Raw genomic sequence first — 71,161 nt, 5'->3', positions numbered from 1 at the left:
GTTTTTTTTCCCCCCAAGATCCATGCAACTATATCCATAGATACATACATTCTACTGTTCTTACTGTTTTCCTATTTACTGCTGTAACAACATTTAAGATTGTTGTTAATAAAGTATTGGTAGTTCACGTTTTTTCTTCGTTTTCTTCATTGTTTCAAAAAAAAAAAAAAAAAAAAACCCCAAAAATTAAATATCTAAAAAAAAGTATTTAAACATATATGACATGGAGTTAAAGGAGAAATAAAGCTCAACAAAGAATTAGGCTAGAAACCTTCTGTACCACCAGCCTTTAGCAGTGACGATCTGGGCCTCCAAAGATGCCCCTATGGCTTCCCATCGCCTCTTCGGATTCGCAGCACATATTGTGATATATTAGAAGTCACCTTAGAGTTTACTCACTTGGCAACTCACTTGCCAACTGTCCGGGTTTGACGCAGACATCCCGGTTTTCAGTAGTGCTGTCCACGTCAAAACTGCCTTTCCTGGTTTTCCAAAATAAGAAAATCAGGCAGGATTCCATGAGATTGATGCAGAGATCGACCAATTGCCAGTTGCCACATACTGCCCCGCCCACTAACATAATTGACCTTTCCCATCAACATCACTGATCCGCCCTGCAACGTCATTACCGCTCCCCCTGCCCAGAGTTAGTGGTGGCAACCCTACCTTCAACCCTGGGCCTAAAAATGGTCAACAACATTTTTGACTTCTGTTACCCTTGTATATAACAGGATCAAGAGTTATTGCACTCTGCAAGACCCCCCAGTTTGGCCACTGATTTACATCATCACCCTCCATAACCTTCATGGTTCCAGGTCAATACACAGGGCCGTTCCTGCCATGAGGCAAGATGAGCACCTTGCTTCAGGCGGCAGTGAACGGCCAGTTACAAGGGGCGGCAAAAAGCCGCCTCCTGTAACTTTAATGAGTGCAGTACGCACTCATTGCACTAGTGATACCGCTCCTTTTGACCCGCACCAACGCTTAACCTTTAAGCGCAGATCAGGAGAGGGGGCGGCGTCGGGGTTGTTGCCTCAGGCAGCAGCAGCTCAAGGGTTGCCCCTGCCAATACATCATCCCTGGAGTTAAATCATCTTCAGTTGTCACATGACTAAGGGTTCTGCAGAATTGAATCTAAACACTAAGGGGCAAATTCACGAACCTCCAGAAATTCGCCAGTGACGGCTTCGCTCACATCGCCACACTTTGCCAGGCAAAAATTTGCCAGGACACTAATTCACTAAAATGCGAAGTTGCGCCCGAATGATGGCGAAGTTTTGCTAGCGTTAATTCAACAAGCGAAGTTGCGCTAGCGTTGGCTAATATGCATATGGCAGGAAGTTAAATTTCAATGGACGTCTATGTTGCAGCAAATACATTACACCACACAAGCCCAGGGAACCTTAATAAAATAATTATATTGTCCTACACATGTGCCCAGTGTATAGTTTATGTGCCATATGTAAGGAAATGTAGGGGGGAAGCCAGGTACCCTAAAAAATATTTAGGATCTTTTGCAGCCTATCACCCTGAAAAGTCGCGTTTTTTGGAACTTAGAAAAATGTTCAAATTTTTTTGAGGAACTCCTATCTACTCTATTGCACTTCACCTGGTCTGAGGTGGTGAAGGCAAGTCTGGCGCAAGAGGTAACGTTTAATAAAATCCGCATCTTAGTTAATTTGCGTAGTTACGTCCATTTGCCAGAGCGAAAATTCACTTGGCGTTAGAGTGCGAAGTAACGATACAGTCTATCTCCTTCGCTAGCAAATTTAGGCCAGCGCCCGTTAGTAAATCAGCAAGTCCCGCAATGACTTCACGCTGGAATCACTTCGCCCTTTAGTAAATTTGCCCCCTAGGATTTATCTGAACCCTTCAAAAATTGCAGGATTGCTGCTAAATCCCCCAAAGTGGGATTTGTCTGAATTCGGATCCGTAATTGTGAATATGAATATTTACTGTATTTGGAGTCTTCTCCTGACTCTTTCCAGCTTTCCATTGGAGGTCACTGACCCCATCTAAAAAGCAAATGCTCTGTAAGCCTAGAAATTTATTGTTATTGCTACTTTTTATTACTTATTTTTCTATTCAGGCCTCTCCTATTCATATTCCAATCTCTTATTTAAATCAGTGCATGGTTGCTAGGGGAATTTGTACCCTAGCAACTAAATTACTGAAATTGCAAACTGGCGAGCGGCTGAATAAAAAGCTGAATAACTCATAAAGCACAAATAATTAAAAATAAAAGCAATGTCTCAGAATATCCCTCTCTACATCAAACTAAAAGTTAATTGAAAGGTGAAAACCCCCTTTAAAATACAATGGTGTTGCCCCTGTAGAACAGAGGCTGATCTGATCATTTGGCCCCTGGACCCAATTCACAAAATGGATAAATTCTAGTGATTGTATTTTATAAATGTGATTATCAGGTGTGTTTGGCTTATATAGACATGAGACCATACTGAGAAATTTAGAAATGTATCCCTTCCCCCCGCCATTGGCTGTTGTTATTCCATCACAAACAGAGAGGTGTTAATCTGTGAACGGATCTGTGGTTTCGTTTACTGGAGAAATGAAACTATTTGCTGGAATTCAACGATAAAGAAACAGGAATAAAACAATGAGAATATGTATAAATAGGAGCTTGGTGTGTCTTTAGCAGCCCTATGAACTGGGAATATATACTGTATATAAACACACCTCCCAACTGTCCCGTTTTTAGAGGGACAGTCCCTCTGTTGACAGCTCAACCCGCAGTCCCTCGTTTGTACTGGAAAGTCCCGTTTTTCTCTGCACTGAACAGCCAGAAAAAGAAACAATGTTTCTAACTTAATTGGCTTTTGGCAGACAGTCCAGAACAGCCACAGCTGCTTATAATATACTTTTGTAACAATTTCAAGATAAGGAAATAAGTAATTGTAACAATATAAGATAACAAGTCCCTTGGGAAAGTTAAGACTCACATCTTGAAAGGCAATTCACCTTCATTAGCAAAACTGTAATAACTGGGGAAAAAAAACCCCACAGAAATATGTTCAAACTTTTATAAACTGGCAAATTTTGTAAAATGAACATGGTAATTGGGGGGTGTGGCCACAAAAATTTACAACTTTTTGTCCCTCTTTTTATTTTCAAACTGTTGGGAGGTAGGTATGACCTAATGCTGCTGTTTTTTTCTTCAGCCCCGTGTGTAAAGTCATTTTTAATTTTTTTTTAAATTGATATTAAACCAGGCACTCCTGAAATAACAACAAAAGGTGGCTTTGAGAAATGGAAATGGCTGCTGTTCTATTTTGGGGCTTGTGACTATGAGTGGCCAATAACCTCATTCTCTGCTTGATAATTAATGATGACCCCTAAGCTTAGCTTCTCAACAGCTGCTCAGAGCCCACTGAGCATGTGAGTTTCGCAGACACTTTCCAAGATGGTGACCCCCTGTGACCAGATTGAAGTCCTGGATCATTGCTGCTATTGACAAGCTGAAACTTTAGGCTGGTGCAGAGTTCAGTATATAAAACATGGCATTTTTAACCCTATTCATTTTTAGTTCTCCTTTAAGATTAGCCCTTAGCCCGCCCCTAGGGTTGCCACCTTTTTTTAAAAAAATTACCAGCCAGTGATGGGGGCAGTAAAGCTGTGATGTAAAAAGGGGCGGAGCCACGGGTAAATGGGCGGACTGTGACATAAAAAGGGGTGTTGTGATGCAAAAGGGGGTGGGGCCCCATCGCAAGAGGGGCAGAAGACAAAGGAGAAGTAAGTTTCTCCTGGAGGGCCAAGGGCTCCACTCCACCACCTGCCCATGTTCCGGGGTTTTTCCCAGTACCCCAGCAGGACAGTCTGACACTGAATGTGCCACTTGCCTCTACACTGCCTACAAGTTGGTGAAGACAAGTAAAAGAGTCCTCTGCACTCAACCCATTATCAGTATATTTAAGACAGCGACATTTTGTGCATACTGCTACTGAAAAATGCCTTACCCTTTAAACAAAACAGGGATTGTTTGTCCATATATTGCAATATATTTAAAAGGATCAGTAACAATTGTTTTTTTTAAAAAAATCGTTAGTAGAGAACAAAAAATAACACAGACAAATTAAACTTTTAAATCTCGAAGTCTCTATTAAGAAATAACTTACCGACGATCCATCATGCGGCGCTCTATTTCTCCTCCCTGGCTATCTCCTATACGGAAATGGATCGCCTTTTCTGAAGAGGAGCGCAAGCAGAGTTTCGGTAAGTTATTTCTTAATAAAGACTTAGCGATTTAAACGTTTAATTTGTCCTTTTGTTTTTTTTTTGTTCTATATGAACGATTTTTTTTTTTTTTTTGTTTTCCACCATCAACTGCATCAAAAATTCGCCATGAGTCTCTCATCACTTTGCGTGACAAAACAAAAAGACGCAACAAGCGCATACATCATTGTATCCTTCCCCTCTCCTTCCACATCAACCAAAGGCAACCGACTGTCTATATAAGGACATCGTTTGTTCATTTTAATGTGGGATACAAAGCACCCAGATATGATCTGATTAATGATTAGTTGTGCCTGTGTTTGTAAGCTAGTACTGATATATAAACTATAGATGGTACATTTTGCTCAAATAGCAACAGTTACAAAGGGGCAGATTTATTAAGGCTCAAAGTCAAAATTACCATTTTTATTTGGTCAAAACACTCAAATTTGAATTGTGAATTATCCAAACTCGATTCGAGTTTTGATTCGAATTTCGAGATTTATCATACTCTGGCCCTTTAAGAACTTAATTTGACACCTAAAACCTGCCAAATTACTATAGGGGTATTGGACCTATTATCCAGAATGCTTGGGACAGATGAACATATTCAGTTGTAAAGTATCCTCCAGTGGAGACATTAAGAATAGCATTTACAGTCATTACATACATTTCCCATCAAAAAGAATCTTATTCGTTCTATGTCCAGCCCATGTGATCACCTCTAGAACTTTTGGTTTCACCGAGTCTGCGGCTCCTTCTCAGCCAACTTGGATCTGTAAAATAATGGAGTCCCACACTCCTATAGCAATAGCCGCACTTCAATTATGCCAAAACCCCAACCCATGAGACACCCAAAACTGACCCACTTCTCCGATCTGGGGGCTCCATCAGCTGTGCACCCTGTTTAAGTCACACCCACCTGGACTTGGTAGGCCAAACTGGCCCTATGCCATACCAGACAGCCTTCATGTTGTACATGTATGGGATCAGTTATCCAGAAAGCTCCAAATTACAGAAAGGCTGTCTCCCATAGACTCTATTTTATCCAAATTTTTTAAAAATATTTCCTTTTTCTCTGTAATAATAAAACAGTAGCTTGTACTTGATCCCAACTAAGATATAATTAATCCTTATTGGAGGCAACACCAGCCTATTGGGTTTATTTAATGTTTATATGATTTTCTAGTAGACAAGGTATGAAGATCCAAATTAAGGAAAGATCCGTTATCCTGAAAAACCCCAGGTGCCGGATAACAGGTCCCATTCCTATATATGGTATAAGCTAGGCCAGTTTATATAAGTGGATCCTACGCCCTAAGTGCTCCCAGTATTGTTATTTTAGTAGGATGAGTTTTTTTCTTTAACCCATCACTATTTTTCTTTACCCGTCCTGCTTTTTGGTTTACCGAACGGAGTCTGTATTTTCCCATTCTTGCCATGTTTTATTGTGCCTACCCTCTGTTATTGACGATGGGACATATAGTATCATATCTAAGTATCTCTAATCTGCATTTAGAAGCCTTTGGGTGGCCATACACCGGCCGATTAAAGCTGCTGTCTCAGCAGCTACAGACGGAGTTGGCAGTTTATTGGCCTGTGAATGGGGCCCTTGGGAAGTCTTACACAATTGTGATTGGTCTGAAAATTGGGCAAATAGTTACAGATGGTAAGCACAGTAAAACACAGAGCGAGAATGGTGAGGGCCACATCGGTGAGTGGATAAGGTTCTCTACTGACACGTCTTTGTAGGCCCCCCCCCATCATGATATGATTGTTAGGTGGGGAACCAAACTATTGGATCATCTCGATTTGAATTATCGTGTTGATGGACTTATTGGGTAAAGATCTGCTCATTTGCCTTTATATCTCTATATCTCTATATCTCTATATCTCTATAACTCTATATCTCTATATCTCTATAACTCTATATCTCTATAACTCTATATCTCTATCTCTATCTATATCTCTCTCTCTCTCTATATATATATTTATATGTATAATCCTACAATCAAATGACTACAGGTATGGGATCCCTTATAGTAGCAATGACAATAAATTTGTAGCGTTACAGAGCATTTGTTTTTAATATGAGGTCACTGACCCCCACCATTTGAAAGCTGGAAAGAATTAGAAGGCAAATAATTCAAAAACTATAAAAATTTAAAAGTTGCTTAGAATTTTGCCATTATGTAACATACTAAGGGGCAGATTTATTAAGGGTCGAATTGAAAATTCAAATTCAACATTTTTTTACGGTCAAAACTCTCAAATTCTAATTTTGAGTTATCCAAACTCGATTAGAGTTTTAAGATTTATCATACTCTGGCCCTTTAAGAACTCAAATTTGATTTTTCACCACATAAAACCTGTTGAATTACTGTATAAGTCAATGGGAGAGGTGCAGTGACCAATTTGGTGTTGTTTGTAGGGATGCACCAAATCCAGGATTCGGTTCGGCCAGGATTCGTCCTTTTTAAAGCAGGATTCAGATTTGGCCGAACAGAATCCTAATTTGCATATGCAAATTAGGGGCACAAAACAAGGAAATGAAAATGTTTTTCCCCTCCCATCCCTAATTTGCATATGCAAATTCAAATTCGATTTTCGGCCAAATCTTTCACGAAGGATTCAGGGGTTCGACTGAATCCAAAATAGTGGATTAGGTGCACCCCTAGTTGTTTGTAGCCTTCCTGACATTCAAGGTTTTTTTTCCAAAAAAAACTTGAAACAAGTTTGGCCGAATTTGATTCAAATTCAAGTTTTCGAGTCGGTAAAATTCATCCGAGTTTGACATATTCGATTTTATCAATAAGTAGTTGAATATTCGAATTTTGAGTAAAATCAAATTCATGCGAGTTAAAAAAAACTGGCATGAATTCGAAATTCGACCCTTGATAAATGTGCACCTAAATGTTAACTTTTAGGTAAACCACCCCTTTAACACCCTTGGTTTGTCAATGAGCTGATGAACAGGCAGACACCTGGATACTTTTGGCCATATAGTATATGAGATAATGAATCGCAGCATCGGTATTCCCTGACCCCTATAAACGTCAACATTAGCTCTTATAATTATACAACACAAGTACAGACACCAATATGTAATAAACTAATAAAACAAGTTTGCCCTGGTGCAGTAACCCATAGCAACCAATAAGATTTTGGATTTTAAACAAATTACTACCTGCTATAGGTGACCAGACCATTAGCAAACATTGAATCTATTGTTACAAACTTGTTGTGCCAAATTGTGACTCTCCTATGCTTAGATAATCCTACAATGATTCTACTAATAGATGACAAATTGGCTTGTGTTTACGCACTATCCCCACCTACAAGTACAGGATAGGTCCAGGATGCTCAGGACCCGAGCCTTTCCGGATAACGGACCTTTCCGTAATCTGGATCTCGAAACATTAAGGGTTTAAGCACACGGGCAGATTTAGTCGCCTGGCGAATAATCGCCTCTTCTTCGGGGCGACAATCTCCCCAAAAAATCGCCTGCGGCAATGCACTTGCGGCGCTTTGATTCCCAACTTCGGGCGGATTCGGAAACTGAAGCGCCGCGAGTGCATTGCTGCAGGCGATTTTTTCATTTTAGCAGGGGGAAGGCAGTTCGGGGAGATTGTCGCCCATAGAAGAGGCGATTAGTCACCAGGCGACTAAATCTCCCCGAATCTGCTCGTGTGCTTAAACCCCAAGTCTACAAGAAAATCATGTAAACATTAAATAAACCCAATAGGCTGGTTTTGCTTCCAATACAGATTAATTATATCTTAGTTGGGTTCAAGTACAAGCTACTGTTTTATTATTATAGAGAAAAAGGAAATAATTTTTTAAAAATTTCGATTTTTTGGGTAAAAATAAAAGTCTATGGGAGATGACCTTCCTGTAATTCGGAGCTTTCTGGATAACCGGTTTCCGGACAATGGATCCCATACCTGTAATGGGAAGTGACTTTTTATCAGGGGTGCCCAGCCGTCAGCTAAATACAACCACAAGCACCAGAGGCGTATGAACGTATTTTTTTTATTTTGGGCGACGAGGTACATTTTTCCTAATATAGGAGTGAGGTCACAACTGTAATATAATATTGTTCTATTCTTACAGTCGCAACATCACAGCTGTATCTTTATAACAATATTATTTACAGGACATCATAATAATATGGACATATTATATAACCATATTCAATTAACGGGTAATTCATTCTTGCAGTCCTATGCAGCTGCCATTATACAACTCAGTGGAACTCTTAGGGTAAGGCCACACTGGGCATTTTGGGGAGATTTGGTCGTCTGGCGACTAATCGACTCGTCTTTGCGGCGACCAATCTCCCAAACGCCTTCCCTCACTCTGCGCTGGCTAAAATGAAAAAACGCCGGCACCCAATCACACGCGGCGGTTTGGTGCGACTTCAGAAAACAAATCGCAGCGTGTGATTAGCGCCGGCATTTTTTCATTTTAGCCGGCGCAGAGTGAGGGAAAGGGTTTGGGAGATTGGTTGCCGCAAAGACGAGGCGATTAGTCGCCAGGCGACCAAATCTCCCCAAAATGCCCAGTGCGACCTTACCCTTATTGAGTAACTCATGTGATAGACATAAACACAATAAAGAGATTGGACAACAGATGACCAATACATGTATTAGCTCCTCGGTTGCTATTCAGCCATATTGTTACCTGTTCAGATGTTACTTACGATTATTGTGCGTCACTTTGGAAACCGGATTTTTTAGTCTGACAGGGTGACAGACACATATGAAACTAGAGAATCAAAAAGTGCTGCAACAATTTAATTTAATTACTGCCAAATGTAATGTATATAAAGTCGTACTTAAAGCTTTTAGTTAAAGGGGTTGTTCACATTCGAGTTAAGAGTGATATTCTGAGTCAATTTGCAATTGGTTTTCATTATTTATTATTTATGGTTTTTGAGTTATTTCGTTTTATATTCAGCAGCAATCTGGTTGCTAGGGTTCAAATTACCCTGCAACCATGCAGTGATTTGAATTAGAGACTGGACTGTGAATAGGAGAGGCCTGAATAGAAAGATGAGCAATAAAAAGTAGCAATAACAATTCATGTGTAGCCTTACAGAGCATTTGTTTTTTAGATGGGGTCAGTGACCCCCATTTGAAAACTGGAAAGAGCGAGAAGGAAAATAATTCTAAAACTCTAAAAAAAAAAAAAAAAATTAATAAAGACCAACTGAAGCGTTTCTTACAATTGGCCATTCTATAACATACAAAAAGTTAGCTTTAAGGTGAACCACCCCTTTTTGTAAGATTGCTTAGAATACTCTTCTGAGCACTTTTATAACTTTTTTTTTTTTTAGGCTTCATCAGATTATTTTGATAGTCTGACCTAAACCCTTGTATTTTGCCTAGGCAAAGGCCACTCAGAACAGCAAAAGCTTAATTAACTGAAATGTGAAGCGTCTCCTGACACCTCCCTGCTCACTTCTAGTGCTCCGGTCACACTAGAAGTAGGACTGAACAGAGTCGCATCAATTACTGTAAATTGCAAACATGCTCAGAAGAGTAGGGACTAGGTCACCTTTATTAATAAAATAAGAAAGAGCCAGCACTTTAGGATGGAACTGCTTTCTGGCAGGCTATTGTTTCTCCTACTCGATGTAACTGAATGTGTCTCAGTGGGACCTGAATTTTACTATTGAGTGCTTTTCTTAGATCTACCAGGCAGCAGTTATCTTGTGTTAGGGAGCTGTTATCTGGTTACCTTCCCATTGTTCTGTTGTTTGGCTGCTGGGGGGGGGGGGGGGGGAAGGGAGGAGGTGATATCACTCCAACTTGCAGTAGAGCAGTAAAAAGTGACTAAAGTTTATCAGAGCACAAGTCACATGACTGGGGGCAGCTGGAAAATTGACAATATGTCTAACCCCATGTCATTGCAATGCAGGACAAATCCACGGCAAGTAGTCAGACAGCAAAAAATCATTTTATTGGGGTGAATATCCAAAGTCACACTACATGTTCCGTGTGACTTTGGATATTCACCTCCCCAATAAAAGGATTTTTTGAAGTCTCAAACTACTACAAAAAATCATTTTATTGGGGTGAATATCCAAAGTCACACTACATGTTCCGTGTGACTTTGGATATTCACCTCCCCAATAAAAGGATTTTTTGAAGTCTCAAACTACTGCCGTGGATTTGTCCTGCACTTCAACCTTCTTTGAGCAATTCGACTAGGGTATCAACACAAGACAGCACCCAATAGACGAAACGCGTCAGGAGGAAGTGGCTGACGTAAGGTATGCAAACCGGGGGGGGGGGGGTGAAGAGACACTGCACTATGGTGTGTTTTTGAATGTATCAACATGAATGTTTGCTGTGGATAAAATGCACAAATAAATGTTTTAAGTAAGAAGCTGTGCATGTCTCTAATGTATATGTAGCATTTGGAAGTGGACCCGTGCATAGTACTTACTATAAAGATAGCTCATACACCAAAACTTTATAATTAAATATCAACACCCTGCAGGACAACCAAGTGTCGGTGAGCTACAGTTCATCTTATACATTTTGGAATGTAGCCCCATGTCATATTTCAAAATTAAATATTAAAAAATCTTTTTGCTCTTTTAAGAAACGGATTTCAAAACAGAAGTCTGCTGGAGCAGCACTATTAACCGATGCATTTTGGAAAAAAAAAAAACTTGTTTTCCCTTGACAGTATTCCTTTAAGCATCAGAAACAGTAACTTTTAGTACAAGAACTGCCTTGGAAAAATTAAAACAACAATAAAAACAATTCAAAAGAGCTTTATAAATCCTGACCTTTTTTTTTTGTCCTTTGTACATATCTCAGGGTTAAAGGACAAAATATTTATTTCAACGGCCTGCATTTGTTGTGCCATGTCCCCCTCTCACTCCCTTTACTTGCCATGCAAAAAAGATCTGATGCACGGCTTAACAAAAATTCTGTTCTGTTTACTTGGTCCTCCGTGGAGACGTTCTGAACACAGAGACCACCAAGATGGCAACAGAGTTTCCGAAAAAGTCTTGGATTGATGTAAAAAATAGGGTGTCATATTGATTTTTTTCCTCCTCTAAGTTTCACACCTTGAAACTTCTGCAAAGGTGGGAAAATAACTTATTTTCGCTGGCAGAGGAGCCCTGCCATCTGTACATTTATGTCCAAAGAAACCAAACTAGGACTGGTGAAAATAAAGGATTGGGTGCCTTGCAACGAGCAGAACGACCATCTTCTGGTACAATACTATTACCAACTTCAACTGCACGGGCGAGCCCTGAGCAGATCAACTCGCTGCACAATCTGTGAGGCTGAGCAGTTTTACATCTGTATTTTTATTTGAGAAAGACTTTCTTCTCATACTGGTGAATCACGCATAGTACCATGGTCCTCCAATGACTCAGTCTTCTTATGTTTTCGTATGTGTTTGTACTTATCCACATAGGCTTTCACCAGGTTAACTACCTTCACTGGATTTATTTCTCCACTCTTGCTGTGGCAGATCTAAGTGTACACAGAAAGGAATATGAAACATGTATCAATTATATACATGCAGTGATGTACAGCTTTCATATGGCAGGTCAGAAAAAAAAAAAATCTCTGTACATTACAAACTACTGGATAGGTGCTCTCAGAAAACAATGGAAATGCCTAGGTGCTGGAACATATATCAATATCAATAGAACAAAGAAATCCACACTCATAGGTCTTTTGTGATGAAAAAAAATGGGTTTATTCAACGCTTCAGCTCTTAGACTCGAGCCGTCTTCAGGAAGGGCCTTCATCTAAGAGCCAAAACGTTGAATAAACACATTTTTTTCATCACAAAAGACCTATGAGTGCAGATTTCTTTGCTCTCTCTGTCGCGCTCTCTCTCTAAATCTCTTTCTCTTCAGTCACTTGGGGGACACAGGGACAGTGGGGTATAGCTGGTACCACTAGGAGGCAGGACACAACAATAAGAAAGAAACTGGCTCCTCCTCCACTGGCTATACCCCCAGCAGGCGGAGCTTAGCTTCAGTTTGTATCAAAGTCAACAGGAAAAATTAACTTATACTATCAATATGTAACACCGTATAATGTCTAAAACAGAGCTTCAGTCCCAGGGGGGAAGCCTTGTGTCCCCCAAGTGACTGAAGAGAAAGAGATTTAACGGTGAGTACACAAAATCTCCTTTTCTCCTAGTCAGCTTGGGGGACACAGGGACAGTGTGGACGTACCAAAGCTGTCCCCTAGAAACCCGGGTGGGAGAATGAGGCGTAAATGGAAGAAACCACTGCGGCTTGAAGCACCTTTATGCCAAAACAATTGACAGAGGCTGCAAGGTATCGAAATGGTAAATTTTAAAAAAGCTGCCTTGAAGAGTTGTTCCACTGATGCTTGGTTCTGGAAGGCCCAGGACATACTCACACCCCTGGTGGAATGAGCAGTAAGTCTATCTGGTGGAGTCTGTGCAATACAGGCTTTCTGAATGGCTTGTTTGATCCATTGGGAGATGGTTGACTAAGTAGCCGGAGCGACCTGGTGTGGCCCTGATGGAAGGACCTTGCGAATATCTTGAACCTTGTGTAGGTAGAACTTAAGGGTCCTAACGGGATCCAAGGTGTGCAACACCACCTCTTTCGGGATTGTCGGGGCACGACAGAAGGTCGGAACGGTAATTTCTTGGTTCAGATGGAATTCCGAAACAACTTTCGGTAGGAAGAATGGGACTGTGCGAAGGACCGCCCTGTTATTGTGTAAGACGAGGTAGGGCGGCTTGCATGATAGAGCGCTGAGCTCTGAAACACACCTCTCAAACAATTTCTAGGAGGAAAAATGGTTTTCCATGTGAGCCATAGAAGAGGCACTGATCCCAGTGGCTCAAAAGGTGGATGTTGCAGTGTTCATAACACTAATGTGAGATTGCAGAGTGAAATTGCTGCTCGCACTGGAGGGGTCACATGTGCTACCCTTGCATGAATGCCTTGACCTCTGGAAAAAAAGCTAGTAGTTTCTGGAAAACAGATAATGCTGAGATAGCCCCATGGACAGACCCTCTTGCAGAAAACTCCAGAATATTGTGTCGGTTGCACTACTGGTGGTAGGTGGACCAGACCCTATGATAGGCCTTGGCTGACACTGGTTTGCAGGCGGCGCACATTGTGTGTACCATGGCTGTAGAGAACACTTTCTGCATCAGGAATTGGGTCTCAAGAGTAACGCCGTCAAGTTGAGGTTTGTAGGGTTTGGGTGGTGGATTGGCCCTTGGGTGATAATGTCTGGAAGAGGAGGCAAGGTCTAGGGTTTTACCACCGAAAGGTTGAGGAGATCTGTGAACCAGGAGTGTCGAGACCACCTTGGTGCTATTAGAAGTAGGGTGGTCTGCTTTATTTTGTTTAGCACTCTCTTGCTTCTTGTGCCACCTGGTGGTTGATGAATGCCACCACAGTGGATTTGTCGGACTGTATCTTTACTGCCTGACTTGTCAGAATATGCTGCCAATGGAGTAGACCTAGAAGGATTGCCCGTATCTCTAGCAGTTTGATCTGTAGCTTCTTCTCGTCCGACTTCCATTTTTCTGGAGCTGTTCAACCCTCTAGGACTGCTCCCCACGCAAAGAGGCTTGTGTCTGTTGTGAGGATACGCCACAAGGGTTCCCCTAACCATCTGCCCGCGGTGAGATGGTTAATTTGGAGCCACCAGAAAAGGGATGCCTTCGTCCTGAGAGACAGACGGATCTCTCAGGGTAGGGATTTTCGTTTCCAGGTTGTTAGAATGTTCCACTGGAGATTCCTGAGGTGGTATTGGGCAAATGGCACTGCCTCTATGGTGGAACATAACCCCTAGTATATTCATGCAAAAACTGAGCTTGTAGTTGAAGAGCCTGTTCCAATGGAAGAGAGATCTTCTGTGCATGAGTGTGGAACTGCATGCCCAGGAAAATCATGGATTAACTGGGCGTCAGTGACGATTTTGCCAGATTCTGGCCCCAGACGAGTTGCTGTAGCTTGTCCATGGTCGCCTCATGGTGAGCGATCATTGGGCATCTTGAAGGAAGGTGCCCTGATAAGAAGATAGTCTAGATACGGCGTGATGGAGATGCACTCCCCGTGGATCACTGCTGTGGATGCTGCCATGATTTGTGTGAAAATGTGGGGGGGGCAATGTGAGTCCGAAGGCGAGACTTGTAGTTGAAAAGAATTTGTTCAGCTCCATGAGGTCCAGTATTGGGTACACAAAAAGGTTGGAGTAGTATCCCTTGAAACGCTCTCCGTGAGGTAGCGAGATGATTACCCTTGCGAAGATAAGGCTGGAATGACGCTTTGGAATGCTGTGCATTTGCTTGGCTCTTGAGGGAGCCTTGACATGAAAAAACAGTGAGGGGGAGAACTCTAGGTGATAGCCTCAAGAAATCACTTTGTGGACCTATGCATCTTGAATAAGGGTGAGCCACGCATGGGCAAAATGGTCTAGTCTCCTCCCTATTTGCAAATCATCTGGTGATGGAGGACCACCGTCATGCTGAGGTGGTCTTGTAAGTGGTCTTAGAGGGGTGTTTTCTGTTTTGCCATGGGGGCCTTTGTTTACTCCAGAAGCGACATCTATTTGAGAAGACTGTCTCGGAGGGGTTGACCTGGAGCTCTTAAACAAAGTGCCACGAAAGGGGAGGCACAAGCTTTGGGTTGTGGTAGTAATGTACTCTTTCCCCCCGTGGCTTGGCTAACGATCTCGTTGAGATCGGGTCCAAGAAGAAGCTTCCCCTTGAATGGAATGAAAGTAAGGGTTTTTTGGAGAGAAATCTGCTGACCACAATTTCGTCCAGAGTGACCTACGGCCGCATCTGCGAGTGCCAATGACCCACTGATTACTTGGCTGCGTTTAGTGAAGCCTCACATAGGCAATCGTTTATTTCCTTGATGTGGGAAGCCAATTGAGAAAACTCATGTCGAGGTACTCCCTCAGTTATGGCGTTGAGGAGAGAGACGGACCAGAACTAAACAACTCTGCTGACCCATGCCCTAGCTAAAAAAGACAGAGGGACTAATGCTGAAAACACGGAGCGCATGAGGCTTTCTTTCTCTTTGTTGATAGAGTCCATGAAGGAAGAGACATCGGGAACTGGTAGGGCTGTATTTTTGGAGAGACTGGATACCGGGGCATCCACAGAGGGCGGAGACGACTAAATCTCAGTGAGCTCTGCAGGCAATTGATCTAACCTTAGGGATCGGCGGTTTGCTTGAAACCGTCTCTCAGGTTTGTCCGACTCTTGCTGAATGATGTGGTCAAGCTGTGCGTGAGAGGGGAAACTGGTGACGTTTTGCTGTGACGTTTGAAGAGTAACTTTCGCGAATTGGCTGAGACTTCTGGTTCCTGGATTTGAAGAGTCTGTAGACTTAGGAGATCAATTAATCCACTGTCTCTGAAGAAAGTCTGGGAGAAAACCTCCTCCTCATTTCTGAAGTGCACGAAAACTCGCCCTCACTGCGATCACCGTCCTCTTCTGAGTTTAGTGGAGGGGGGGATGGGTGTCTGGGAGGGGTGTCGCTTTCCTCTTCAAATGGCGAGGGAGCCCTGCGTTTGGAGGCCCTCACCTTAGGATTGTCTAGGCAGGAGAGAGGTTTGTCAAGAGATCGTGCAAACCTTGGTATTCCTGTAGCTAATAGAGCTGCCCACTCAGGAGATCCGAACCCTGCTCCAGTAATTTGCATTTATTACCTAGAGGGTCTTTGTGCCCAGAAAGAGAAGTCTGCGACATTTGTTACAGGCCAGAAAATTAACTTGTGCTGCCCTGGAAAAGGGCTATCACTTTGCCCCTCAGACATGATGCTTAATAAGGAGCGACAGAGAAAGTCTGTACACAGTAATATGAGGGAGGAAAACCCCCAAGTTAAGGAAGACTTGTCACTAACCTGCTGTGTATGTGGCAGGAATAGAGGACCAACATAGGTCTGGGGCAGCTGTTGGTGTCACTGGCACCAAGTGAATATATATATATTTTCTTACTGCCGTCCTTGCTTGCTGGGCACACTGTCTCGACTGTATTCTGGAGCAGGAGCATTGAGCGCGCGTAACAAACAAAATGGCGGCCCATACACTGAGGGAGGGTCATACGCGCCTCCTCTGGAGAAAGTGCAGGATCTGCACGTGTAAAGAAAAAGGCAAGAAGCGGTCCTTTATTCCATGCCCCTGATTAGTGATGCGCTCCCCAAGCGCCACCCTGTGACAGGGCTGTGGGGAAAAAGTAGAATCTGGGCCTCTGCGCCCCCCTAATTAGCCGTCCTTTTTGGAGCCTCTACAGTGGAGAGGGAAAGGGGGGGCCTCTGCAGGGGAAAGTGAACTTACCTTAGGCCCAGAAATGATCTACTCTTGTCTGCCGGCCAGTCCCTTCTCCTTCTGTAAGGGGAAAGGAGATATAAGTTGGGCTGGTTGGTCTGTGTAACACTAGTAGACCCCGGAGACAGTTTCCCTTGTAGGGGGATGACAATGAGGGCTTTTACTTAGTGTAAAAGGCCTTTCCTTCCCCTTGGTGTCAGCTTAGCTGACTTGGTATTCTGCTGCTGTCAGGAAGAAAACACGTCCTAACCTCCCGAGGACACAACTTCAACTGAAGCGAAGTTCTGCCTGCTGGGGTTATAGCCAGTGGAGGAGAAGCCAGTTTCTTTCTTATTGTTGTGTTGCCTCCTAATGGTACCAGCTATACCCCACTGTCCCTGTGTCATATATATATATATATATATATATATATATATATATATATATATATATATATATATATATATATATATATATATATATATATATATATATATATATATATATATATATATATATATATAGACCGCATATTGTACAAAAAACCGCACACTCAGGTCTTCTCAGAGGTGAAAAAAAACAACTTTATTACGACGTTTCGGCTTCTATACTGAAGCCTTTCTCAGTATAGAAGCCGAAACGTCGTAATAAAGTTGTCACCTCTGAGAAGACCTGAGTGTGCGGTTTTTTGTACAATATGCGGTCTACATAATTTTTTTTTTTTTTTTTGTATTTAAAATTTTTATTTTCAAATATCAGCAGGTAGCAATAAGTGGCACATAGTCAAACTCAGAAACTGCAGGTACTGGACAATCCCCAGGCTGCAGTAATATCACGGCACATAAGCACAAAACCATTATTCCTGAGTAGTATAGCAAAGTAGCCCAAGTAGCTGACAAGAAAATTAAACAAAAAGAAAAGGAAAAGAAACAGAAAAAGGAGGAAAAGAAAAGAAATAAGCAAAAATAAACCAAGAACTGAATAAACAGTTGCCTATAACACTTGTGAGTACTGTCAACATCTCTGCACTAACTGGGACAGCATAGGACAAGAAAATTTAGGGATTCCCCGGAGTCAGAGTGGGAGGACATGCAAAAGAAATTAGGTTGAGGAAATATTTCAGTAAGATAACCAGGGGGACCAGACTTTGTGAAAAGATTTCTGCGAACCGTTCGTGTGGCTAGTCAATTTCTCAAGGATTAGGACGTTGTCCAGCCTCCTTTTTTTTTTTATATTGAAAGTTTTTATTAAGTTTTAATTGCCAAAAAAAAAAAAGAATACAGCAACATATGGAACGAGGGAATAGTTTGCTAGAGAGAACATACAAAACAGTAATCCGATCATAGCATTAGTCGGAAGCATAACAGAGTATTCTAACAATTCTATTTGCGAATGCTATAACGAAACATCTCTCGTCCCAATGTTTCAGATTTAGCACTCTATGTTGCATTGTTTCTGTGGGGACGGAGGTTAGGTATAGGGGAGGACAGGCGGAGAGAGAAAAGGAAAGAAAAGCTGGGGGGGAAGATAGAAATGATCAGGTTCTAGTTATATTAAACGTTAGAACAGCGTGTCTACATAATTTTTTGAACACCGCACCCAGGCAGCTGTTTTTGTTTTATATGAGTGCTCCAGCTTTGCTAATTTATATATATATATATATATATATATATATATATATATATATATATATATATATATATATATATATATATATATATATATATATATATATATCGGTTCCAATGAGTATCCGCACTCTGATGCACTCCAATGGAGTTTTTCTTCTGCTGGGGTGCACGGTTAAAATGTATATATTCAAATTCTGCAAACTCCTTGAGAAAGGTCCCAATAGGGACCGAAACGTTGGAATGCAACAGAAATAAAAAAACTACTTTTTACATATGGGAGTGCTGGTTCTTCGCAGAATTTGTGTATATATATATATATATATATATATATATATATATATATATATATATATATATATATATATATATATATATATATATATATATATTGAGTTATAATGTAATTTCTGTCCCATGACTCACTGAAATTTGTGTATTATAATAAAGTACCCCCAGTTGAGGATATTAGAAGTTAACTCGGGGGCCTAAACGTTGGAAGCAGTGATGCTATAATAAATAATTGATGTTTCACAAAAAACAGAGTGCTGGTCCCTCTTGAACAATTATATATGCATAATTGACCAAGCACCCACCAAAGTAGTGCTGGTAGAAAACATAAATGCATTTTCATTCAAAAACCGCACTCCAAGGACTTGATCAGTGAAAAATAAAGGTAATTTATTTTCAACGTTTTAGCACCTACACTAGTGCCTCACCTTCCTGAAGACGGCAGGTGTAGGTGCCAAAACGTTGAAAATAAATTACCTTTTTTTCATTGATCAAGTCCTTGTAGTGCGGTTTTTAAATATATATATATATATATATATATATATATATATATATATATATATATATATATATATATATATATATATATATATATATATATGTGTGTGTGTGTGTGTGTGTGTGTGTGTGTGTGTGTAAATACTGACCTTTTGCACAGCTTTGCGCAGGATGTCCTTGTATTCCTCCTTTGTGATCTCCCTCTTCTGATAGAATGGTTTAATTGCCAGTTTGACCTCTTCTACAGCTCTTTCCTGCATGTGAAGCTTTTTCATGTACTGATTAAGAGCAAAAGCAAGGAAATGTGTTAGGCCTGCTGATCCAAATTTTATTATTATTCTGTTCTAATCTGTTGTCATATTCCTTTTCATTGAGAAAAATGTGGCTGCCCTATAGTTTGAAATAGAATAGAAACAAGATACCGTACAGTATCAGATCTTCTGATTGGTAAGATAAACTGGGCAATTTTAGCCACACTGTTACAAATTTGCAACATTGTTAATAATACAACACGATAACAAGAAAGAGAAAAATAATTGTAACTCTTATGTAATACAACTCTGCTACTTAAGATGTTCATGTAATTTTAAAATTGTAGATTTTGCAGCAAACTGGACTCTTTTTTGTAGGCTGAAAAGCAGTACAAGGGGTAAGTAAAGTGTAACCTACCATTTTTATGGTTTTATTGACTATTGGATGATTTGATTTTTTCACCACACTGGACTATAAGCACTAAAGTTACACTGATTATATTGCATGATATGAGGCCAGGCTAACAAATCCCCAACTGCAGTGACCTCGAGAAGTTAACGTTTTTAGTAACCTATCACACCAGGGGGTGGAGTGTATATGGATTTAAAAACCTGTTTGAAATGTGCACTGATTAACACTTGAAAAAGAGCCACTAGCTCGAAACATGTTGTGAATAAAAAAACCTTGCAGCACAGTTTCTGCGGTTTTATGTTCCTGTTTGTCCACAACCTTAAAGATTTGGCATTTGCATTGCTTCTAATTTGGGACAGAAGCTGTGGCGCAGGAGCCCTATCGTGACACTGGTACAAACTTTTTCTTCTTTCAGCGAAATGTGTTAGGCCTAGCTATTATGATGCACGCAGTATTAAGACAATTTCATATTTTTTTTGGAGTTTTAGATTTGCAAGTTTGTTGTGCAGCTGCAATTTTAACAGCTATTTTAATAGACGTCAGTTAGGAAAATGGATAACTAGTAGCTGAGGATGTGAAGAGCAATAGAGGCAATAATAAATGGTAACATCTGTAAAACACTATCACAGATTGTAACCTTGAAATTAAAGTGAAATACAGGTTGATTAAAACATTTTACCTCATCATTTTTAACCTTCTCTCCTTTTTTAGAAGACTTTGCTTTCCCTTTGTCTTTGCCTAGAAAAAAAATGCAGTGAAGTCATTAGAGGGAGTAACCGGATTTTAGAGAAATTACAGTCCATACAGGGAAAGAATTAGAATGATGTAGTGTTGGGCACAATGAACTTGTTCCCATTTACATACATTTATGGAATAAGTGCCTGGGGCTGTCTCTTGAGGAATAGCAAATGTACTGGGGTTCTTGCTGGTCTACTTGAGATACCACTTTCTGGTTTAGGAATGCACATTACTTTACATCTCTGCGGAACCATGATGGAATCCAATGTTGCTCCCTTTTGTGTGTGCTCTGGGTTGGAGGAGTGTAATTTTAAAATTTACACTGATCATTGTTTGGCTAGGTGATATTTGGCCACTGATATTTTGTTATGTAAAGAGGCAACATGAATTCCATACCCTAGTTCCACGAGCAGCTTTGTAGTGTTCCTTCTAACACTGATTATACTTCAACTATAGATAGGAGTTCATTACTGACGTTTAAGAACTATGAACCCTGTTTGCAACCATGTTGTGATGTTGAATTTATTATAAAATTAAACTAGAAAAGTCATCTGAAATTCTTAAGCAGAGCAACATCACAACAGTAGAAGCAGTTTAAAAATGGCTAATATCATGAAAATGTAAATTGCAGTGATTTGAAAAGAGCTCTGAGAATATTCAATTAATTAGTCCTGAGGGTTAACATTTCCTTTAACGGTAACATTTTGGGTAGTTTATACACTGAATCCTATATGAAGGTGGTCAATAGAAATCAGTTATGCAGCAATGTCAGTTTATACTGCTAATAACCAGGAATTTTATTCCAATCAGTTCATTTTTAAGGGTTGAATGACTTGTAAATGAGGCTGCAATGGAGGACTTCTCTGGTTGAATATATCAACTGCAAAGATATCCACCCCAAACACTGCAAACAATGGTTTATCTATTCTATTAAGCTACCTATATACCTTCACACCAATCTATCCATTCATCAAACTTGCTCATAGATCTATCCATTCATCTTCCTATCAAATTTTCTCATCTAAATTTAATTTATAGGTTATCTTTTGTGGAAGAGACCACTTAATGGGTAAAGACAACAACATTCTACTATTTAAGAGGGCAATTAACCTGTATTTAACTCCTCTAAATGGGTGGAGAACAGAGTATAGCAATTTTGGAATAAAACCAGTAAAGGGTTTATAAGCAAATAATGACATTTGTTTTTTTCTGCAGTATTCTGTAGCTACTTACCTGTGCTGGCTGCTTGCATTTTAGGTTCGTTAGCAGTGGCCAAACAGCCAGGCTTTGGAGTTGGGCTAAATATAGTTCTGTTGCTCTGCAGTATACAAGGAACTGCAGGTTCATTAACGGGAGCATATGGTGGGAAGATTGGAGGAAGAGGCAATAGAGGAAGGGTCTGTGGAAAAGTCTGTGTGGAGAGATACAGAAAGACCATGTTTATGTTTTCTGTACAAGCACATGCAAAACATATACATTAATAAAATACCAAAAACATACAGTCATATGAAAAAGTTTGGGAACCCCTCTCAGCCTGTATAATAATTTACTTTGCTTTCAACAAAAAACATAACAGTGGTATGTCTTTCATTTCCCAGGAATATCTGAGTACTGGGGTGTTTTCTGAAAAAAGATTTTTAGTGAAGCAGTATTCAGTTGCATGAAATTAAATCAAATGTGAAAAGCTTGTAATTTTGCTAATTTGAATGCATGTATCTGCTCAATACTGATTACTGGCAACACCAAATTGGTTGGATTAGCTTGTTAAGCCTTGAACTTCATAGGCAGGTGTGTCCAATCACGAGAAAAGGTATTTAAGGTGGCCAAATGCAAGTTGTGCTTCTGTCCACCCCCTTCTTACGCTTTAAATATGGATGTGGGAATTGTAACACTAGGCTTGATAAAGGGCCCGGGTGGCCCAAAACGTTGCCCTGTTTGAAATGTTTTGATACAATAAATTTCACGTTTGTTCAAATCTACGGTGTGCTGCTGATAACTGCTCTGACTGGATTACTTGACCCTGAAACAGGCGTGGGTCCTTCAGTACAGCACCTGGTACCACAAAGGTATGTGTTCAAGGCTTTAAGCTCTCCACCTCAGTTTCTGCATTTTGGAACAATGAGACAAAAATTTAGTTATTTGGTCAAAAAGCGTTTTGCATGGCGGAAGAAGAACACCGCATTCCAAAAAAAAAACACCAGCTACCTACTGTCAAATTTGGTGGAGGTTCCATCATGCTGTGGGGCTGAGTGGCTAGTTCAGGGACTGGGGCCCTTGTTAAAGTCAGATGAATTCAACCCAATATCAACAAATACTTAAGGATAATGTTCAAGCATTAGTCACAAAGTTGAATTGACGCAGGGATTGGATATTCCAACAAGACAATGACTCTAAACACACTTTGAAATCTACAAAGGCATTTATGCAGAGGGAGAAGTACAATATTCTGGAATGGCCGTCACAGTCCCCCCGACTTGAATATCAATTATATTGAATGAATATAACATTATGGGATGATTTGAAGCAGGCTGTCCATGGTCGGCAGCCATCAAATTTAACTGAACTGGAGAGATTTTGTATGGACGAATGGTCAAAAATACCGCCATCCAGAATCCAGACACTCATCAAAGCCTTAAGGAGGTGTCTAAAGGCTGTTACATTTGCAAAAGGACGCTCAACTTGATTGATGTAAAATCTCTGTTGGGGTGCCCAAATTTATGCACCTAATAGTTATGATGCATATTGCATATTTTCTGTTGATCCAATAAACTTTATGTCACTGCTGAAATACTACCGATAAGGCACGTTATATATTAAAATAAAGTTGCTATTTTCAAAGCTCAGCCAATGATAAACAAAGCTCCAAAGAATTAAGAGGGGTTCCCAAACTTTTTCATATGCATCATGGGATGCTTAAGCACTTGTACAGGTATACTTAAGAGGGCAACTGGAATTACAAGAAAGGCATCAGCCCTCCAAAAAAATTTAGTATCTAAGGGCTTTTACAACAAAAAGAATGGTATTCAACCGTCTTAGTGTTCAGGCAGAAGGAAGGAACAATAATGTCCTGATTTTGATGGACTCTGATCCCTAAAACCCTGCTGTTTGAGGAGTAGGGTAACAACAGCCAAGATATCAAATGGAATTGCTTTGAATTCAAGTGGTACACTTGCCATGGCTACATTAGTTCTGGTAGAGGAACTGCAGCTAGAGGGTTGGTGAATTAGGCTTATCTGGGCCAATGAAGAGCCAGGAGCAAGGTCTTAACCCTCTCCTGCTTTACCCCAAGGATTCTGGGAAGAATAGGTAGAGGGGAATATGAAGGCAAAACTGAACATGGGGCTGTGAGCGCATCCACTTCAACTGCATCCAGGTCCCTGGACCAGAACATGAAGCTTGGATTCCTACCCAAGAGTTATTTTGAAATAGAAATAAAGTATAAAGTTTTGGAGCTTGGATTACTACCCAAGAGTTATTTTGAAATAGAAGTGAAGTATGAAGTGTTGGAGCTTGGATTCCTACCCAAAAGTTATTTTGAAATAGAAATGAAGCAAAAATAAAGAAACAAATAATGAAAAGCAAAAAATGCAAACGACTAGTAGGAGTGTGCTCCTCTCATATGGAGACAAAAAGAACTGGGTGGTGCAGTCTGCTGGTAAGAGCTGGGCCTTGGGAGGGGGGGATGACGACAAAACAATTCTATTAGCACCCTTTCCACCTAGCAGGTTGATTTAACCCTTCAATGCCTGTGCACCCCCCTAAAATGAAATACAGAGTCTTTACCAAAAAATAATTAAAAGAAAAAAACCCTCTGAATAAGTAGTTTAGATACTGGCACCTTCACAGATTCAGCAAACAATATTATGAATTATAATGAGTTGCTCCCCATCCAAGAGCCAAGGCATATTTAAATATATTTAAAGTCAGTAGCTTGTCTGCAATTATATTGGGGTTTTCTTTCAATTTGACCATTTTTGTGGCCCTTCAAACCTGCAGCAACTGATTGTCTGCATGCAAGCTTCACATAATAAATATAATGAACAGAAATTAAGCAAATAAACCTGCACAGGGGTCTCTGATGCAACACAGGGGAACTGTTTGGCCTCTTTCACAGGTCTGTCTGCTGAATTCCTTGGTACACAACTGGCAACCTTAGCAACTAAATCTTCAGCCGTATTTTCGGAAGAATTCCAAGGCAGCGGACTTGCCATTTGTGATGGTGACTCTGCGGCAAGGCTAGCCAAAAGATTGATACTGTGTTTTGGAGATGCTGAGATGTTGAGCTGGGAAGACACGGGGACACTCTGCTTGGGAGATGCAGGTTGTGGCTCCTCTTTGATAGAGAAAGGAACAGCTAAAATGGAAAAGAGATAAAAACATAAAAGGGGTGAAGTGCCAAAGATGTTGCTTAAACACATGAACCAGATACTAAGTCCTAAATGTTCAAACACAATACATGCTTTTCAATGTTAGGCACAGAAAAGATGAATCGAATATAAATTTCAGCAACTGAAACCTACACCCACCTCTAGGAAGGTAAATACTGTACTTCAGCTACAATTAATTGTGTGTGAGGTTGATTTGCTTTCGACACTGCAAGCAGCAACCCATTAGTAACTCTCTCTTGCTTCAGTCAGACACCAACTCTTTGGAAAGTTAAAGGGGAACTATCGATAATGAAAATTTAAGGTAGGCTTCCTCATACTGAAGTAAGAAACTTTCTAAATACAATCAATTCTGTACTGTTTCTGAAATAATTGAGTTTATATTCACTATTCCTCTCTTAGCATCAGTTTCACTTCATTCTGTCTTCATGCAGGAATTGGGTGTCAGATGAATGATCTAATATATCTTTTAGGGGGGCTCCAGTTCATAGCAAATGAATTAGAGCTCACTCAAATAACTGATTCCAGTACAATCAAAATAACTGCGTTTTGCACAAATTCTGCATGTAGAGAAACATGATTACTGGTGATTTTAATAGAGTGAGCTCTAATACATCTTCTAGGCAAAAGGAGCCCCACCTATAAGATATATTGGATCATTCACCTGACACCCAACTCCTGAATGAATACAAAATGAGGAGAAACAGATGATGAGAGAGGGACAGTGAAGATTTGATTCTTTCAGAAATAGTATAGAATTTTTAATTGATTGTATTTAGAAAGTTTCTTATCTCAGTATGCTGAAGCTAATATAAAATGTTTTCACGAAGAGCTATGATAAAGCCCTTAAAGATAGAATTGTTCTGTATTCATTTGCACTGATCTGGCACTTAAAAATCAATACAAAAATATTGTGTGGCTCCATAAAACTGGACAACTCTTTGCTTTTATATTTTTCCCTAAATAACAAATATGCTGCTTCCAAAGTGTAAACACTCTGTTTCTGTGTGTTTACGTTGCCTTAAACAAGGTTATATACCTGCAGGTGTTCCTGTTTCAGTATTTTCTAAATTCTTCCTTTGAAGGTTCCAGGTAACCGTCTTCATTGGCAGTTCGGCCTTGGACAAAGAAGCTAGGTCTGGCTCAGTTTTAGGTGGACTGCAAGTTGTGCTCTTCTCTAATGTGGACAGGTTTTCTTTTGTTTTGGGCTTAGCAATATGATTTCCAGCTTCTCCACTGCCTGATTTTACATTTTCCTCAACATCCTCGTCTTCATCATCTTGAAGAAAAGGGATGACTTGATTTTTGCTGAAGCTAACAACTGGCTTTTCCTGTAAAACAAAACTCAGTTACAATGCCTGCCAACAACATATCTTTATTTACTAATGAATTATTTCCTTGCATGGGTGTATTTTCAGTGTGGATGACAAGGAAGTAAATTATCAATGTACTGTATTTTCCCCTCTGTTTTTCTATAAAGAGGATGAGTAATACTATAGTATCCCTTGACAACACAACCCTGCATTGCTCATTGGTTACACACAGTGTAGGCATGAATACCACACAAGAGAAACCAAAATGGATAGAAGACCAGTGAATGCACATTTAAGTTTATATAAACAACCTGCTGTGTAGCTTAGAATGCAGTTATTCCATTTAAACTGGGAGATAAGACATACTTTTAGACAGATAACATATACGATATATGGAACACTACAGTTTTAGTTATAATAACCACAGGAGGATAAAAGAGGTTAAACACAATTTAGCTCTCTCCAGGACTATAAAAGTTGGCATAATGCAAAAAAAAATAATCCAAACCACAAATAGTGACACAAGCAAGTGAATATTTTTACAGATACATTAATAGGTTCCAATCTAGCCTGCGTGAAGGCCTGAAACAGCAACTCAAACCAAAGGGTTGTCTCTATAACCAAGCTAAAACATTTCTAAAGCTGGATACGCACATACATAGAATACATAATATAGTTCTTTAAGATTTTCGTTGCGTGTACGTCGGGGCAACAATCCCAACCAATATCTTTGTACCATGGACATCAGTGGGTTTGGCGACCAGACATATTGGAAGAGAGGCTACAGCTGTGGTTTACTTCCATTTGGGCGGACAGATTGGACCTGCATGTACTGAACAGTAAAAAGGTGCCGACACCATATATGGCTACTTGCATGGTAAACATCCTTTTAGTCCATGGTACCATAACTGAATACTGAACAGTATCACAACTGCATGTACTGAACAGTAAAAAGGTGCCAACACCATGTACAGTTACTTGTATGGAAACCATCCTTTCAGCCCATGGTGAGATTGGTGGAAAAGGGGCTGAACTTCACGCTGGACAAGGAAGTAGCTGGAAGAGCTGAAGTTGAGCTGTTTGTAAGTTAGAAACCCAATAAGACTCAATGCAAGGAGAAAGGCATGTTTTTCTGGGGGATGTTAACAGTTATCTTAGGGTATTTTACAATAAAAGGCTTGTGTATTCTATAAAAACAGTATTACTTAAATATAGGGAAATAATAAACACATTTTGTTGGAATTAAAGATCATTAATATATGGCCAGGGTTTCTTCTTTTTCTGTGCAGCTTTCACACAAGGAGCCAAAATAAAGTATATAATTACCTATCCTTTTTTAATTACTATTGTCTATTGCTGAAAGAAATTTCACAGTATTGGAGATCATAGGGACCCTTTCCAAAATGCACGATGACCCAATTTATGGGTCCCTACTCCACACAGAGCCCACACAGCTCTTGGTAGAAAAAACAAGTCTCAAACAGCAGGCCATCCTATTGTCCACAGTTGTGTTATTGTAAGATAGGTATATGCGATGACTAGTAAATATTTCTGGATTCATAAGACAATTCTTGTGAATCTGGCAACGCCCATATACTTGTTAAGAATGTTCTGTTGCTGGCACAAGAGATTAAAAATTATTACTAAAAATTAAACTATGAATTCACAACTAGATCTTACCTTCCATCAAGGTTCTTTTAAAACACATTGATGAATCCAACAGCACTAAACATACAGTATAAACTACAATACTTGTTCAGTTTGTATGGAGATGGAATGATAAAACCAAGGAGGCAAAAAAAAATGACATCCCAGTTTGCTTTTCCGACACAGCATCAATGATAATGCTCAAAATTATGCAGTTATACGTTTTCCAATGCAAGTTTGTGGCTGTCTGCCATTGCTCACCTCATAGTCTTCATTTCTCTTCATCATTAACGCCTCTTCAAGATCAACGTCATCAGGGCTAGTTGCTCCCACTGAGCCCACTTCATCTGAAAGCTCATTTATCAAGAAGTCTTCTAAGTGAGAAGGAGACCACTGAAGATCGTCATCTTCTGTTTTCACAGCTGGAGAGGTTGCAAGTTCATGTGTTTTTGTGAAAGGACTAGAGTGTGGACTGGGAGGTTCTGAAGTCAATAGTGAAGCCTGGGGACTAGCAACCTCTGCTTTAGGAAGAAAGTCATTTGATGAATCATTATCCTTTGTAGATTGTATTTCTTCAAAATCTTCATGTTTGTCCTCAGGGAGTAAAGAATCGAAGAGTGAAGGAGACCATGGGGGGCTGCTATGGTTTTCTACCTGGCTTTCATCATCGCCATCATCGTTTGATAGTTCAATATCTTTTTCCACCTTGACCGGTGTTGAAATGTCACTCTCCAAAACAGAAAGGGATTCTATTACCTCTTCTTTGGGTACAATTAATGTGCATTTCTGTGCCTTGTGCTTAACTGGGTGAAAGTCTTTTTTAATATTTACTTTACGTGTTACAGTGTTTTCCTCACTTTCTGGAGAATGCAGAAGCTCTTGGAATAGTTCCTGATCTCGGAAACGTGAATTTTTATCTTTAGTACGATAAGTCTTTTGCTCCTTGATTGTAGGTGGTGACCTTGATCTGTGTTTTCCCCTTTCTTCCTTAGATTTCTTTTTCTCTTTTACACTAGATTCCCCTTCTTTATTAGAATAACTTTTGTCAGACTTGTGTTTTCGTTTCTTGTCCTTTTCAGGGCTAAAAGAACGCCCCCTGGATCCAGATCGGGACCCCCGCTTCTTTTTCTTCTTCTTTTTGCTGTTGTACATTCTGTGCGAAGAGCTGCTGCGGCTACTGGACCTTGATCTCTTTCTTTCCTTGGAATCTGTGCTTTTTCTCTTTTTCTCCTTTTTCTTTTCTTTCTGACGTTTTTTTCTGGAACGTTCACAGCTACCAGAGCTGGACCGGTCACTACGTGCCCTTTTTGCTTTGTGAGATTTCGACTTGGATTTCTTTTCCCATTCATCCTCTGTGGACCATGAAGCTGATCTTGAATCTCTGTCATGGGATCTTGGCTGAGACATGGAGCTTGAGCGAGTCTTTCCTTCCTCAATTGTGATCTTCCTCTGTATTTCTAATCCTCGATTGTTAGATGAAGGAATAGCTTGAGATATGGATTCTGCTTCCCACACCAATTGGTTGCTTGAACTTTGGGGAATAATCCTATGTGAAAGAGAGTCTGGCTCAGATTTTATGCAGATGTTTTTTTTTCCCTCGTTATCAAAATGGAATCCTCGAGTACCACCCGATTTCAGGTCAGATGTAATTTTCAAGCCTGTAAGTGGACATGAGATTTTGAAAGGTGTCTGTTCAATTCTTGGTTCCTTAGCAGCTTCATTTTTTATCTCCTTTTCGACCTTTACAAAAGGAGTCGAAACAGGACTAAGCTCTTCAGCACTGTCCTTTTCTTGTTGATCCTTGCTGGCAGGAGAGAGATCTGAAAAATCTGGTCCCAGTTTTGACAGTCCCACTTTTGTGGAGTGTGAAGGGAGTAGCCTAAAGCTTCGAAATGTTCCCACTTTGGCTCCACCTGATGTGGCTGCACAGGCAGTCTCTGTTGTCGTTGCAGCAGTTGCTGCGAATGGCTGTGATGCAGGCCCAAGTCTTTCTGGGCTACTATCACGAGACCCTGAATCTGAACCAGTTGGTTCAAACGGGTCATATATTTCATTTTTAACAGGGGTTTCCCTCTTGGTAGAAGCAGAGGGAACAGGAGGAGCTCTTTTTGGTTGCGTTTTACCATCAGAAGAACGGGATGGGACTTTTGAACATGGACTAAATTGCCTGCAAGAACTGCCAGAATTTCCACTGATTGTTATTCGAAGACCACCACCTCCTACATCCAGTGACCCCACGCCTCTTGAGGTACTGGAGTAAAGTGGTGTAGTGCTACTGTTTGCACTCGGATGACCAGTGTAAACGCCAGCACTAGATCTTGACTGGTCATGTGACTCTTGACGAGTGTTTGTCATTCTGTTTTCTGTGGTATTAAACTTGCCCAATGTGTTACTCTCTCCCCGACCTGTTAGTTGATTTATGCAGGCACTGGGAAGGCTGGTATTTGTATTTGGGTTATTTACAGAGTCGGAGGGCTTCCCTCGAACATTGTTGGGGCTACTGTCCATTTCCTTCTTGATCTTTGGTATCCTGGGAAATTCTGAAATGTCTAATCTCATTGCAGGAGGTTTGGTTTGGTGCTTCACACTTGGGCCCTTTGCATGTATTTTGTTATCTGAGCTAGGTGGCTCTGGCTTGTGTACAACTCCATTGAATCGAATAGGCTCTGCAAATTTAGCGGTCATACGTCCTGCTGAGGCTTGCACCTGGACAACCCTCGGTGTAAAAGCATTTTTTAACCTAAAGGCAGAAGTCCCAGGCAAAGATGATGCAGGCATAGATGATGGAGGTGGAGACGGGGATGGAGAAAGTGAGTAAAGACCTGAAGAAGGAAATCTGAGCTGCGGCTGCTCTTGGACTGGCTTCCATTTATCTACTGAAGAGGTGACAGACGGAGACCCTGAGTAAGAGGAGCATGACTCCACACGCCCATCTGTTGTAGGCTCTTCCCTAGAAACATTTTTCTGTGAACCAGAATCACCTGAAAAAACAAAAAATTAAAAACCTATGTGAAATTATTAACAATAATGCATAATTTAAAGGGATACTGTCATGGGAAAAAAAATTTTTTCAAAATGAATCAGTTAATAGTGCTGCTCCAGCAGAATTCTGCACTGAAATCCATTTCTCAAAAGAGCAAACAGATTTTTTTATATTCAATTTTGAAATCTGACATTTTGTCAATTTCCCAGCTGCCCTAAGTCATGTGACTTGTGCTCTGATAAACTTCAATCACTCTTTACTGCTGTACTGCAAGTTGGAGTGATATCACCCCCTCCCTTCCCCCCCCCCAGCAGCCAAACAAAAGAACAATGGGAAGGTAACCAGATAACAGCTCCCTAACACAAGATAACAGCTGCCTGGTAGATCTAAGAACAACACTCAATAGTAAAAACCCATGTCCCACTGAGACACATTCAGTTACATTGAGAAGGAAAAACAGCAGTCTGCCAGAAAGCATTTCTCTCCTGAAGTGCAGCCACAAGTCACATGACATGGGGCAGCTGGGTAATTGACAAAATGTCTAGCCCCATGTCAGATTTCAAAATCGAATATAAAAAAATCTGTTTGCTCTTTTGAAAAATGGATTTCAGTGCAGAATTCTGCTGGAGCAGCACTAATAACTGATTCATTTTAAAAAAAAATGTTTTTTCCCATGACAGTATCCCTTTAAAACCAGTAAAATGAATACCATTAAAAGCATACGGTTTACTGTTGTATGCTCATTGTAATGATGGAAGCTGCCGTGCCTAATAATATAAGGCACTCTGGCTTCTTTACATTGTAAATTGTTAACAAGCTACTTTGAAGAAAGCTCCCAGAATAACACAGTTCAATATGAAAACAGGGCTGACATAGGACTACTCTCTCCATGCATTACCTGACATGACACTACATGGTTCCACACTTCCAAAAAATCATTCCAAACAACTGGCCAGTGAGCACCTTCCTAGCAGCAAATTCACCCAAAATGTAATACATTTTCTTGAGAAGAGAACAAGAACAAAGCAATTTGGGTTAACTTGTAAGCACCAAGCTGTATGCAAAAAAAAACGGGGGGAGAGGGGTTGGGGACAGGTGTGCATAGTCCCTTCATAAAAGAAACATGAGGTAAATGATAGCATGGGAAGGGGACTACTGTAAGCAGACCCTGGACCCATAGAGTAGTTACACCACTGATAGGTTATCATAGCTAGCCCACCTCAGAATACACTCCTCCAACATAGCCATAGTGGTCAGCTTGCTCCATAGTGCAGCAAGTGTTAGGGAGAATTACAATTATATGCTATTCTTCAGAAACTCAATCACCAACTGAAAAGCCCCTGGTGTGGTCTGTAGCAAAACACTAGATTGATTTCTTCTGGGTGAGAAGTTAAAAAAACAGATTGAGAAACTTAAGATGCTCTTAAGGAGATTTACAATCTCAGATTTCACTGGTGGGTTGAACAGGTAGTTTTTTAGTAAAATCCATATGGTGCAACAAAAATCAATACTTCCTACAGCCCCCATATGATTATGAAAGGAATTACTGCTAAGCATGTCCCTTAAAATAAGCATATTGGTAATCTTGAGCTTTACATATTTTTATATTAAAACCAACAACAACAAATGTTTAACTCTACTGACATCACAAGGGAAACAAGTTGATTTGTGGCTATATAACAGAAACAAGTTATTGTACCTATTTTCTTTGCCTTTAATGACCCATCACGGCTAATAACAATATCTGAACTCTTCATCATCAGCATGCTCTGTCCGGACAGGATACTCCCTAGGAGGTCAGGCACAGGCTCTGCCACTGGTAAAGTTTCATGAGCTTGCGGAGCAACACCCCCCCTACAGAACATGGCAAACAATAAGTATTTAAGCCGGTGTTACTGCATATGCAGTGAGCCTTCGTTATAAAGTGCAAGACAATCTTACCTTGAGAGTCCCACCGATATTGGACGGGCAACAGGTTGATGGGATCGCAAGGCTGAGCGCGAAAGCACCCTGCACTTTGAGGTAAGAGGGGAGGCTGGGTTGCTTAAATGGTCCTCATTACTGCAAGGAAAAGTGGATAAATAAAAGCAAGGTAAAAAGCAAGCAGAACACAATGCACATTAATCAGGTTGTCTGTGATATCAAAATCTATAAGCTAGTTTAAAAAAAAAAAAAAAAAACTATATATATATATATATATATATATATATATATATATATATATATATATATATATATATATATATATATATATATATATATATATATATATATATATATTTATTTATATATATATATATATAAATAAAACGTATATTTATAGTTTTATATGTAATGAGATCCAAAAGCTAGGGACAGGCAAAAACCTGAGCTTCCCAGTTTGATTTTCTCTATATAATGCAACAATTAGCTGAAGGTGGGTTATAATACAATGCTGCAACTAGCAGGGCCAACAGAAATGTAATTATGGTTTAAAACGAGACAAGATGTAGGTTAACATTAGTACAGGGATAACTACTACAATGTGCACTTCCACTGTATTCTAAGGCCTTGGACATACATGCTGATCATCGGTGGTCCGCGCCGTGTTTTTTAAATAAAGCTGACTGCGGCATAGATACCGCTATTGGTTTAAACTTGTTGGTTGTTCGCTTTTCAATTAACTTTTATTATGATGTAGAGAGTAATATTCTGAGGCAATTTGCAATTGCTTTTCATTTTTTATTATTTGTGTTTTTTGCGTTAACTTAGCTTTTTATTCAACAGCTCTCCAGTTTGCAATTTCAGCAATTAGGTAGCTAGGGTCCAAATTACCTTAGCAACCATGCATTGATTTGAATAAGAGACTGAAATATGAGCAGTAGAGGGACTGAAAAGAAAGACGAGGAATAAAAAGTAGCAGTGTGTAGCCTTACAGAGCATTTGTTTTTTAGATGGGGTCAGGGACCCCCATTTTTAAGTTGGAAAGAGTCAGAACAAGCAAAAAATGTAAAAAACTAAGAAAGAAAAAATAAAGGCCAATTGAAAAGTTGATCAAAATTAGCCAGTCTATAAAATAATAAAATGTAACTTAAAGGTGAACCACCCCTTTATGGCAATGACAATTTACGCTAGTGTAATTACCCGGATACGCGGCGGTTAGCTTTTTTTAAAAACGCGGCGTGAACTGCGCCGAAGATCTGCATGTGTGTCCATGCCCTCAGTGAGTAATAATATACTATTTAGGGTGCTCATTCCATTTTATATTATCAAAGAATGTTTAGGATAAACGGAACAGTTCAGCTTAAAGATAAAAACTGGGTAAACAGATAGGCTGTGCTAAATAAAAGAAAATTTCGAATACAGTTAGCCAAAAATGTAATGTATAAAGGCTGGAGTGACTGGATGTCTAAGATAATAGCCAGAACACTTCTTCCTGCATTTCAGCTCTCCAACACTGAGTTAGTAAGCGACTTTAAGGAGGGCCACGGGTTTGCAATTGATCCTCAGCATTCAGCTAAGATTCAAAAGCACAGTTATGACCCATGTGGCCCCCCTCAAGTCACTGATTGCTAACTGCCTGGTAACCAATCAGTGGAAACCAAGAGAGCTACAAAGCAGGAAGTAGTGTTCTGGCTACTATGTTAGACATTCAATCACCCCAACATTTAAACATTAAATTTTTGGCTAACTAACTATATTAGAATTGTTTTTTATTTTGCACAGCCTATTTACCAGTTTTTATTCCTATACTGAACAATTCATTTAAGAGAAGGATGCTGAGAAGCTACTGCACATCTTTGAGCTCTGCAAGTTGGTAAGGCACAGGATTCTGAGGTTTTCACCTGTCAAATGGGTCCAAGTCATAGGAGTTCCCAAACACAGAGAGTGTGGCAGCTCCTATGTCGTGTCTCATGGTGTCCAGCGTCTGTTCAGCGGCACGTTGAATACAAGGCAATGAAGATCCTCGAGGCGGGTTGCAAATCCCCAGTGATCTAGCAATACGACTGTGAGAGGAGGCCACTTTTCTGGCCTGGAAAGGCATCAGAAAAGAATGTTTAGCTCAAGAACCAAGTTCAATTGTTTTTATATTGCCCAATTATAGAAAGTTCAAAGTACTATTTGTTTAAAATAAACCTCAAAACACTACAAGGAAAGGAAAAGCATAAACATTCACAGCAAAATATAAGGCTTGGGCAAATGCCTAAAATACTATGCAGATAACTGCTGCTGGATCCAAGAGTGCTAAGGACAAGGGGGCACTTTAGAAGGATTTTGACTTTGAGCCCCTGTGACCTCTAATTACACCAATAACAGACAAGATGAACTTTTATTGAGGTATGGATAATAGCTAGTCAAACATTTATAGCTCATGTTAAATATCAGTATATTCACCATTTTTTTCCCTTTCCTCCGTCTGAACCTTCTTCGGCGCTTCTTTCCCACTCCCCAAGTTCCTTTTGAGACCTTGGACTGGATACTCTTCTTTCTGCCTAATATAGGCATAAAAAACTTCAGTCTCAATGCAAATGTGCATAGCCCAGTATACATCTACAACCAAAGTACTGTTGGCCCAAAATAAAAACGCTCTCCTAGATTTCAGTATTCCAGATGAATACTTAGCTTTTTATAGCAGATCATATTTATCTGGCAATTAATTAAACATCCCAGTATCATTATAATACCCACCAACTTTCCTTTTCCTTCTTCTGGTGGTAGTACGAGTGGTTAACGGTCTCTGATAGACTGCAGTGTTCAATCCATTAACTACTGCTTCAATGGTTTCATCAAGCAGAGATGACATTAGGTATCTTGGAACTTGCTATGGAAAAAAAAAAAAATACTTGGATACTGTAAAATGTTCTCATTTGGTTTTCCCTTTTTTATGCATTAATATACACACACATTTACTACTACGGATATTTGTTATAATGCACGCTAAACAGACAGGTTTAGGGGATGCAGATGATAATATATGATACAAGCTTATACACTTTAAAGAAAACCTGAATTGGAAGTTAAATACTGCATATACCCTACTTAAAAGAAGGGTATGCTTTTCATATTTGTTTATATAAATGACCAGTAAAAATACATATTTAAAGGCCATTTTAAATAGTGCTGTTTATGTGTTTGATCCCACTCATATAATGAGGGTTGGTCAAATAGTTTGATCGGACTAAGCACTATAAAACACCATTTATAGATCCACTCAACAGGCTCTTCCAGGCTTAAAGCAAGAGTTCAGTGAAAAATATATAGCTTTATTACTGGGTTGCCTTTTACTGGCAAAAAAATAAAAAAAGGTGCAGCATTTAGAGTTGCTTGGCATAGATTCCTGCCTTTTGTGCTACCTTTCACTTACCCCATGGGATTACATTATACTATATACTAATAGGGCTATTATGGCAATGTTAAAAAAGGTAAAACAAAACCTTGAAACACAAAGTTCTGCCAGTCTTCCCATACTCCAACAACTTAATACCTGGATATTGCGTGCAGTGCTGATTCGGTTTCTGTTGACGTTGGCTCTCACCCTTTCACTTTGCCTTGTTCGAGCAATAGCACGAGTCCTAACCACGTTAGGATGTAGACGGCTAGTGGTGGGAACCACATCTGCAAGAAGTCCAGCAACCTCTACGTCACTCACTTCATCAAAAAGCAAAAGGAAACAAAAATCAGAAATACAAACCTACAATTCAGAGTCGTAAATACAGCCTTACTAAAGAATACTATTATAATATACATTATGTGAATGCAAATCTTCTTTATATAAAGCACCAAATCCATCTATCCATCTATCAGAGGGATCAGCATCTCTTCAGTTTGGCACAGTTCTCATTTTGATTTCATATAAACTGAATATGTAAAGGTAGTTACTGAACCTAAAAAACAGTTACCTTCCTCTGGCTGATTTGCATCTGAGCATTCTGGACAGAACCATTCGTCTACTGGAACAGCATTCAAAGGAGGAGTGAGGCACTCCATATGGTAGCTACAGAAAACATTACAGAATTAGGTGATTACGTAGGCTCCACAGAAACTTACACAGCATACTTTTTTTGGCGTCCATGTTTGTATTGAAAATACAAAGACTCTTTCTTCAATTTGTTTCCCTTCCTCTGGCCAGAGAACAACACAAGACAGAAGGCTTCAGGGTTTTATGCAGCAACCAATTTCACTAAACAGAATGGAGAACATTTACGGTGATATTAAAGGAGAACTATGACGAAAATTAAAATTTAATATACTTACTGAAGTAAGAAACTTTCTAAATGCAATTAAACATTCTGCATTGTTTCTGAAATAATCAAGTTTATATTCAATATTCCTCTCTCAGCATCTATTCTCTTCATTCTGTCTTCATGCAGCAGTTGAGTATCAGATATTTATTGACAGTTAGATCTAATATATCTTATAGGGGGGCTTCCTTTCCTAGCAGATGAATTAGAACTCACTCAAATAACAGATTCCAGTACTAACAAAAACTAACAAAATAACTGCCTTTTGTACAAATGCTGCATGTAGAGAGGATTTCTGGTGATTTTAACAAAGTGAGCTCTAATACATATTCTAGGCAAAAAGAGCCCCCCTAGAAGATATATTTGATCGCTGTCAATGAATATCTGACACCCAACTCCTGAATGAAGACAGAATGAAGAGAAACAGATGCTGACAGAGGAATAGTGAAGATAAACTTTATTATTTCAGAAACAATGCAGAATTTTTAATTGATTGTATTTAGAAAGTTTCTTATTTCAGTATGCTGAAGCTAATATTAATATAGTTCCCCTTTAAACACCACAGCTCAGTGATCCCCCAACTAATGGCTCGTAATCAACAAGTTGCCTCCCGACCCCTTGGATTTTGCTCCCAGTGGTCTTAAAGCAGGTACTCCTATTTGAATTGTCTTGAAGGCAAGCTTTAATTTCATAAAAAAAACATGCGTGCTGCCAAACAGAGCCTCCTGTTGGTTGCCAGTTCACATATGGGCTGTGATCGACTATTTGTAGCCCTTATTTGGGCCCCCCCCAGAACTATTTGCTTGCCTATGTTGCTCTCCGGTTTGTTTGTTTTTACATTTGAATGTGGCACATGGGGTAAAAAAAATTGGGGACCCCTGCCACAGTTTTACTATATAATGGTCAGCAACGACTATGTTGCAGTTTGACTCACCTCCCCTTATTAACCAGTCAAGCTTGATGCATAAAAAAAACTATCATTTCACATGTAGCTGGTTGGAACACACAAGTGACATACTGTTTGCCCAAGCCACCTGTGTAGCCCATAACTAATACAAAAATATGTTGAAAATCTCACAGACTGCACCCACCCTGCATCACAGCCATCACAAAGTAGCAGTCGATCCTCGCGGTCACATCGTCCACACACTGCACAGTTGGTGGCATCTTCCTCCACCTCAACCTCTTCTGCTTTTTTCTTTATAGGAACCTATTAACACATAAATATAACATTTAAATAACAAAGGGCAAAACTACACAGACATCTTTAAGTTTGTCAAATCATAAATATATGCACATTTTTTTTTAAAAAAAACTCAACCTCAAGATTTAAAATGCATTTAAACAATTAATCTTTCTAGATAGACAGGTATCCCCCTGAATAGTAGCAACATTGCTTCCACAAATGTGTAATAAATTATATAAACTCAATTTTAATGGCACTTATCGTAAATTCCTGCCTTTTCCTACTGCCGGATTTTATCTGTGTTTCAAGCAGGCATTACAGGCCCCAAAGGCACCCAAAATGTCATATACAATAAAACGGATCACTTGAATAAATGGTGTGCAGGATGCTTTAAGGTTTATGTTGCTGCCTGAAAGATAAAACTGAACAGAGTGCAGAGCCGACCGGTATATAATTATGAATATTTTGATACATATTCTATATAGAATAGGTCCACACTCAGAGAGTGACCGTCATTCGGTCAGTCATTCACTGTACCAGTGGAAACATTGGCGAAGATTGAGTGAATGCTGATTTAAGAAACTTTACTGAAAAACTGCATAACCATATTAATGTGGTTATGTGAAACCCAGGTTGTTGTAGCAATAAAACAAATACAATACTTGGTCTATTTGACAGGACAAGTACAATTTGGTAATGAAATATGATTCTCCCATTTTCGCCCACCACTTACCTTTTTTAAGATCTCACCACCAAAGTGCACTCGTATGTGAATGCAAGAAAATGCAATTCTGTCCACAGGGCACGAGTTTGCATTCTATATAAAATAGAAGAATATATACATATATATTTATTCTACACAGTTGGGTATTTCTATGTAAAATCTTATTTGAAATCAACTGTTGGCTATCATCAATATACTTCAAAGCTATTGATGTAAGTAGCATCTTGACACACATTGGCTTCTACATGTAACGGACATGCTAAAATAAGATTAGATTGTGCCTATTTATATTTTTTCAGAAAGTAGAGGATTGCAATATGCAATATATACAAGTACTAGTCCAGCTCCTCTGTTGGATGGACCCTGGGCATAGTTAAACCAGGACACAATTTAAACTAGTCCCATATGCTCCAATATTTCCAGAATTTGTCCAGTATCTGATCATCTTTGCACGTGGCTCATTAAATGATCAACAGTGATGAAAAGACCCTGGTGCCAAACTGTAAAATAGGACCAACTTTGATCCAATGCAAGCAAACAATAAAGGATAGAATTTGGCAAAATCTCATATTTAACGCAGGATTTGGTGCATCGCTAAAGGATTCAGTTCAACAGGCGAATACTAACCTTTGACCACTCCACAATGCAATCCAGGCAGAAATAATGACTGCAGTTTTCTGGAGTGCCCACAACTTGGTCTCTGAAGCCATTGAGGCAGATTGGGCAATTTTCTCCTTCGTCGTCTGAACTAAACGCCTCATTAAAATGCCCTGCAGGCTGTGTTGGATCTAAGCTTCCTTTTGCAGCATTTTCATCCTCCTCCTCTTCAGAGTCTTATAATATAAAAACATTTTGTCACTTAGAAATCATGACTAAAATCAAAAGGAATCTTATCTCTGGCTGAGATAACAATGCTGGCTATAGTGTACAATTGTCCCCCTTAGAATTTGTTTGTGGGTGTGCAAATACACGCACCCATAAATCGAATGGTCATACTATTACAATTATAACATAACATTAAAAGTAAAGTTTTTATTGTTTTAAAACACATAGAAAAACATAGAACAAAACACATTCCATTAAGCAGTAAGGTTCCAGGTTACAAAACATATGAAATATGCATTGTAGTAGTATTTCGCTCCAACCTATTGGTTGATCAGTCAACTTAATCCCTGGGCGGGTGCCTATACGTGTGAGGGGTGCTGCAATTCCCCATATTTACTGACGAATAAGGTTTTACCGCTTCCGTGTTTTTACTGATGCAGCTTTGAGTATTAGGAGTTATTGCCTTTTGAATTGCTACTGCTTGTAGCAGGGATAAAAGTTGTTCTTTAATGGGCTTGACAGCGGCTACAAGACTGTCACACACACAGAGCACTTTATTGCCCAATCTCATGGAGGCAATGAAGCACCCAACATTAACTGCCTATTCCCATCAGTTGGAATAGCCACATGTAAAAGACATTAAACACAGCAATCCTGAGTAATCACTTAAAAATGCCTCCTGCATTTTTGGGCTATTACCTGGGATGGCTGAATGTAACGCGTTTTAGATGCAGCAATTACAACTAATGAGAAGGGGTACGGTCAGGAGCTTCACTAGCCACTTCCACTGAGGAGATTTTCCCAACTGGTGATGAATCACCCTGTGTGTTAGAGTACTAACAATCCCCAGTAGTACATATTTTAGCATTAAACAACCTATTCTAGGCTGTTAGTGTTTTGAGACTATGTACTTCTATTAGATTTGATCAAATACTGTATATGTACCTATTTACACAGACACACGCCTCTGATGTTACACTGTTTCTGGCATCAGTCATGCCAAAAAAAAAAAAAATACAAGGTTAAAGGGATACGGTCATGGGAAAACATGTTTTTTTCAAAACACATCAGTTAATAGTGCTGCTCCAGCAGAATTCTGCACTGAAATTCATTTCTCAAGAGCAAACAGATGTTTTTATATTTAATTTTGAAAACTGACATGGGGCTAGACATATTGTCAGTTTCCCAGCTGCCCCAGTCATGTGACTTGTGCTCTGATAAACTTCAGTCACTCTTTACTGCTGTACTGCAAGTTGGAGTGATATCAACCCCTCCCTTTCTCCCCAGCAGCCTAACATCAGAACAATGGGAAGGTAACCAGGTAGCAGCTCCCTAACACAAGATAACAGCTGCCTAGTAGATATAAGAGCAGTACTCAATAGTAAAATCCAGGTCCCACTGCAACACATTCAGTTACATTTAGTAGGAGAAACAACAGCCTGTCAGAAAGCAGTTCCATCTGAAGTGCTGTTTTTTCTGAAAGCACATGACCAGGCAAAATGACCTGAGATGGCTGCCTACACACCAATTTAACAATTTAAAAAAATACACTTGCTGGTTCAGGAATTAAATTTTATATTGTAGAGTGAATTATCTGCAGTGTAAACAGTGTAATTAAGAAATAAAAAAATACATCATAAAAATCATGACAGAATCCCTTTAATGTTACACAGAAAAACTTCTAAGTGAAAGTTAAACTCAAGCTTATATAGTGCAATTGCACATTGATTTTGAAAGAATGCCCAGCCGCAGTTTCCTCCCACTTTGGTTCAGATCTGCTCACTGGGGACATCAGATGAACAGGTGCATCTGTGCTGTTTTAAAGGGGAACTATAGTGAAAATTAAAATTTTAGGTTTACCATACTGAATAAGAAACTTTCTAAATACAATCAAAATTCTGTACCGTTCCTGAAATAATTACGGTAAGTTTATCTTTACTATTCCTCTCTCAGCATCTGTTTCTCTTCATTCTCTATTCAAGCAGCAGTTGGGTGTCAGATATTCATTGAGAGATAGATCAAATATATATTATACGGCCTAGAAGATGTATAAGAGCTCACTGTTAAAATCACCACAAATCCTGTCTCTCTACGTGCAGAATTTGTGCAAAGGACAGTTATTTTGTTAGATTTTGTTTGTACTGGAATCAGTTATTTGAGTGAGCTCTAATACATCTTCTAGGAAAGGGCGCTCCCCTATAAGACATATTGGATCTAAATGTCAATGAATATCTGACACCCATCTGCTGCATGAAGACAGAATGAAGAGAAACAGATGCTGAGAGAGGAATAATGAATATAAACTTGATTATTTTAGAAAGTTAAAGAAAGATTCTTAGAAAGTTTCTTATTTCAGTATGATGAAGCTTATGTTTAATTTTCTCCTTTAAGGATCTTTTACGGTAATTGTTTTCTAATTATTCCTTTGTGTGACAAATACTGAATATTCTAATTATTAGTCTTTATATTACTTGCACCTCTTTGTATGCCTGACGAAGGGGCATCCACCCGAAACGATGCATTATAGTATATATTAAACAAGCAAGGTTGTTTCCCTGTTATTCTATTCATCAGTGCTGTTTTGACATTGATGTGGAAGGCCAAATTTGACACCATCAGCTGGATAACTCCAAACTAGGCACAACTCTACAAGGGAAAGTGCATTCAGGGGAAGGACAATTTAGACCAGCAAATGAAAAAACCAAAAGTAATTCAAAGTTGTACTTTGAACGTGTGTTCTAAACCGAGCAATTAATTTAAATTCAACAAAGTTAGTACTTTGACCCCCCTCAATGCCCTGTCATTGTAAACACTCTGAGATCTATGGTCACAGAAAAATAAACAGACTAAATACACAATGTTCTGTTAAAAACAGGTATGAAAATATTTTTTAAATTTAAGGCAAATGTCATACCTGGCAAATCTCTGCAGTAGAGAAACACAAAACCACTCGGAATGCCTCGTATTTAAAGTGAACTGGTACATGTGGTTTTCAGCCCAAAAATATCAGCAATTCTGGGCCTATCACCACCTCCACCACCTCTAACAGATGTCACAAACAGTTAGAGAGCTTGGGCGATTTGGGTATTTTTTTTGAGGAAATATGTTGCTAGCAAAGCTTTTAGGCGTGCCATTAACCCAAGAACTTTTAGAACAGTGATTTATCTATTATTATTGAGTATTAAGCTTGAACTTATAAGAGAACTAAATCCAACCAATAAGAAAAGCCCCTACCTACTACCCTAGACAGTCCCCCCCCACATAGTTAATTAACCCTAAAAGTGCAGAGTAAGCGCAGTGGAGCTCATACGCTCCATCTTCCGGTTTAGTTCTCCTTTAAAGAGATGTTGACACTGGAAAGTAAACGTTTTTATAGCTATCTATCATAACACTATCTTTGCATGCTATTTACGATGCTTTGACATCACTTATCTGATCCCCCGTGTTTGTTCTATGAGGGGCTGCCATATTTGTGCAGCTGTAGTCCGTTGACAGTGAGGTTTTTTTTACCCGTTAAGTGTAATGTTATGTTGTGAGCCCAATGGTGCCTTTAGTTTACAGGTACTGGCAACACTTTAAAGGACAAGGAAAATCCTTGCCATTATGTTAGGCACCACCCAGTGAATCAAAACACTGTTTTCCGCCAGATCATAGCTCCTTTTAGAATAAAAAAGCCCCAGTCCAGTGTAAAAATTAATGCAGCTTTACGAGTGTGTGATTTCCAAAAAAGGAACACCTAGCCAGGGGAAAGAAAAAAAAAAAACTGGTCTAGAAACTCTTTTGAAGTCCCTTCACCAAGATCTGCTTACCAGTTACATCTTCATCCTCACCGCCTTCTTCTTCCCCATCATCACCATCTTCACTCTCAGATTCATCCTCTGAATCTTCCATTTCTTCTGTAGCACAAAGAATTTATATTACATAACTTCTGCCTCCAACTTTCAGTTTAGACTTGCTTCTTTTTTATTTGACTGAGATACAATGATAAATGTGAACGTAAAACAGGAATAAGTCATTACCATTATCACTGGCAGAAAGCGATTGCTGCCGATTTCTCCCTTGGGAGCGGTTTATTAGTTGATCTTGGTTCTCCTCATCATCCATTGCTCTTCATCGGATAACTGAACCCTAAGAATGAAAACAAACATTGGTTGTTAGAGCACAGTTGCCATACACAGGGGAGATATAACCCTTAAACTGTAAACATATGACCCGTTTCTGCAGTATATACCAAGTATTTAGCCGGTTTTCAGTTTTCATGTACAACCCACAGGTAAGCTGTTCTGGCTGCATTTCTGTACCGTTCTCAACACAAAATACTGCACACTTACCCAAAGGGCTGGTTTGAAAACCATCAGAAAAATAATAACATGGTTATTAAGAGGCATTTTACCACTTAAAGGGCAACCAAACCCTAATTTTTCAAATAAATGATGCTTAGCCCTGGGGAATTTAAATGAAAACACAGTTTTGTAAAAGACTGTGAGAAAAGTAAAAAAAAATATAATTATGCAGAATTTCATTTATGGCCCATTCAGCTGCTCCACTCCACTCAGATGTCAGACAAAACACTTGGTTCACTATGCCATGCCTCTCCTGGGAGGAGCCTAAGCTGATGAACACAAGTCCATGGACTTGTACAGATTCTCATGTTAATTAGCACCTTAACCAGTATTTAATCAAAGGGAAATAAAGGTATAATAACTGATCTAGTATTAAAGGAAAATTACAATACAATTTAGCTGACCAGTCAAAATGATCATGCAGGAACCAGAAAGGGGATGTCTTTGCACTTCCAGTAGATGAAAGACCTTTCACACGTCAGTTGAATGCATGATCATTGGCAATGGTGAGGCAGTTCAATGACAACCACCTCACTCAGTCGGGTTCTGTGTTTGGTATGGCAATACAACAGGGCTCAGGTCATGTAAAAGGTTATTATAAGTGGGAGCTAAACACCAACATTTAACAAACCTGATTATCAAATCGGTTCAGACTTTTTTACTCTATTATAATGCAGGAAAGTATTATCTGTAACAAGTCTCGCTGAAGGTAAATGCTGCTTCTCTATATTATATACAAAGCCATGCATTACATTTAACATTTACTCTTGTTTATTATTATTATCAGTATTATAAGAAAAAGGCATTAGTTACTTTTAAGGGTTAGATCGCCTTCCAAACACTTTCAGTTAAATTGTTTTAATTGTACACCAGATATAAGGCCTTATATTTATTTTTTTAAACAAGATGAATGTTTAAAAGTACAGTAAGACCAAATTATTTTATTAAACTACTTTATCCACAATAACACTTCATAAAAATGCTCTGCTGCAGTTTCTAAAAAGGGCAAGGGGGTGACAGGTAGTCTGTAACCACAAGTCAGTTTCATAGTAAAGAAGCTTCAGCTATCAGGCTCTTTAGCAATGTCTGTAGTTTACATTTATGGCCCTGAAAGTCAAGCAGAAGCATACTTTTTAACTTCAGACAATGTCTAGTTGCCGAAGCTTCTCTACTGACATCTGGTTGAAAGCATTACAGAGGAATGTAGGCTGTCAGTTGCATGATCGCCCTATTTAGAAACTGCAGCAGAGCATTTTGTAAGTGTAATTCTGAGTGAAGCAGTTAAATATAATGGTGAGTACATTTTACCTATAACGGCAGCAATTTAGAGGTGGATTATGTACTAAATGATTCTGGTGTTATTGGGGTTCATTTATCAACACTGGGCAAATTTAGATCTGAGCAGTAACCCATGGCAACCAGTCAATGATTAGCATTTTTCAGCCAGCTGAATGTAGAACAACAAAACCAAAATGTGATTGTTGCTATGGGTTATTGTCCAGGTGCAAATCCCAGTGTTGATAAACAAACTGCCCATTCACCTCCTGTTTCACAGGAGCAGCTCAGTAAGAGGTGAAGGTTTGCTCTTGATATATTAGGAGGCCAAAACATTAGACACTTGCAATAAATTTTCTAACATTTTCATAAGTCCTGTGAGTGCGGATCTTTTTTGTGCATTTACAGATTGAAACTGTTGATACTGCACCCAGGCGTTTGAAACTATGTATCGAGAGTGCCGGCTTCATGGAGGACTATATATATATATATATATATATATATAAAAAAGTTCACAAAGTACCTGCACTCCTTCCTTGTTAGCCAAAGGTGGGTGCTTGGTCAGTCAGAGTGTAAAAAACAAATCTTTTATATATATATATATATATATATATATAGATATATATATATATATATATATATATATATATATATATATATCTGGATTGGATCAGTAGGAGTATCAGGTACAAATGTGTGCGGGGTATATGGAAAATATTCAATCATATCAAGCAAGAGGGTCGGAATTTAAATTACAGATACAAAGAAATCATTAAAAACAAGAACTTTGTCTGAATAGGACCCCACCAGTGAGTGTCTTTGCCATAGTTTAGAGCCTTCTGGTTAATAGATTTGATTAATAGATTCTATAGCTGTATCAGTATTCACTAAAGGGAACTTATTTCCACTTTCTAGTACAATTAAGCATGGGGCCAGAGATTATGGTGCCCTTAGGTTACTCTTCTATGAAATTCAGCTTGCATGCAATTAGCACTTAATAATCACTGCAGCCTGGGAAACTGCAGTGTTTATTCTCATAGAAGTCGTCAGGGTGCACCTTTGCATTGACACATGTAAGTGAGGAGTTGCCCTGCTGATTGCCCCCAGCTGAAAAACACACCACACACTTCAAAGGCAATAACAGAATGGTTTTGGTGGTTTTGTTCCCCATAAGCTGAATATTGTCGGCCTCTCTTAAGCAGTCTAATAGCTAGTCTAAGATACAGTGTCCTGCGCTCACACCCAGCTGTCAGTCTCTATAGTTACGGTCTGTTTATGCGCATTAGGTAATGGAGCTTCCCCAGCTTTCCTCTTCTATGGAATGTTGGCGCAGGCTGACTGGCTGACATTAGGGGGGCTGTTGCACGGCCACTCACCTCACCGAATCCACCGAGACCTCGGCACCAAAGCAGCGAAAGGCGTCCGGAAACCAACATTACAGGGATTCCCCTTCCGGGTTCACAGACTCCCATCACAAAGCTGACAGGAAATCCCGCCTCCGCCAGACGCTGGATTGTGTGTGGTTGATGTTGGTTCTCGTGGCATGTTGGTGGTACAGCAGCTCATTCTGAGGGGCTTCTCTGATGATAAGAGCTCGGTGCTACCCTAGTTATGTTAATAAACCAACAGGAAACTACAAAAGGGAAAGCAGCGATGCTAGTTTACTTGTATATGTTGCTACTGCTGAGATCTGTGCATATTACCTTCATAAAAAATAATTTAAACGCTGTGACAATTAAATGTTCTGACATATATGTGTTTTTTTTTTTGCTAGACTTTACACATAACAGTAAATGAATGTGCTTCTGTACACTGCCCTCAAGCCAGAAATGTCTGTGCACTTTTTATTTTTTATTTAAGATAGGGATGCACCGAATCCAGGATTCGGCCGGTAAAACACCTGCCAAGGACAGGGCAGGTATTACAAATTTACCGGCAATACAATTGCCGGTAATTTGTAATACCCTTTAAAAAAAAGCCCATGGCCTGCCCCCAATTCGCAAAGATCGCAAAGAACTTACCTTTTTTCCAGCGCTGTGCGATGTTGCCACGCCCCTTATGCGGCACTTCGCGTAGCTCCGCCCCTTTTAGCATCGCGGGCCGCCCCCTTTTGGTACCCGGCCCCCACTGGACTGTACATTTTTTTAATAAAGGTGGCAACCCTATTCGGGATTCAGATTCGGCCAAATCCTTTTGCCTGGCCCAACTGAATCCAAATTTACATATGTAAATTAGGGGAGGGAAATCGCATTACTTTTTGTCACAAAACAAGGAAGTAAAAAATGTTTTCCCCTTCCCCCCCCTAAATTGCATATGCAATTCAGTTTGGTATTCGGCCAAATCTTTTGCGAAGGTTTTGGGGGTTCGGCCGAATCCAAATTAGTAAATATAAGCACTATGAGGTCCGCAGGGCTTTACAGATTTATTTATATTTGTATAAAGTCTGAGCAAAATGTTTTGGGGCAGATTTACTAAAGGGTGAAGTGGCCGTCGCTAGCAAAAATTTGGCAAAATTACATTTCACAGGGACATTGGCAATTTACTAAAAGGCGTAGAGGACAATTCACTAGCGAAAAAGCTTATCGCTAGAGAAGTTTCACACTCTTTCGCCAGATGAATTTTCAATCCGGCAAATGATTATTACTCCGTTAACGCATCAAAGTGTGAAGTTTCCCCTACTTTATCCTTTTATCCAGAGTCTGCTTTGCTAGGTTATGCCTGACGAATTGACAAGATTCTCAACAAACTTATGTCAGTGACATCATATCCTGTATGCCGAAAAGCCATAAAAAAGGCAAAACGCTGCAGTTTTTGGTCATATTTTAAAGTGGGATTATGTTTAGAAGTTGTAATTAGTTGTTATTAGTTAGAAGTTAATTATTTTTTTTTACCATTGAAGCTGACACATTTGTTTTAGGGTGGGCGCATGTCTTTATTTTGTTTCTTTGGACATTTTTAATAATAAGTGGCCACCTCACAATTTCAATTTCACAATTTTCAACATCACTAATAAAAACATATATATGACCTATATGCACCAGCTCTATTTAAATTGACCTAAGCGTAAGTGTGTTAATGAAATTTAACTAGGAAGAAAGTAACACTAGCAAAGGTTTACTTAGAAATGGTCGTGCTGACAAATTTTTGCTGGCAAAGTGTCCGCCGAGACGTAACTTAGCATTTTGATAATAAAGCGTATGTGATGCAAATTAACGTCTGACGAAGTTGCCAGAAGTGTGGCAGAGCCTTCAAGAGGAAAAAATGTGCCCTTTAGTAAATTTGGCCCTTTGAGTCTGGTGCCCGAAGGCTACGACAGACCCCGTTGTCCCCAGCCAAAAGGCTCCGTCAAGGGGCAAGGCTAGGAGGGGTCACTTTACACAAATTCCCTATGGCCTCATGGCTGTCATAGGAAAAATGAAAACAAATGACCTCCGAAGAGGTCCCAAGTTTTTGTGCCCACACGGGGCCAGGTTCAGGGGGTAGGAGCCCAATGGCCACACATCCCCCCCCAGATCAGTGCAGCACCGGAGGACCGCACCAGATCCAAGTGCACTTTAAAAATAAAGTGCAATGTGACGCATAAGAGGTAAATACTGTAAATAAATAGATTAAAAAATCCATAAAAAATTAGCTGTGACCAGCCCGGTCTTTGACCAGATTAAAACATTTCTATTACCGACAATTGCCAAAAGGTCAAACTGCAAAAAACGTAACCTGCACACTCCTGTAAGCTGCAAAGTGTTGCCATTCTAGAACTCACACCCAACCTATACCTGCAGATCAGTGGCACCAGTATATTAGTTGACGAGAGGAGGCATTTAATGTGCAAGAGCAGAGATAACAGGGTGGGCATGAGACTCCTAAATTACGTCACTTTGTTAGAATCCATGCAGCTGTGATTGTGCCAATTCAGCAATCACAAGGATACTTGGTGCAATAAATTTAAAGCAGTTTTACCAGGGGCTGTGTGCGTGCAGGAACAGTGTGACTCACTCCTAATCTGAACTCGCTATGTGTGCCAAAACCCATCCAATTAACCAGTATTACAGCAGTATACAACAGAAAGTGGATAAATTGCCAACACTAAGGAAGAATTTGCTGGCTTATGAACACTAACCAATATCGGCACTTTCTAACCTCCTCCAATCCATTTATATTTTTAATCAATCTCTTGTTATTGGACTGCTTCATACACAACCAATTATAATTAATTTTACTGGATGGTTCATCAAGTTGCCTATATTTATGGTGTTCTAATTAATTTAACATATGAATTTACTTAATCATTAATTAATGGTGTTCAAATTAATTTATTTATAAGAATTAATATATTTAAAATGAATTTATATACAACACAAATATCTATCTAATCATTAATTAATGGTGTTTAAATTAAATTATTTACATGAATTGATATATTTAAAATTAATTTATATATAAATTGGTAGATGGTGATTAACAGAAATGACAATTTTTGATCAAAAATGTAATGAATTTCAAATGATCTACTGCGTGCAATTAGATATTCTATTTTTTGTTATTTAATTAACCATCATGCTAGCCTGCCTATTACTATCACCTTTCTCAATCTTTTACTTCTATTCAGTGGCGTAACTAGAGTGCGCCGGGCCCCCCTGTAAAAAAATCTTCAGAGGAGCCTGGCGCACTTCAATCCACATCCTCTTGCCCACTTCCCGTCCCACCTCCGCCCGCTCCCCACCCCGACCCTGCCCACTCAACTTGTGTCCCCCTTCCTCGCCGCCCCCTTTTTCCAGGACCCCCCTGCGACTGCGGAGTCTGTTTCCTCTATAGTTACCCACTGCTTCTATTCACTGTAATTGCCAGGTTGCATTTCTGATTGGCTAGCCTCTCTTTCCAATGAGAAGCACTATAAATTATCATCCAGGGTGTGTCAATATTGTGCTTCATTCAGCAGCATAAATAGCATTTTAATGTCACTTTCAATTGATGACCATGGTGCAATGTGTCTACTGTGTTCTTGATAACATTTCTAACTAAAGGGAAACTAAACCCATTGCTGTAAAAATAAATCACATGTAACATTCCATATGTAAAACCCTGCTTCTGATAAACTGATACTTCTCAGGAGGAATGTACTTTTTGGTTAGCAGTGTGGGCCTAATGAAAATCACATACTGAAAAATAGCAGTTCAGGTATGGGATCTGTTGTACAGAAATAAATCAGTTATCCAGAAAGCTTTGAAATACAGCAATCCTAATTTAAAAAAACTTTTATTTTTGATTGATTCGCTTATTTCTGTAATAACGAGAAATGAACTGCTCTTGATAACTAAGCCAGGTCAAGGTGAGTATCTTGGTATTTAATTGGTTTTCATATATTGGCAGATTATTGTTCGGGTTTCATACCCCAAACAGAAAATTGAGACCAGAACAGGCCTTAGAAAAACCGAACTGTTTGGGTCAAAACTGAACACGTGGCAACTAGGGTGGCACCTGACCGGTAAAAATGTTATTAATAGGGAAAAAGGATAAATATATAGGAAGGCTGGTATTTTTTTCCAGAAAAGGTGGCAACCCTATAGCAAAATATGTTCATGGTTTGAGGTTGTTTTGGTGAATTTTATGCCTTTTAAATTCTCAGATTAAAATGAAATTTGGTTTTATGTGGCTGAAGAAACTGGGTTCACACTGTACTTGACCAGGTCAGGGAGGGTATCCAACTTTTCTGGAAAAAATAACATTAATATGCTTTTGTCTTTCTTTATTGACCATTAACAGTATCAATCACTTATACTAAACAGATGTCAACTAAACTGAAACACTATAAGGCGCCTCAAGGGATCCTGTCACGTCTGACCACTCCATATTTTTATTTTCCCCGCGCCCTTAAATCCCTCCCTCTCATTATGTAACCACGCCCCCAGCGCCACTCCGTTTTGGGGATACGTGCGCATTGACACGGGACTCATGGCAAAACATAGCTGAACCACGGCGTTAAGATTAATGCAAGAGGGGAGTGTTCATAAAATGCTTCCACATTGTTATTTAATTCACCCGTCTAATATTAATGCTGTTATCTAAGTGTCGTTTTTAACTATGTGTTGCTTAATCCATCCCTAAAATCCAGGGTAAAATATAAGCAAATGTCGAAGTTTGCCAGCGTCCTCCCGTGGGTGGGGCAAATAATGGTATGTTCCACAAAGAAAGACGTGCAGAAATGAACGCACATCAACCAAGTCAGCTGCAGGGGTGTGGCCTTGGATAGTTGGAGCCGCCCACTTCAACTCGGATTGGCCCTTGTATTTGAGCAGGCGTGGTCGGCATTGGTGAAACTATCATCGCTATTGGACGGTGGGGGTGGAGTGTCTAAGGGCGGATGAAGCCAAATAGGATGACAGGTGGTGAGGGCAGCGCTGCTCCAGCCCAGCTGTAAACTCACAGTGTGTTTGATGGATCTTGAAGAAGGAAACTTTCCGTTGTGGCCGAGCGCTGTTTTCGATCTTAATATAAATATTGGCATTGTTAGAGGTGATTGGATTCTGGAAAAGGAGAATGCATGTAGGCAAGTATCTATACACACTCATTCACATAAGTCTCTGCCCCACAGGATCTTACAATCTAATCTCCCTTTCATTTTGACTTAAAGTGTATGTTAGATTGTTAACTCTGTTCAGCAGGCCCCTCTTTACCTCCTGGATGGGTCAGTATTTGTATATTTCATTCAATTGTATGGAATATGTTGGGGCTTTATAAATACAAATATTAATTAATATGAATATCGCATTCAATATAATATGGGTGTCATAGGAAACCCATTATCCAGAAAGCTCCAAATCATGGGAAGGCCAAACGATTCACATTTTTTAAAAAAAAAAAATCTTTTCTCTATGTAACAATAAAACAGTACCTTGTATGCGATCCCAACTAAGATATAATCAATCCTTATTGGAAGCAAAACACCCTATTGAGTTTATTTAACATTTAAATAGTTTTTTAGCAGGATGGGGATCTAAATTACAGAAACGTTCCTTATCCAGAAAACCCCAGGTCCCGAGCATTCTGGACATACCTATATTGAACTAACCGTAGATCTTAAAGGGATTCTGACACCAGAAATTAAGACTTTTTTTACATCTATCATAACATTGTCTATGCATGCTATTTATAATTTTGCCATAAATATATTTGCCCTGTGCTTTTACATTACCCGTCTGACCCCCCCCCCCCACCATGTTCCTCTATAAGGGGGCTGCCATATTTGTAGATTAGAAACTAACTGACAGGTGGAGAAGGGACTGTCATGTTTAAGAAGTTCAAGTAGCAATTACAAAAGCAGACCTATCGGTGAAAAACCATCAACATCACCTATAGATACAGTAGCTTTCAATGTACATTAATATTTTGGAAAGCACTGTCAGTATCACTTTAAGATCATTATAGTCTAGGATTTTATACTTGTCCAAGAAGTCGACTAAGCCTCTCTTAAAGGCATTCATAGAATCTGCCCTCAGAGGCAGAGGTGTGAGGCTATTGTGCCAAGTCTATGTGTCATTGTGTGCCAGACAAAGCTGATAGATTAGGGCTGAGCTGACATATGAGCAATAGACTGATGCAAGGTGACTCACACTGGGTGGCAAGTGTCTTAAAGGACAACTAAACCCTAAAAATGAATGTGGCTTATAATACCATATTTTTTATACTGAACTTATTGCACCAGCCTAAAGTTTCAGCTTCTCAATAGCAGCAATGATCCAGGACTTCAAACTTGTCACAGGGGGTCACCATCTTGGAAAGTGTCTGCGACACTCACATGCACAGAGCATGTGCAGTGAATCAGCAGAAAAGAAGATGGGGAGCTACTGGGGCATCTTTGGAGACACAGATCTTTACTGCTAAATGGATGTGGTTGCCTTGGGCTGGTACAGAAGTACAAAACAGAATGTACAACATTTCTAGCTACTTGAGTTAAGCTTTAGCTCTCCTTTAAATACACAACTACTGTTTCAAGCGACTTATGTTATGATTTTGTCCATAGACTGTTGGTTGTGTTATAAATTGAGGTATTTTGGAAGGAACTGGGTTCCTGAAATGCTATTTGAAGCTGTTCTAGACAGGCTGCAAATAGTATTAGCGAATTGCATCCAGGGGTTTTGGCTGCCGGTACCCTCCAATGAAGAATAGCAATGGTCAAACGACCTGTGTTTGCCCGTCACTGCTTGCAATATTAATTCATGAAAAGCCCCTTGTCTGAAGCAAATGCAGTGGTGACCTCCATCAAAGAATACTTAAGCACTTGATAGGGCAGTTCCTTACAGCAAACGCCGTGACCATAGGGGAAGTTGAGGGACCCAGACCTCAGGGTCTTCTGTATTGCAGTCCTTCACCTCAACAACTTCTGCTGGTGCTACAAGGTGAGGTATTGTGAGCGCCAGGCCTCCTGAAACTTTTTTGTGGGAGGGGTGTTCAACATTTCCAGCTTACGCCATCACTGCATGCATTTGGTTACTTATCTGTAATACTTTTCTTCTTTTTTTTTTGTAGGTGGAAAAAGCCTTTATGCACAAGATATCTACACTAATATCTGCATTGATCAGAGAAAGGCCTCCTGTTTTGTTTGCAGCAACAGACTATCCAGATGTAGGTGAGCCACTGACTAACGCACATTGCGCTGCTGCTAAAATGCCACTGTGCGTGTGACAGCGGCTAACCGGCATCTAGGAATAACGTGAATTGGATTGCAGCCTTTATCCTCCTCACCAGAACCCCCACATCTAAAGCCTAAGAGGAAATAGTCCTCCAATCAGGTAACATTGATTTCATCGCTCCACAACGGTAATCAAACAAGCAATGACAGGTGCTTTTCTTTAAAGGAGAACTAAAGCTTAAGTAGCTAGAAATGCTGCACATTATGTTTTGTGCTTCTGTACCAGCCCAAGGCAACCACAGCCCTTTAACAGGGAAGATCTGTGTCTTCAAACATGCCCCAGTAGCTCCCCATCTTCCTTTATGCTGATTCACTGCACATGCTCTGTGCTGCTGTCACTTACTGAGCTTAGGGACTGACTCACAATATACAGTACACATAGAATATAAACGTCACAATATGTCACAATATCACAATATACTACATGGCAGCACAGAAACCAGTGCAATTAGCATCAGAATTTAATAATTAGCCTTGTAGCATCAGCTTATATTGAAGGCCAACCTCATTTTCTGCTTGATAATTTGTTTTAGCTTCTCAACAGCTGCTCAGAGCCCACTGAGCATGTGAGTGTCGCAGACACTTTCCAAGATGGTGACCCCCTGTGACGAGTTTGAAGTCCTGGATCATTGCTGCTATTGACAAGCTGAAACTTTAGGCTGATGCAATTAGGTAATTATATAAAATATGGCTTTTCTAGCCATATTAAATTTTAGGGTTCAGTTTAAATACACATAACAGAGCCTTTCCAGCTGTTTCAAATTCTTAGTTCCAAAATGGTTTCATTTAAAACATCCCTTGTCTTCTCTCGGGCAAATGTAGGTAGGGATGCTGCAGTCATAGGCAAGTGATTGCAAACCAATGAAATGTAATAGTGCCAGTAACTTCAAGTGATGGATTTTGTTTTTTAGCTGCAATAAAGTTTGAATTGCATATCTCCCAGAAATGGCAGCCCAATTGTTTTTGTTTTCAAACATGACTGAAACATATATGGGGGGTAGCTTCCTTTAAAACACACATTTGTACCTGTACAGGTATGGGATCCATTATCCGGAAACCTGTTATCCAGAAAGCTCCGAATTATGGAAAGGCCGTCTCTTTTGTGCAAAAATTCATGCGATTTCCCTCCAAGCCCTTAATTTGCATACACAAATTAGGATTTTGTTTGCTCAGGCAGAAGGATTTGACCGAATCCTGCTGAAAAACTCAGAATCCCTAACCGAATCCTGGATTCGGTGCATCCCTAGATTATACACATTATATGTGTATGTGTTTCCCCAGCGTGACTGGCCGTTCTGCCCTCCTTCAGTGGGTGAAAGAAGTTTTGTGATGGGAGCTTTTAAATTTGTGACTGTAGTTTCTTTGTATGTCCTATAACAAGACCATAATTAGCTGTAACTCCAGCCATCAGTGCAGCAAGCAGGGGGGATTTATTGTGTATAGGGCAGTGCCAGGAGAATTCAACCCCCTAGGAGCAAAAATCCCTCCCCTGCGTAGGCCCCCCGGCCTACCTCCCCTGCCCCTAACTTGTTACTTACCCCCTCCTTCTAGGTCCTCTCCAGCGGAGTTCACGGCAGCCATCTTCTCCTGAGCATCCTTCTTCCTGTAGTCAGCGGCATTTGGTGGCGTATGCGCAGTAGGAGGAATTTGCCGGTTCGGATCTACTGCACATGCGCCGAAAGTCACAAAGTTTCCGAAAAAGAAATCGGAAACTTGTGACTCGGGCGCATGCACAGTAGCTCCGTACCGGCAAATGCCTTCAACTGAGCATGCACCAAAAAGTCACAAAGTTTCTGATTTCTTTTTTGGAAACTTTGTGACTTTCGGCGCATGCGCAATAGATCCGAACCGGCAAATGCCTGTTGACTACAGGAAGAAGAGCGATTGGGAGAAGATGGCTGCCGTGATCTCCGCTGGAGAGGACCTAGAAGGAGGGTAAGTAACAAATTCATTCCTATTCATTTGTCTTGGAAAAGTATTGACTGTGGCAGATACTGGGCATTGCATGCAGAGACAGCTCATCAGAGCCCCTTTATTTACGAAAAAAAAACAGGTGACTTCCTCTGGGCATCTGAGTGACTGAAAAAATGGTGCTGTCCCATTTGCCCTATCTGCAATGCTTCTACCCTCCCCAAAAAATTAATCCATTGTGCCTGCACATCATGCAAAAACCCAGCAGGAAAAACTGGCTAATCTGACCATATAGTTAGACGCAAGTCAGTTGGGTTTAATAGTCCTGCAGTGTCAGGTCAAGGTAAAAAAAAGTGGGTCTCAGGCAGGCTGCAAAGTAGTGATGTGCGGGCTGGCCCGATATCTGTGGGACCCACAGGTTTACCTGCAGGTCGGGTGGGTTTGGGCCGGCCTCGCACCCCCTTTTGCAGGTCGCACCCCCCTCCCAAATGCCGGCTTCCGACTTGAACTTTTATAGACGCGCGACTCTCACCCCGCTCATTTTGTGACGTCATCGGCGGGTCGGCTCAGGTCTATAAAAGGAACCCGGACGTCGGGCTCGGGTGGGCGGGTGCTGGTAGGGAAAAGCCCGACCTGCACATCACTATTGCCAAGATAGATGCATTAAGTCGCAAAATAGCAGCAATGTCAAACCGGATCTGAAATTATCCATATTCATCTTGGCTCTGCCCCTGTTCTGTCCCTGCTACTCACTCTCCTACGTCTGAAGATTTTGGGTGACTATTCTATGCTTTTCAATGGCACAGGTAAGATATGATTCAGGTGTAGATTACCGACAGCAGGTTATGGATCTCTTAACAGCAGATAAGGGTGCGAGGGTGGGATAAATCAGGATGAGCTTACATGTCTGAACTAGGTATATTTGACACCTTTATTATATTTATTAGTCACTTCCAGGGCTAAGATGAAATCACTTTCATTGTTATGGCCACCAACTGTTCAGCTTATACGTAATTCTGTTGAGAGTTCGACTAGATATTGAGTCTGAGGGGGTAATTTGTCAAAGGTCGAGTTTTTATACCTTGAATGAACTCACAACTCTAATGGTTTGGTATTTAAGAAAAAACTTGAATCTGTGTTAAGAACCCAAAAAACTCGAATTGATTGAGTTTTAGGCAAAAAAAAAACCCTAGAATTGCTCCAATTGATAGTTTTCAGGCAAAACCCTCGGGGAAAAAAAAACCTCATGAAGGCTATTAACATCTTCAAATAGTTCAAGGGACATCTGCCATTGACTCCTACATGACCTCGACAGGTTTTAGCTGGTGTATTTTCGAATTCCAGCTATTTATAGGGTTGGGGATATAATAAATCTTTTTTAAGAAAACATTTTTTTACCCAAGATTTTTGACCTTGAAAATGTGAACTTTTGTGGAAACACAACTTGATCCTTAATAAATCTGCCCCTGAATGTGTGAAAATAGTGGTGGATCTACAGATTAGACCCCCACAGGTCTCTAGCATGTGATTGTCAGTGTTGCAGTATATGGAGCATGCCTGGTCAGTGGCAGGTATAAAATATAAAGTACAAGGCTCCTTTATACCTTTGGTTGCTGCTCCTGGAACCTATTCACCTTAATAGGCACAGCAAGTGCATTAGGTGTAGGCATGTAGGAAAAGTATGCGCAACTGCTTTGTGCAACAATCAATAACAATTATTTTGCTAAAAGAAATGTCAAATATTCAGCGCCGGATTTCTTTGTGGGCCGCCCCTAGGCCACGCGGTCCGACCAGGCGGCCGCGCGGTCCTAGCCCCGCCTACACAAAAAAAAAAACGCTGGTGTAATTGAATGGGGACGCACACGTCCCCATAATGCGGCTGGGCGGCATGCCGTCCCTATTTTTTGCCGCCCTAGGCCCGGGCCTATGCGGCCTTGCCGCAAATCCGGGCCTGCAAATATTGGGCCTTTAGAGTTTGTTTTACATTTGTAGGAGCACTTAGAACATGAGAGCAAGAAGGGCATGAACGGAAGCTGTTGTGGCTTTATTTGCTCACAGATCCAGTTTAACCCCCTGCGCATGATGTATTTACTAATGCAGAAAGCAGCATCTCTTTTGCCTGTTTGTAAATTACATGTTGCTTTCTATCTCTTTGTTTGCATGAAATATTAATGTACCTGTAACATAAAACACCACATAATTATTATTTAAAATAACTACAGTAGAACCCCAGGGATTGTATCAAAACATTCCGGGAAAGTGTAAAAAAACCAGTTTGCATGTGTCGAGCCACAAATAATAATAATTGTGGCAATTCCAGGAAACTATAAAATCCGGATACTGCATCACTGCATTGGTTAAAGCCAAAGTGTTTTTTTTTTTAAGAGGGAAGTTCAGCATTAAGCTAACGTTTAGGATGGTATTGATTGCCTTATGTTGTTGGTCTTCACTTTTAAATCATTTTTCTTCTTCTTTTGCAACTGACCCCTGCAGCTAAAAACTATTGAGGGGCAACAATTTTATTGTTAATCTTTATTTCACAATTTTATTGTGAATCTCTATTCAGGCCCCTCTCCTAGTCATATTTCAGCCTTAAAGGGCATGTAAAGGCAAAAAAATAAAATCCCATTTTTACTTTCTTTAATAAAAAAGAAACCTTATCTCCAATATACTTTAATTAAAAAGTTTGTACTGTGTTTATAAGAAACCTGACTGTATGCAGTGAAATTCTCCCTTCATTTACTGCTGTAGATAGGAATTGTCAGACAGTCCCTAACTGCTGGCAGGGAAACAATCATACTTATGAACAGCAGGGGGAGCCCCCGCCTTACTTACTTCCCAGCCTTTCAGAACTCCAGCAGCTTTGTTTGTTTCCGTTTTGATAATTTATGACGATCCCTACGAAGCCCAGACCACACTGAGCATGTGCACAGTCTTAGTCTTGAAAAGATGTATAATAAAGTAACAAGATGACAGCCCCCTGTGGCCAACTTTGAAAGCATAAATTATTTGTTTGATTAGACTTGTGGTAGTATACTAAATAAAGCATTTCTAGCCTTATTCTATTTTAGACTTTCCTTGTCCTTTAAGAGCAGAGACACACACTCAGATTCGTGGGGAGATTTTGTCGCACGGTGAAAAAATCGCCTCTTTCTTCTCCCCGAACTGCCTCCCGCCGGCTAGAATGTAAATCGCCGGCGGGATGGCACTCAAAGTAGCCGGATGTCGCCTGAAGTTTCTTTGTGTGGCAACTTCGAAAAACGAAGCACACCAATTGCTATCCCGCCAGCGCTTTACATTCTAGCAGGGGGGAAGCAGTTTGGGGAGATTAGTCGCCCTAAAGAAGAGGATATTTGTCGCTGGGTGACTAATCTCTCGTGTCTCTATCCTAAAAGAACAGTAACACCAAAAAATAAGTGTTTTAAAGTAATGAAAATATCATGTAGTGTTGCCCTGCACTGGTAATACTGATGTGTTTGCTTCAGAAACACTACTATAGTTCATATAAACAAGCTGCTGTGTAGCAATGGCGGAAAATAAAAAAAAAAGACAATATGGCACAGGTTAAATAGTGGATAACAGATAACACAATTATGTTCTACAGAGCTCAGCTGCTATGTAACCTGAGTCTTTTCTCCTTTCAATGGCTGCCCCCATTGCTACACAGCAGCTTATTTATATAAACAATAGTAGTGTTTCTGACACAAACACACCAGTTTTACCAGTGCAGGGCAACACTGCATTATATTTGTATTACTTTAAAACAATTAAATTTTTTGATAAAATTAGACCAGTTGCAAATTGTCTCAATATCACTATTTACTTCATACTAAAATGTAATTTAAAGGTGAGCTGCCCCTTAAAGTACAGCTGATAAATGATTAAAGGCAACCATACACAGAACAATCTCCCACACTTTAGTATAGCTGACTTTTTTTGTTCCGACCCTTCATGCAGAGCTGTACCTCCTTCATTTCCTCATTGCTGATAGACCATGCACAGACCAGCAGGCAGATGAAAGATTCAAACCAACGGATACCCAAAGTAAGTGCATATTGGGGCAGGCCAGCATATGTGCACAGCTAATCGGATCAGGCCCTGAAAATCTTAAAATTGCCTTGTATGGTCTCCTTAAGGGCTCTTACAGACGAGTGCTTTTACCTGCGCTCCCCTGCGTTCCGTTTTTCTGCGTTCAGCCGCAGGGGAGCGCAGGAATAGACGCATTACATTTTTTCCAATGGGGCTGTACTCACACAGGCGTGTGTAGGCATCGAACGCAGGTTGAGACGCAACATGCTGCATTTTTCCTGCAATCGGTGCCTACAGTACAGCCCCATTGGAAAAAATTTAATGCGTCTATTCCTGCGCTCCCCTGCGGCTGAACGCTCATCTGTAAGAGCCCTAAGGAGGAAAATCTACAGGGTAGAAATAGGAAGCAATGGTCATCCATGCTAATCGCAGCCCTTCTCTACAGGAGTGTGTTGACTGTATGACGGGCACAAATGGAGACTGCAGTGGCCCAAAAGTTATGGCTTCTTGCAGATTTACAATAGAACACCTAGCACACTGCTGGAAATCTATGGAGAAACCTTGCACTACATCTATAGTGGGCAAGATGGTTCCAAACAGTTGGGGGAGATTAGAACAATGCACTTTCATTGCAGTCATCCAGGAAAAATAGTCACAAAGGCACCCCACTATTCTATTACCCTTCAATTGTACATCTATTCCGATGTAATGGGATTTGGGGTGTGCACGCTGAATTACCAACAAAGTCATTGGGGTCCATTAGAGTAATTCCCAGTGTCCCACCAGGCCGGTATATAACTTTGCACAAGTTCACACATAAGTTACACAGGAACAGTTCAGTGTAAATTAAAAACTGGGTAAACGGACAGACGTCAATCTCTGGTGTACTCATAAATTGATTAGCATTGCCGCTCACAAAATCAAACAACCTAGATTGAAACAAAATCAGCTTTTACGGCAAATACATGACTTAGAACAACAGCAGCGCATTAAACCCACTTCCGAGATAAAGGCCCGTCTAAATCAACTTAAGGAAGAGGTCAATCTATATATTTTGAGTAAGTGTCAGAATCAGCTAATTAGACTAAAGAGCATGCATTATGTAATGGGTAATAGAGCTACTTCCATGCTTAAGAATCGCTTAGTACAGCAAACGTTATACCATAGAATAGAGAAAATCCAGACAAACTCTCGTGAAGTTCGAATTAACCCCAAAGACATAGCAGATACATTTGCTGAATTCTATACTGCTCTATATAACCTGAGGGATGATCCAGCTATACATATCCCCACAGAAGCGGACATCCGCGCATTCCTTGATCGTATGCACTTGCCGGCTGTCTCGAGCTTGGCATTGTCCGCGTTAGACAGGTGTATAGAATCCGAAGAAGTTAGGAAAGTGATTGTCAGTATGCCTCAATCTAAGGCACCCGGCCCAGACAGATTCACTAACAAATATAAATCCTACTCTGCGCTCTTGACTCCATATCTCACTAGAGCCTTTAATGATGCAGTCAGCACCGGGAAATTTCCGCAGGAAATGCTGAAGTAGTACATTTCTGCCATCCCTAAGCCAGGGAAGGATGATACAAAATGCCCCAATTACCGCCCCATCTCACTATTGAACGGTGACTTAAAAATATATGCATCTGTCCTTGCAAACAGAATTCAAGCAGTACTGCCTCAGTTGAATAGCACCGACCAGACAGGGTTTGTTAAAGGACGTCAGCTACATGACAATACCAGACGACTTATTACTATAATACATCAATTGCGTAGACTCAACAAGCCATCTCTTATATTAGCTCTAGACGCCGAAAAGGCATTTGACAGAGTGAATTGGTTGTATCTCAAACTGGTCTTCGAAAAGTTTAATTTCCCTCCATTTCTGATATCTGCTATTATGGCCCTCTATTCCAGCCCGACGGCTCAGGTTAATATTCATGGTTTTCTGTCAAATCCCTTCTCCTTATCTAATGGTACCAGGCAAGGGTGCCCCCTTTCACCACTGATATACATCCTGAGCATTGAACCTTTGGCTCAGTTAATAAAGAGCTCACAACAGATCAGAGGGTTGTCACTGGGGCCCCAGGAACACAAAATACTACTGTTTGCTGATGATATAGCCTTAACGATCACTAACCCCGTCATTGCTTTACAGGAACTGTTTGACTTGATAGGAAAATTTGGTGATTTATCCCACTACAAATCGAACATTGCTAAAACTCAAGCTTTGCCGATATGTATGCCTATTGTTGTTGTGGACATGTTGAGACGCAAATATAGCCTCGATTGGCAGGACACGGCCATTACTTACCTGGGGACAAAAATTGCAGCGGATCCCACTCAACTGTACCAGCAGAACTTTGCCCCATTGCTCACAGATACTCAAACCACCCTCCAAACATGGAAGACCACGTATGTGTCGTGGCTTGGCAGAATTAATGCAGTGAAGATGCTTATTCTACCGCGAATTCTGTATAAGTTTAGGGCATTGCCAATACCTCTTTGCACTCCCTTTTTCCACCAACTCCAACGGATCTTAAACATGTTCATCTGGAATTATAAAAGGCCGAGGCTTTCACAAAAAGTGATGCAAGCATCAAAACGGAAAGCCGGCCTGGCCTGCCCTAATGTCCTCACGTACTATAGAGCCATTATTCTAGATCAACTAGCCGATTGGCACCTACCCTCAGGAACAAAACAATGGGTTGACATGGAGAATTGGATATATAAACAAGAATTTGGACATACTGGGCTGTCCCACATTTGGACTATGGGAAGGCATCACCGCTCAGCAATGGAGCATCTGCCGCTGTCAATCACAGCGACTCTTCTCGCTTGGTATGTTGCTAGACCCAATCGAAACTTAACTATCCCACTGAGCAGTCTTGTGCCAATTAACATCTTGGCAGAGTCGGTTCAAGACTTAAATCTCGGACATTGGCAAGAAATGGGCATCACGAAAGTGGGTGACCTATATGATTGTGATGGTTTTCTAACGTTTTCTAAGCTCCAAAAGGCTTATGGTCTCTTAGATGTACAATTATACACATACCTACGTATACGACACTATTTCCAGGCGCATCAATGGTTGGGGAAACACCGGCCCACCCGGTTTGAGTCCAAATGTTGGACGCCTATATATAAAAACAAAGGCACCTCTATTATATACGATTTATTGATACAGCACCGTGTGGATGAGGCCCCTGCCTCCCTTGTAAAGTGGCAATCGGATTTACAAATACCGTTATCGGTGGACACTTGGAATCAGCTTTTCCAGCAAACCTCTAAGTTTTCGAAAGCACTTAACCACCATGAACTAACATTTAAGATTATGTATAGATGGTATATGACCCCGGATAGGATACAGCGAGCTTTTCCTCATTCATCCAACTTATGCTGGAGATGCCATAGTGCCGTGGGGACAATGTTACATGTTTGGTGGGCCTGCCCACTGGCGCAAAACTACTGGTCCGCCATCCGGGACTATATCCATCAGCATACGGGCATACTCACCCCGTTTCAACCTGCTCTGTTCTTATTGGGCCTGGGAATTCCCAAGGTGGACCGGAAGACCAAAAAATGGATTATCCAAGCACTCCTAGCTAGCAGGAGCCTTTTAGCACGATATTGGAAACAATCTGCCCTGCCTTCCACCCACGAAATATCCAAGGAGGTTGAGCGCATCCAATTATATGAGCGAGTATTCTGTTTTTGCCAACAAAAGTCGTTCTGATGTGGATCCAAGGAGAACTGTAACTAACCCCTATGGGTCTTGCTCTATGCTGAGATAGTATTGTGGTCATGAAGCTTTGTTGGAATATCTTTATGGTGTTTATGGGGTTCCCAACTGCATTTTTTCTTGTATGACTTACTGTACTTTTGTGTGGCAGCCAGATCTCCTTCCCCCCCCCTTTTTCTCCTTCTCTTTCTCTCCTTTACCCCCCCCCCTTTTACTACTCTTTGAAAATTGGTTGTATGACTGATCAAAAATTGTTACTAAAAAAAAAAAAAAAACTGGGTAAACGGATAAGCTGTGCATGCAAAATAAAAAATGTAATGTATAAAGGCTGGAGTGACTGGAGGTCTAACATAACAGAACACTATTCCTGCTTTTCAGCTCTCTAACTCTGAGTTAGTCAGCGACTTTAAGGGGGGCCACATGGAACATAACCGATCAGATTCAAAAGCAAACAGTTATGACCCATGTGGCCCCCCAAGTCACTGATTGGTTACAGCCTGGTAACCAATCAGTAGAAACCAAGAGAGCTGCAAAGCAGGAAGTAGTGTTCTGGCTATTATGTTACACATCCAGTCACTCCAGCCTTTATACATTACATTTTTGCCTAACTAACTATATTAGAAACATTTTTTATTTTGCACAGAATATCTATTTAGGCAGTTTTTATTTTTACACTGAACAATTCCTTTAAAGGAGAACTAAACCCCCGTTGCTCTAACACCCACTCTCCGTTGCTACACCGTCCTTAGGGGATTACACTTATTTTTACATTTAAAGGATAACTAAACCCCCTACCATAAGCCCCCCTAAGCTTCCAGACATTGCCCCCCTCTCCCTGACTGTGATGTGCTTTAATGTAAAAAACAAAAACCCTTTAAGAAATTCTCACCCTTAAATGAAGAAAAGCTCAGTGGAGTTCCCGGTCACCATCTTGCGGATCTTCATGTAGTCACGGTTCTCTTTGCCATCACAAAGCCTGCCAGCGCATGCACAGTTGGGCCAAATCAGGAATTGTCTTAAACAGTGCATGCGTACATCGGCGCCGAGACCCGTACACAGATCCACAAGATGGCGACCAGAAGCTTCGCTGTGCTTCTCTGCATTTAAGGGTGAGATTTTTTAAAGGTTTTTTTTTTTTTTACACTAAAGCACATCGCGGAGAGGGGGGCAATGCCTGGAAGCTAGGGGGCTTATGGTAGGGGGTTTTAGTTCTCCTTTAAATGTAAAAATAAGTGTAATCCCCTAAGGACTGTGTAGCAACGGAGAGTTCATATATACATTGTGGCCTTTCCTTCCAATCCAGCCCCACTTATACCCATCTCCGTTTGGGTGCCAACACACTGGGGGTCCTTTATTACCTCTTGGCAAAGAATCAGTGATCAGCTGGAAGCAGAACAATGAAAGTAAACATTTGATGTTTTTAACTGGTTATTGTCCAGTGTAAACTTGCCCATTGCTGACAAATAAACCCCACTGACCTGTGGGAGGACCAACACCTGCATCTCCTTGTGCCCAACAGAGAAGCAGACACCTATAGGTATTGCCAGATGGAATAGATTTTTATATAGCACTATAGTGGAAATGGAATAGGCTAATGGTCATTCTACTAGGCTTGGGCCAACTGTATCCTGGGTCCACTAAAATTAAGGGATATTGGGGCAAATTTACTAAAGGCCGAAGTGACCAAAGCCAGCGTGACGTAATTTCGGAACTTCGGAACGGGCACTGGCGTAACTTCGCTAGCGCCAGGGAAAGCAGCCTAACGCCAGGGAAAGTTGCACTCTTGTGAATGAATGTAACTACACTAATTCAGTAAGATTGAGATTTGACTGAACGTTACCTCTTGCGCCAGACTTGCCTTCGCCAGCTCAGACCAGGCGAAGTGCAATAGAGTAGAAAGGAGTTGGTCAAAAAATAGTTGAAATTCTTTCTAAGTCCCAAAAAACGCTGGCGTCTTTTAATTTTTACAGGGAGATAGATCATAATTTTTTTTTGGTGCATCCTTCTTCCCCCCTACATTTTCTAACATATGGCACCTAAACTATACACTGGGCTTGTGTAATGTAATGTATTTGCTGCATATACGTCATTTTAACTTCCCGCCGTATACAAATTAGCCAACGCTAGCGCAACTTTGCTTTGCTTGCCACAGTAACGCTAGGTCAACTTCGCAATCGTTCTGCGCCCTGGACGCAACTTTGGATTTTTGTTAATAAGTGTTGTCCTGGCGAATCTACGTCAGGCAAAGTGTTGCAATGTCAGCGAAGCCATCGCAATTTTGGAGGTAAGTAAATTTGTCCCATTGTGTTTAAGAAAATGTTACATTTATTTGAATATTCTCCAGAAAGGTCAAGCACTGCATCGGTAAAAAACAACAAAAACAGAATCATTCATAACAATTTTCCCTTTCCAAACTTCTTGTGTTGGGGTGGGGGTGGGGGGGCACAAATGAACAAACACCCACTACCCTGTTATTCATGCCCATATGTAAGTCACTGGTCTTCTTCAGGGCCTGCTTGGTTCTTCCTGCTCCACTTCCACGGAGTTCATTGATGAATCACAGGATCATCTCAGTGGGAAAACTTCACAAACGATTTCTTTTATTCACTAGAGTACGAGCCTGGGAAATCCCATGGCAAGGCTTTTAGTACATGGAGAATATTCCCTTTACACATAAAAGTTCATTCATATATTTATAATACAAAAATATAAACAATATATATACACCTTTATAATATAATGTAATTACTGCAAATGTTTTATATATATTTATATATATTTATAGTTCCTGGTTTACATATTTCTGTAAAATGAGGGAGGCTTCTCTGTTACACTAGATACTGCTTTATTCTTTAAGTCCAGGACGCCTCTCGTGATGATAGCACTGTTAAAAGAAAAGAAAAGGGGGGGATAAATGAATAAAAGGATATAATGGGGTTTCCTCTGATGCATTTGAATTCTGCACAGAAAGATATTACAATACAGGTGTGGGGTCCGTTATCCAGAAGAATCTAAATTACAGGAAGGCCATCTCCCATAGACTCGATTTTATTTTTACCAAAGATTTCATTTTTCTCTGTAATAATAAAGCAGTACCTTGGATTTTAGCCAAACAAAGATATAATTAATCCTTATTGGAAGAAAACCAACCAAGGAAGTCAAAATTTTTCCCCCTTCCCACCCCTAATTTGCATATGCAAATAAGGATTCAGGTCGGTACTTGGCCGAATCTTAAGGATTCGGGGGTAGGCCGAATCCTAAATAGTGGATTCGGTGCATCCCTAATTTCCAGTAGACTTAAGGTATGACGATCCAAATTACAGAAAGATCTGTTATTTGGAAAACCCCAGGTCCCAAGTGTTCTGGATAACAGGTCCTATACCTGTATAACAGATAATAAAGAGGTGTTTAGATTTCAGCGGCCATGCTTTACACCAGCTTTTCTAGAAAAGAATAGAGTAATAATTAAAAGAGCTCAAGGGGGTCATTTATGCACTGACTAGTAGCCACAATGGGGTGTCAGAATTGCTCCTCATGATTACATGGAGTTAAGGACAGTGTTTGCTCCCTGACTGTCAATTTGGTTGAACCCAAACATAACAGCCAATCTACTTTTGAAACATTAAAGGAGAACGAAGTAGGCAAGAAATGTTGTACATTATGTTTTGGGCTTCTGTACCAGCCCAAGTCAACCACATCCCTTTAGCAGGGAAGATCTGTGCCGCAGACACTTTCCAAGATGGTGACCCCCTGTGACAGGTTTCAGGTCCTGGATCATTGCTGCTATTGTGAAGATGAAACGTTAGGTTGGTGCAATAAGGTCATTATATAAAATTTGGCATTTTTAGCTATATTCATTTTTAGGGTTTAACGTAGTCCTCTTTTAAGAAAATGTTTAAAGGACACCTATCATCATTACATTGTTTTACCCAAGTGAAGGTTCAGGCTAACACATCCCACACTCCTGATTGCAGAATCAGTAGTTTTGCAATAGCACCCTATTACTCTGTTGGGTGCTGTGCCCGCCACACAAATGCCCATAATGAACGAATGTCTCAATAAGCACATGTGCATCACCGGATCCTACATTGTGCACCACCGGATCCTACATTGTGCACCACCGGATCCTACATTGTGCACCACCGGATCCTACATTGTGCACCACCGGATACTACATTGTGCACCACCGGATCCTACATTGTGCACCACCGGATCCTACATTGTGCACCACCGGATCCTACATTGTGCACCACCGGATCCTACATTGTGCACCACCAGATCCTACATCATGAACATATGCAGCAAGCTACTCCCTCATTATATGCATATGTGTGCGCCAAACACAGCCCCCAATCCACTCCCAGGGCTGGGGACACAACACTCCAAAGGGTGCTATTCTTGCAAAAATACTTAGCCGTGAGATATGCAAGTTCTGCCTCTGTTAATCTCCTACATCTTATATTTACTAATGGCTGACAACCCACTCTCTACCCAGTACTTGGCAGATAATAAATAACCTAAAAACCCAATAAATAACCCTGCTTATAAATGTATTTTCCATTAACTGTATTATATGGGGGTATTGCCTATGTATGCTTATTTGTTTTGGGGATGCACAGACTCCTAGATCTGGCCAAATCTGAGCCTTTTATAACTGAATTTGGATTCAGCCAAACTGAATACAAAGCCTTATAATCACGTGACTTTAGGTCACACAATTACGAAAATTCAAAATTGGGCCCATTTGATATGCTAATTTGCATATGCAAATCAGGGCTCTAATTCAGCTCAATCCATCAGAAAAGATACAGCTAAATCCCCCAAAATTGCAAAACTGGGTACAAATAGGTCTTATTGTTTCCTATGGAAGTAATCTGTACAGTGGCGTTAACTTGGGTGCGTGGGGCACCCATGCAAAATAATGATTAATGTCCCTCTTCCAGCCCACTCCACCTGCCTCTATTTCAAAGGTATTAAAGGGGGTGGGGCTATGATGCAGCAGACCACATGGTACGGGCCCCCCTGACACCCAGGTGTATATAGTGAATAAAGTACCCCCTCTTGTAAAATATAAGGATATTAAAAGTTACCAAGGAGTTCCATGACCATATAAAAACACGAGACCGAAGGTGACTTCTAATATCCTCATACTTTACAACAGGAGGTACTTACTTTATTATAATACACAAGTTTCAGTGAGTCATGTGATATGCATATGTCATAACCACATACCCATTGATAGTTGTTATTAAAATAAAGGTTTAAAGGCAGAATGCATTTCTAACGTAGCCTCAACCAGTAAACCTACTAATACTTGTACATAATACACGGACTGAGAATTTCATCAACTATGTTATTACTGCTTCTATGAATCTTGTTATATTATATAGTTTCGTAAGCAACCTCTTGAATAAGGTATTAAGCCTACAGCACTAGAAAGAACCGCAGCAGTCAACACTCAAGCAAGGGGCAATCTGCACATTTAATGGCCATGGTCAGGGGCACAGTTTCCAAATTTTGCTCCCGACAAAAAGAATAAAAGGTAAAATGAATGCTCCCCTCCTGCCCTATGTGGTATGTCCCTGCCTGTCCTGCCCATACTCTCTATCCTGAAAGTTGAATCGTTATGGGTTCCACTACTGGTGGTTAAAGTAGAGCAGCTGCGAAAAGAGGAAGAGGTAGGATGCAACAGAAAAGCAGCGAAGCGAAGATTTAGAACATTTAGTGTAAATAGTAATAACATGGACAGAATCGAGAGACTGGACACCTGGAATTCTGATAATGTAGGTGCAGAACACTAGTATGGAGATTTCTAGGATGGATTACACTTCAGTAGGTGTATGGCTGATGGATAGCATGCATGAGTGTGTGCCTGTGAAAGAAAGCATGTGCCTATGTGTTTGTTAAAACTGATATCTGCTATTCTATTTAAAGGCCAGTTTCTCAAACTGACAGGTTTGCCTTAGGAGCCTAGACTCCTATTCCTGACCCCTACTCTCTAATTACAGCTCACTGGAAGAATGTATTATTTGGGGGCACAGGGAGACGTTTCCTTTGGTCCATAAATGACACTCATTTGTCTTCTGCTGAATTGTTTGAGGCTGTTTTTGAGATAGCTGAAAGGTTTTCATGCAGACAGAAACCCACCACCAAGAAGGGAAGAGGTAGCAGCTGTACAGAGGCCTCAGACATACACACCCTCAGGACTCAAACCGGACACCATTGGGTTCTGCAAATTCCGGGGGTGGCCCATGAGATGATTGGATGATGGTCGTGGAGGAGAATCCATGGGACCTGAAAAAGGTCTGCATTAATAATATATATATATATATATATATAATCAGCAACAATACCATCTACCTATAGCCACACATTAGGGGTGATTCATCTTTATGTATGTTAAAGAATGGCTAATTCTAAGCAACTTTTCAATTGGCTTTCTTTATTTTTATAAACCAATTGCAAATTGTCTCCGAATATCACTGTCTACATCATACTAAAAGTTAACGCAAATGTGAACAACCCCTTTAACTACTACTCCTGTAATATGCATGCCTTTGCAAGCAATAAGTTCTACCATGATACAATGGTGTAATAAATCTTTGATAACTATCTAGTAAGAGCAAGCAGCCAGTTTCTGGGGGACTACTTCTGAACTCCATCGTAGCTGTAAGGAGCAATCGAAGGCTGCACTTGGAAAAATCCCTATGTATTCCTTTGTATACAATATTACGCAGACATGGTATATCTATATAGGTATGGGATCCGTTATCCAGAAAGCTTCAAATTATGGAAAGGTTGTCTCCCATAGTCTCCATTATAATTAAATAATCTAAATTTGTAAAAATTTACTTTTTCTCAATAATAATAAAACAGTAGCTTCTACTTGATCCAAAGAGATATAAGTAATCCTTATTGGAAGCAAAACCAGCCTATTTGGTCTATTTAATGTTTCCATGATTTTCTAGTAGTATGAAGATCCAAATTACGGAAAGATCCAGTATACGGGAAAACCTCGGGTCCCTAACATTCTGGATAACAGGTCCCATACCTCTATTATTTTTTAATTAAGAGGCAGCAAATCATAAGGCCATAGGTTACCTCTGCAGAGGAAGTCCTACTGAGAGCGGAAGCAGCCATGATTGCTCAGATGAGTCATGTCATCCTAAGAAAACAGTGCCCTCTGCTGGCTTAATTATCATAAAACATATACAAAGATTCTATTTTCTAACGCTTAAAGTGCCCATTATAATGTTCTGTTATACAGTAGATAGGGATGCACCGAATCCACTATTTTGGATTCGACTAAGCCCCTGAATCCTTTGCGAAAGATTCTGCGAATACCGAACCAAATCCAAATTTGCATATGCAAATTAGGGGAAGGGGGGAAACATTTTTCACTTCCTTGTTTTGTGACAAAAAGTCACGCGATTTCCCTCCCCATCCCTAATTTGTATATGCAAATTAGGATTGGGTTAAGCCAAATCCCGCTGAAAAAGGCTGAATTTCTGAAACCTGGATTCGGTGCATCCCTAGTTATAGACACA

The 71,161-nt window shown here is 40.2% G+C and overlaps 3 protein-coding genes across 11 annotated transcripts in view; 1 reads left to right on the top strand and 2 right to left on the bottom strand.

The window, feature by feature from the left end:
- The window catches only part of irf7.L (interferon regulatory factor 7 L homeolog), a 28,328-nt gene extending 28,201 nt beyond the window's left edge, over positions 1 to 127 (top strand). The window contains exon 12 of the mRNA XM_018257597.2: positions 1 to 127. This exon is cut by the window's left edge and continues 1,097 nt beyond it. The gene's annotated coding sequence lies outside the window, so the exon portion shown is untranslated.
- Positions 128 to 11,001: 10,874 nt separating this feature from the next.
- Positions 11,002 to 46,808, bottom strand: phrf1.L (PHD and ring finger domains 1 L homeolog). 5 transcript variants are annotated; one of them, XM_018257594.2, is made up of 20 exons: positions 46,620 to 46,808; positions 43,645 to 43,753; positions 43,435 to 43,521; positions 39,428 to 39,633; positions 38,810 to 38,893; positions 37,982 to 38,100; positions 36,549 to 36,643; positions 36,134 to 36,297; positions 35,338 to 35,470; positions 35,044 to 35,141; positions 34,494 to 34,681; positions 32,611 to 32,730; positions 32,369 to 32,523; positions 27,948 to 30,667; positions 25,766 to 26,057; positions 24,403 to 24,695; positions 21,575 to 21,752; positions 20,283 to 20,341; positions 19,090 to 19,218; positions 11,002 to 11,732 (listed from the first exon to the last, which is right to left on the bottom strand). In XM_018257594.2, exons 2-20 carry the CDS (start codon positions 43,727 to 43,729, stop codon positions 11,586 to 11,588), a joined length of 5,352 nt encoding a protein of 1,783 aa, XP_018113083.1. In that variant the 5' UTR covers positions 43,730 to 43,753; positions 46,620 to 46,808; the 3' UTR covers positions 11,002 to 11,585. The 5 variants fall into 5 exon arrangements, with proteins under 5 accessions (XP_018113083.1, XP_018113085.1, XP_018113084.1 ...); XM_018257596.2 differs by having other exon boundaries at positions 24,550 to 24,695; XM_018257595.2 differs by having other exon boundaries at positions 43,435 to 43,518.
- A 19,113-nt stretch (positions 46,809 to 65,921) lies between these two features.
- The window catches only part of rassf7.L (Ras association (RalGDS/AF-6) domain family (N-terminal) member 7 L homeolog), a 60,569-nt gene continuing 55,329 nt past the window's right edge, over positions 65,922 to 71,161 (bottom strand). For 4 of the 5 annotated variants that reach the window (XM_018256779.2, XM_018256776.2, XM_018256778.2 and 1 more), the window contains 2 exons: positions 69,813 to 69,908; positions 65,922 to 66,498 (listed from right to left, as the gene is read on the bottom strand). In XM_018256779.2, coding sequence (XP_018112268.1) covers positions 66,467 to 66,498; positions 69,813 to 69,908 — 128 coding nt within the window. In that variant the 3' untranslated portion in view covers positions 65,922 to 66,466. Of the gene's footprint in view, positions 66,499 to 69,761; positions 69,909 to 71,161 lie in introns of all 5 variants that reach the window. The other variant, XM_018256780.2, reaches the window with a different exon arrangement.

This window comes from Xenopus laevis, chromosome 4L, assembly GCF_017654675.1.
Source record: "Xenopus laevis strain J_2021 chromosome 4L, Xenopus_laevis_v10.1, whole genome shotgun sequence".
NCBI classification, from domain to species: domain Eukaryota; kingdom Metazoa; phylum Chordata; class Amphibia; order Anura; family Pipidae; genus Xenopus; species Xenopus laevis.
The sequence above is the reverse complement of the archived record's forward strand: the minus strand, read 5'-3'. Positions and strand labels throughout refer to the sequence as shown.

Coding starts and splice junctions, on each gene's coding strand:
- phrf1.L (XM_018257594.2), bottom strand. CDS start 43,729: ATGGATGATGAGGAGAACCAAGATCAACTAATAAACCGCTCCCAAGGG. Junction 36,644..37,981: donor TGTGATGGCTGTGATGCAGG/GTGGGTGCAGTC, acceptor TGTTTTCTGTAG/CTACCATATGGAGTGCCTCA. Junction 36,298..36,548: donor TGCAAATCAGCCAGAGGAAG/GTAACTGTTTTT, acceptor TTTTTGATGAAG/TGAGTGACGTAGAGGTTGCT.